Raw genomic sequence first — 72089 nt, 5'->3', positions numbered from 1 at the left:
GCCATAAGATCATTTAATGACTGGAAGCAACTGGGGGGATGGTCGTATGGTGTGTGTGTGTGTCTTTAAACATCACATCCAAAAGACAGAATAATAAAACAGGGAAGAAAAATATCAAAGCGAAAGTTAATCTCTGAGAAGTGATGGGGTATGCAAATCCCACTTTGAAATGGTAATTTATTAGCTTCTTTTTAAGATAAAAATGCAATTAGCTCATTCTTTCATTTCCCCCCCCCCACCATGTGAAAAACATACACATATATTGTTATCCCGTCCTTTCCCTCTGTGTCAAAACTGTATCATTTAATTTCTCTACAGTGAGACAGCTGAATTTTGTGAGAGTCCTTCCACCTCTCCCTCCTTACTTGACTCATGGCTGTAAAGTGTCTGCGTCTGTTATAGCAATTCCCCTTCTGCCAAATGCAACCTAGTAGATAAACCTGTAACCTCCTTTCTTTTATCACCATTCATTCCATCTTATACCCCACTCTGTGTGTGTGTGTGTGTGTGTGTCTGTGTGTGTGTGATGGAAGTACACACACACGCAAAAGTATATATATGGTAAAGGGCCATTTAGAAATAGCTGAGAAAATCAGTAATGAGCAATTCAAGAATGAAAATAACTTTTTTGACTCCAGCCTTGGTTTATTTATATCTATTTTAATGAGTTACTGGGGGATGTAAGATGGAATTAATAGTGATAATAGAAGAAAGAGGGTTACCAGGTTTATCTACTAGGTCATGTTTGGCAGAAGGGGAATTGCTGCAGCTTTGAATATCATGGAGCACATTCTTAGCTGACTAATTAAGTGTGGGGTCTTTGACTTTGATTTGGGGACAATATTTTACACAGGTTGAGAATATGCTCCCATTTTTTTAAACATTTTGTGAAGTTTTCACAGAGCTGGTTTAGTTGCTTGTTTATCTTGTGCATCAGTAGAAGGAAAGAAATATCCATAAATATTAGGATTAGACATGTTCAAATCAGAAGATGTTCTTGACAAAAGAAAAACAAAAGGGTAGATATTTTTCCTCTGAGACTTTATTTAATCATCCAATCTCTACTCCATTTTTAACTTTCTCCAAGAATCAGGGGCTCAGGTGTAGTTAAAATCAATTGATATATTAGGGTCTCAAATTTAGCCCATGAGTTGGCAAGGAACTTCAGCATATTAATATCTATGAATCTATGTCTATCTATGTCTGTCTTATATAAGTAGCTCTTCTGACCTCAGTGGGTCTACTGGTGATTAATGTAAGGCCTCTGCCATGTTACATATATTATGCAATTAAATAGTTAATTGTGCAATAAATTTAGACCAACCACACTTGCAAAGTAACTATCATGCCATAAAAAACTATCCAGCTATAAAAAGAACCAACCAGCTAAACAGTGGGTGCATGTACACAAGACACTTCCTGCACATTGGCCTAATAACACCGCACAGTAGTGTGTCATGGCAAAAACCATGCTCCTAGCCTACTGCACAGTATTATTAGGTATTGCACCTGGGGAGGAAGAACCAGCAGCATACCTATAGGCTGGGGAACTCCCTTCTCATCAGCACAGAGGTAGAAAAGGATCTTGGAGTCATTATTGACTCCAAGGTGAACATCTTCACTCCCAGATGAATGCTCCTACTCTGGGGGGTCTTCAAAAGGAGGCTAGATAATCACCTAGCCAGGGTTGTTTGACCCCGGCATTCTTTCCTGCTCATCGGGTCAGACTTGATGATCTGCTCAGGTCCCTTCTGACTCTACTTACTATGAAGCTATGGGCCGACAATGTGGAGACGCAGTCAGGAAGGCTACCACACCTTGTCATGCATCTATAGATGCATTATGAGCAGGTCCAATGAGGTGATCCTCCCCCTCTATGCGACATTGGTCAGGCCACAGTTGGAGAAGTGTGTCCAGTTCTGGGTGCTGCACTTCAGGAGGGATGTGGCCAGCCTTGAGAGGGTCCAGAGGAGGGCCATTCTCATGGTCAGGGGGCAGCAGGGAAGGCCTTACAAGGGGAGGCTATGGCACCTGAACCTGTTCAGCCTGCACAAGACAAGGCTGAGAGGGGATCTGGTGACCATCTATTAACTGACCAAGGGGGACCAACAGGCAATGGGAGAGTCCCTGTTCTCCTGAACACTACTGGGAGTAACAAGGAATAATGGGCATAAGTTGATGGAGACTAGATTCAGGCTAGATATCAGGAGGTGCTACTTCACAGTCAGGGCAGCCAGGATCTGGAACCAACTTCCAAGGGAAGTTGTGCTGGCTCCTACCCTGGGGGTCTTCAAAAGGAGGCTAGATAGACACCTTGCCGGGGTCATTTGACCCAAGCATTCTTTCCTGCCCCTGGCAGGGGGTCAGACTTGATTATCTGCTCAGGTCTCTTCTGACCCTACCAACTATGAAGCTAATGCACAGTAAGCATCACTGAATAACCATGTGACAGTGCTGCTGCACAGTAACTTTAGGTACTACACATTTAGTTGGTACTTTATTAAGGAAGTACTAAACTAAATGTGCAGTATCTAAGGTGCATTAATGAATGTGTAGATATGCCCAGTTAGTGCTTGAAAATGTGTAATAATGTTATAGCTGGTTTCTGTCCAGCTTTAATTTGACTGTGTAAAAGGGCCCTAAGTCCATGATTGGATTTGGGGACATTGGTTTAGAAGGTGCTGGAATGATGGCATGTGTTGTTGGGGAACACTGGGTAGAAGTTCTGTGAATAACTGATATTCTTTCTTGGGTTTGATGGTTGTACCACCACACTGCAGAAGAAAATCAAATCAGTTTGGATAGCACTGAATGTCTCTCTTTATTTGTTTTTTACCTCATTGAAGTATAGAAGTGAGAAGTTTTGGACACATGTAGGGAAAGACAATGAGAGGCTAGGCTTACAAAACAGGAGAAATGGGTCATGGCTCACTTTCACCCAATAGATCAGTAGTTAAAGTACTCAGGATAGGAGAACCCAACTTCAGTTAATTCCTTTGCCTAAGGGGATTTGAATCCATCATCTCATTCCAAAAGAGTGCCTTCATGCTATTGGCTATTCTGAAACCGGTCCTTCCCAACTCCTACCGGAGTTGTTCTACACTGCATAATGCAGAGCTGACAAAAGAGACAATTATTCTGGAATATGGTGATTAGAGGACTCGTTTGGCTTAGAACACATAGGGTCCAGTCCCATCTCCAGTGAATGCTTACTTATTTATATGCAATAGGGTAGTGCACACAAGATGGCTGAGAGTGCCTCAGCCTGCAATAACCTATACCCTGGGCTGTCTTGTGGCAGATAGAACTTCAGATTCTTTTCTTGCAGATACAAGAACTCCCTCAACTTGGGTGCGTGGGCTTCAAACCTTGAACTGTTTAGTAAAAGGGGAGGGTCCTTCTCCTTGTCCAAGTTCTGTGAAATTATCTCTGTTCAGTTTTTTTCCAGTCAAAACTAGTCTGCTGTTTGTGCTAAAACTCACAAATAGTTGTAGGATGGCCGTTTTTCCAGTAAATTAACCATTTGTCAAATTAAATTTTTAAGCTCTACACTCGCTCAAGACATGCATAGTTTTTAAAGGCAGAAGGGATAACTAGGTGTTTAATTTGACCAGCTGTGTATCACAGGCCATAGACTTTCATCCAGTTACCCTTGAACCAAGAATAAGATTTGGTGTATTGACATTTAGGAAAGGCGTGTCTTGATTTTTTTGAAGACTTCCAGAGTTGGAAAATTATTGCAACTTCAGTAGTTGGTTCCAATGACTAAATACCACTAGTATAAAAAAAAGTGGTACATCAAGTAGTCTCTCTTGAATTTTGCCTCGCCTTACCTTCTAGCCATCAATCCTTCTTAATAAGGAGATCTGTAGTACCTAGTATTTTTATTTTGGTTTCCAGTTCTGCCACACATTGATTATGTGATAAGTCATGCCATTTCTTGGTGCTTCAGTTTCCCACATGTAAATTAGTGCTAATACTACTTCCCTATCTCATTAGCGAAGATAAATGTATAAATATTTGGGCCGTACTTGCATATTAATTGAAACAAGGAAGCATTAAACCACCTAGCTAGATAATTCTAGCTATGGCAGAAAATTGGAAATAGTATCCCAAAATAAGGCACGGGGTTTTATAGCAGAGAGAAAGAGACATAGGAAAAACAGGTTTTCAGAAACGAGCAAGAAAGTGATGCAGAGATGAAGAAGCAAGAAGATGTAGAAAATGTAGATGTATGTATAGTGATATCAAGATAGATATACTTAGAATTTTGGAAGTCAGAAACTGCCGTGGAGACGGCTCTTTCAATAAGAGCTTTATAACTTTGGGAAGGGATAGAGAAGCCCAGTTCTGCTTGTAGAGAAGATCTAAGGACATAACCATGCTTCTTAGACATGGTGTTTTCTACAATGGAGCTCTACTTTTCTACTAGTATGTGCTGTCCCCCTACTAGCTGCTTCACAAGGGCAATAAAAAAAAAAAAAATCCAATTACTAGAACATGGATCATTACAGATGATGTTTCTCCTAGCTCAGAGCAGGATTTTTTTTTCCCCAATAGAAACTCAAGAGTTCTAATTTCCGACCCCACAAACATGCTTTCACTGGTAACCATGGCATGTGAGAGCAAAGGGAGCCTGGATTGTTACTTAAGGCTTATGCTACAGTACAGCCAACCTTTACAATTAAAGATTTCACTAGGAGAGAAGGGATTAAATACTTTTCATTAGCAAATGTAGAGATTCTAAGCCCCATTACAGAGATCTGTCACAGTCATTGTGAGCCAAACAGCTGTACAATAAGCGATTATAAAGCAAAAAACCTGAAGTGACATTTTGGCCAGCTACTTTATTGCTTATATATTGTAGGCTTGACAATCCTGTGGAAACAATTATCTTGAATAAGAAGTATTGTTATTTCCTTCTGAGTTTGTGTGGATGATGAATAAATAAACCACTAAGGTTAAACATAACAATGGCCAACTCTGTGTTCTGTTATGATAACTCCAAGTTTCCTTCCCCCTGCCCCAAAAGAAATTGCATAGAATATTAATGAATTATATATAACGTTAATATTATATAAATCTAATGACACAAATACATAGGAGGGTGAAGGATTTTATATTATATCTATATTCTTCTTATGGGTGGCTCTTCTTTTTTTTTTAAAGAAAAGTTTGCAAAATAATTTGAAATAAAATCTTGCACTTTAAAGTTTTGCCATATGAAAATTTATCTCGGTGATCTACAGCCACACAATAAGAAAGCTGACAATTCATATTTTTTAATGCAGAGATGAATTTTACATTGCTTCAGGAATTCTTAAAAGCCCATTTTTTTCCTTATCCTTTAAAAATAATTATAGTATGTGGGGAAAAGGGGATGGTCAGCGAAACCGAAAGATGGCTGATAATGGACACTTTCTTGTAGCTTCCTGCCACAAGAAAGCATTAATTCACAGAAAGAATGTCCCACATTTTCCACCTGTTGTGTGTCTAGGTAGTGTTTAAGCACCTAAAGGCCTAGTCAAATGTGGTTCTAGGAAGCTCACACTGACTAAATTGTGGAAACCTGCTTTCTGCCCAGAGCATGTTTTCCAAGGCAGAATGCTTGTTCTACAGCTTCAAAGTTTGTTGATATCCATTTGTGTTGGCAGCTCCATCCTAAAAATCAGTAGGTGGGATGTGAGCATTGAACCAGGGAGCAGTCTTGTTTTGTTTTATTGTTTTCTATTTAAGATCTATGGAAACACTGATTCGAAGGCTGCTATTCTATAGCTACAAATCAATGATTCTCTCCAGCACCAAAAGGCTGCTATTTCTACTTGTGTTGAGGAACATCATGGTCTTAGCAACTCCAGATTTTTCATCCCCAGTGTAAACATCCATGAATTGTCTTAGCCAGACATTTACATCTAGAGGCGGGGTCTTTGGCATGCCCCCCTTTAGGACTGAACAGTTTGATCCAAGTGGCAAAATACTTTTTGATGCAAATACTCTTTTTCCTGCCATGTTTGGTGTTTGTAATATTAAAGAGGAGGACGGTTTTTAATGTCTTTACACTGGGACGTTGTTCAGTCAAGCGATGTACCTTGAGGCTTTGCCTTCCCTACACCCCGTCCTAGTGCCAACCTGATGTTATCCATCACAATCAGCACCAAACATTTGAGGATGCTGTGGGCCCACAGATGGCTCTACTTACCTAAGTATATCTAAGCCAGAAGTCTCAATTAATCAAGGTCCATAGACGAAATGGCTTTCGGTGTGAAGTGTCTTATCCCCTGATGGTGCTTTTCCCTGCACTTTAATTACTCCGAGTTCTCCAACTCTCTAGGTTCTTTGAAGATGGGGGAAGAAAGAGATGTTTCTCATCTTCCCCTTTGCACTCATGGTTAGACATTTTCTGTCGTCTTTACCAGGATGGCAGAAGCTCTCACCTACTTGTTGGGTCATTCAGCCACTCTGGGTCCTCTGGCCACTGCTCCTGAAGTAAGTAAGAAGGCTCCTCTAAGCTTTTCTTCGTAGAAACCTCCTCTGGTCCCCACCACTCGCCCCTGTCAGGTCATGTCTCCCTGGAAGCCGGATGTCCCTCTCTCTGGCTTCCACTTCTGGTCCCCTCTCTGCTCCGGTGGCAGGCTCATCTTTATGACATCATTTTGCCCCCACCTGGTGAACCACAGCTGGCACATACATACTGGTAAAATGTGCCAAGAGCTAGGGTTTTCCCTAGCTGTTGGCACATCGGAAGTGCCAGTAAGTTGATGAGCTGGGGTTCTCCCAGCACTTCCAGGTTGTAGGAGCTCATGGCAGCACATGTCTGGCTGCTACACATCCCCCTCCCCAAATTAAGATGTTTTGTGGTTGTACCTGCCTGGTCTTGAACATCCGGTCTTCTGCAGCTTTGGTCTGGGCAGCTGGTAGAGGGTGTCCTGCGATCTCCTGAAGAGCCGTGGGCTGATGTGTATCCCCTGAGTAGCTTCCCCCAATCTCACCTGCCATGACTTTGAATGCTTCACCAGTGGGGAGGGCCAGCCACCCAGTGTTCAGCTGCAGTGTGGTGACCACCTGGCGGTAGTCCATGGGGCTCCACCTCCCCTACACCCCAACCTCACGCCAACCTCTGGCCAGTCGTCAGATCTTCTTGGCCATACCCCTGATGATGTTTGTCCTCTCTGGCACCCGTTGGCTCATGTGTCCCTCACCATGCTCTAGGACCTGCCTCCCGAGGTGACTAACTCAAACAGAAGTAGGGCTATGGAAAATTGCACCCTCCTGGCTCGGACAGTGTCACGGCGGGGTCCTCCAGGAAGGCCGTGATCTCCTCGAGGTCCCTCACTCCGTGTCAAGGCCGGCCCAAGGCACCCTCTTATTCTCGCCCGCCACGTCTTTGCTGTTCAGTAGGTTCGGGAGGCTGCCTATGACTGCCTGGGCACGGCTACTCGGGACCTCTGTCCCTGTGTGTTCCTGGACTCCTGTGGTCTCCTGGTATGATGGGTGCTCCCCAGGCATCCTAGCCTTATGGGCTGCGCGTGGCTCCTACCACCCCTAATACCACGCCCCAAGCCTCGTTGATGTGAAAGACGTTGGTGTGTCTGCACGCCCGCTTCCCAGGCCCTTCTTCTACAACCTAGCCCACTCTTGGGCCTTCTCTATACTAGGCTAGTCCCCTCTGGGACGTCCTCTCTGGCCACCGGTCTTTTGGGCCCACCGTACTACCACCCTTTCTGATACGGGCTCACCGCGCTGCTACTCCCCGTCCTCTCGGGGCAACCGCAGCACCTTGCCCTTCTCTGGGACACTGTACTGCTAACCCTTTCTGTCTGGGTCCACCGCAGCACCCTTCCCCTGGTCCTGGGCATGACCTGAAACTGCACCCTGCTGGGAGTGGGTGGTCTGGTGGGGCTCTCAGTGGTGCGGGAGCCCCCAGGGAATGCCAGGCCAGTTATCACCCCGGTGAAAGGCGGGTCGGGGCTTGCCGTGCCCACCTCGGGCTCCATAGACCAATATGGCGCTCCCCCTCTTTGGGGCTCGCTGTGCCCACCTCGGGCTCCCTGATAAAATCGCCCCTCTCTCTGGGGCTGGGGTCTACGTACCCCGCACACAACCCGGGGTCTGTGTTCCCCATCCGCAACCCACTGGTTGCGCTCCTCACTGCCAGTTGCTCCTGCACTGGCGCGTAAGCTCTGCCTTCACTGGTACTGTGAGAATAATGCGCCCTCACTGGCGCTGGACTGCGCCCTCACTGGCGCTAGGGCACCCCACACTCTCTGGGGTCCCTATGAGGATAATGCACCCTCTTGGCGCTAGGGTACCCCACCCCTATGGGGTCCCTATGAGGCTCAGCCGCTCCTCTCTGAGGTTAACTGACCTCACAACTCTGCCCTGTAACTCTCAGGGCCTAGCGTGCCCTCACTGGCGCCGGGGCCTTACATTCCCTTGTGAGTCCCTGATGAGGCCTCCTCTAACCCCTACAGCCTCACCCAAGCCTCCGGTTGTAATACACACACTAACCAAACAAAACACAAGCCTCCTGGCTGTAACTTAACTTAAGTTAAGGCCGCCTGGCTGCAACAACATAGCTCCTGCACCACAGAGCCACCATCCTTCAGCCTGCTTGAGCAGTCCTGGCATCTTAGACCCGTGAGCTCCTGCCTCTCTAGCTGCTGGCAGGGAACTGCTAGCCTGGCCTCAGCCCTGGGCTTTATAAAGGCCAGGCCCTGCCCCCTTCAGGCCAGCTGATCCTTATCAGTTGCCCTGGCAACCTGCAGCTGTGCTCGTTATCTCCACTGGGGCTCCTTATGTACTGTCAGAGCTTCTCCTCTGGCAGCTTTCCCCTCTCTAGGAGCAGGCGCACCGAGGTGCCCTGCGACAGACAGTCCCTACCTAGGTGTCACGGCAGGGTCCTACAGGAGGGCCATGATCTCCTTAAGGCCCCCTTCCTCCATGCCAAGTTGGCCCAAGGGCACCCTCGGATTCTTGCCCGCCACGTCTTTGATGTTCACATAAGGTTGGGAGGCTGCCTTATGTCTCCTTGGACACAGTTATTTCTGGCCCCGTGAATTCCCGGACCCCTTATGGATTCTGCTCTACCATGGGTGCTTCCTGGGCACCCTAGCCTTATGGGCTATGCATGGCTCCAACCACCCCTTATACCACGCCCCAAGCCTCACAGTTGGAATAGACGTTGTTCGGTCTCTCTGTCTACACTCACGCCCGCACGTCTCGGGCCTTCTTGGTACTGCTGCCCTCTCTCTGGGCCTCCTCTGTAATGCTGCCCATCTCTCGGGCCTTCTCGGTACTGCTGCCCCCTCCTGGGGCTCTCTGTGCCCACTCTAGGCCTTCTCAAAAATGCCGCCCCTCTCCTGGGGCTCTCCGTGGCTGCACTGGGCCTTCTCAGTCAACAGCTTTCTGGGCTGTTGTTAGCTCTTCCCCAATTGGATCTGTCCTATTGCTTTTGCTGCCCTGGCATTTGCCTTGCCCCTATGAGGGCCTAGCTCTTCTGATTCATCCTCTGAAAAAGCGGCCCACTCTTTGGGCTGGTGCCACTCCAATAGGAGGTTGACATGGTAAATCTGCCTTGTACAAAAATGGCCCGGTCAGTGTACTTCATAATCTACTGGGCCCACCCTCTTGATCACCTTAAAAGGTCCTTGCCACTGAGTTAGCAATTTGTTTGTGGACATGGGTAGCAACACCAGTACCTTCTATCCTGACTCGAATTCCTGTATCTTGGAGCAAGCATTATATTTTTCCTTTTGCTGGCATTGCACCTGTTGCAAATTGTCTTTGGCCAAGTCTATGGCCAACTGTATCCGGCATTGAAACTCTTGCCGATACGCGGAGGCGTCCTGTGTAGCAGCTGTGTCACGTTCCCAATTTTCCCTCAACATTTGCAGCAAACCTCTGGGGTGATGGCCCAACACTAATTCAAAAGGGGAATATTTCAATGACTCTGAGAGGGTATCCCTAAGGATGAACAATATCAAGGGGACAAAAAATATCAATTGGACAAAAATAAAGTTATAGATATTTTATTGTTTCCTCATTATACCCTATGGCTGGATCTCCGAGGCGGGTCTGAAGCTCTTCGGGAACTCTGAACCACTTCGGGAAACCTATTGAGGCCAGTGCATTGACCTGGACATGCTGCTTCAGACCCTGAAGCATCTGAATCTTCTCTTGGTCTGAAGCCTCACACAGCCCTATTTATCGTACTTTGCCTATACTGGCTGGCTCCCAATCCCCTATTCCCTCTATTTTCCCACCTCTCCTTCATGATTTGCATTAAGCCCTGCAGCTTATGCCCAAAAACCACTTCAAACAGGGAGAACCAAGTGGAGGACTGAGGGATATGCCTAAGTGTAAATAGTAGAGGTGTGAGCAAAAGGTCTCATTTTCACAGGTCCATCTGCGTGCATCAACACAACATAGTTCTTAATGGACCATTTAAATGCTCCACCAACCCATTGGTCTGAGGGTGGTAGAAAGAAGTCCTAAGTTGTCTAATTTTAAGTACCTGACACATGGCTTTCATTACCCCGACATGAAGTTCGTACCTTGATCTGTGAGGATCTCCTGAGGAATCCCTACCCAAGATACCCACTTGAGTAAGTCCTCAGCAATTTGTGTCACTGTGGCTGATCTCAAGGGAATGGCCTCAGAGTATCTGGTAGCATAATCCACCATCACCAATATAAACTGATAGCTGGCACTGTTCTTGAGTAAAGGGCCTACTATATCTAAGGTGACCTGATCAAAAGTGGTATCAATGACTGGCATCACTTACAGAGGAGCCCGTGGTGGGTGTTTCACATTAGCCCTCTAGCACTCACTGCAGGTCGAACACCAACATGCTACCTCATCCCTCAGGCCAGGCCAGAAAAAACACCTACTTATTTTGGCTGTGGTCTTGTCTCAACCTAAGTGTCCTCTGGTAGATGCCACACGAGGTAATTCCCACACTGCTTGTTTAAAGGGCTTAGGAAGTATTTTGCACCCTTCTATCCCTGACACCTCTTGGTCCCAGATCTGCACAAATGCATCCTCCTAATCCTGTGCCATCTTAAATCACAGACCACTGGTAATACCTTCTAGACCAAGAGACTGCTCCTCATCTGACGAGGAAGCGGTATCTTCCTTGCCTATCCATCCCTCCATACTAGGCAACCCTTTCCATTTGATCTCAGCCCTATGTACTTCTTCCAACATGTTATATAAAGGAGGCCAAGCTCTACCAATTATCATCTTGTTATCGAGATCAGATGCTACCCCTACTCACATGTTCCCTTGATGGTTAGGTACTTTCATCTGGAGAAAACCTCACTCATTGGTCCATGCCCCTATGGATGCACCTCATCTGGACCAACTTGCTCCACTGCACACTTTCCCTGGGCACCAGATCAGCCTTGATGAGGGTCTGAGAACAAGCCATGTCAAGTGTAGCCTGTAGGCTTTCCAGTGACCCATGCTGTTACTGCTTGTTAATCCCACACTTTAACCTCATCACTGCAGCTGAAGCTGCAGTCCATGGCCTCTACTGCCTCCACCTCAGGTGGTTTTTCCCTAGGGATGTGCTGAATACTCCCATGCTTCCACTGTTCATACGCACTTTGTGGACACCCCCAAGAGATGTGACCTGGTCTATTATACCTATAAGAGAGGGCTTCCCTTCCCCCAGATTTATTAACTTCCCTTCATCCATCCTCATTTTAGCTGGATGTTTATCTCTAGAGGTGGGGTCTGTGGCACGGTGGGGTCTTAGGACTGAACAGTTTGACCCAAGTGGCAAAATACTATGATCCAAATACTCTTTTTCACCCACCATGCTTGATGTTTGCAATACTAAAGATGAGGAGGGTTTTTAATTCCTTTACACTGGGATTTTGCTCAGTCAAGTGATGTACCTTGGGATTCCGCCTTCCCTACACCCTGTCTTAGCACCAACCCAATGTTATCCATCACAGTCAGGTAAGTAGGGCCATCTGCATTCCATAGGCAACATGGCTATCTGTGTGCAGTGTCTTATCCCCTGATGGGGTTTTTCCCTGCACTCTCAATTACTCAGAGTTCTCTGAGTCTTTAGGTTCTTTGATGGGGGAAGAGAGATATTTTTGTTGTCTTCCCTGATCCACTCACGGTTAGAAGTTTTCTGTCTTCTTTACCAGGATGGCAGAAGCTTCCAGCTACTTGTTGGGTCACTCAGCCACTCTGGGTCCTCTGGCTGCTGCTTCTGAGGTAAATCTGAAGGCTCCTGTAACCGTCCCAGGCCTGAACCTCCCAGGGTCCCCACCACTCACCCTGCCGGGGCATGTTCCCTTGGAAGCTGGCTCTCCCCCACTCCAGCTTCCACTTCCAGTCCCTTCTCTGCTCCGGTAGTGGACCCACCTTTATGACATTATCTTGCCCCTGCCTAGACAATTGGAGTTGGCATGTGCTGGTAAAATGTGCCAAGAGCAGAGCTGGGGTTTTCCCCAGCTGTTGGGGCATTGGAAGTGCTGGGAAGTTGATGAGCTGGAGTTCTCCTGGCACTTCTGGGTTGTGGGAGAGTGTGGCAGCCAGTTAAAATGCTGTTCTGCATTAGATAGACTTGAGAGAACAGGAAAGCACCAAAGCTATCAGAAGAACCCAAGTGTCAAAACCTGTGGTGTTTGCCAGAAAGTCTTTGGCTCTAGGAATGGCCTTCTTAGCCATTAACAGACTCATTTGCAACCCTTTACTTGACCAGTGGGAGTGATCATCCTTGACCATGAGGCATCGCCAATGACAATGATGACAATGGGCCAGCCCACTTTGGGTTCACTATTTTTTAACTCTTCCTTTCCCCCCTGAGAAAAACTGAGGCATGCACTATTATTACAACCTGAACACATTCAAACCAGAAATATTACAGTAAAACAATAGTCCATCCCAGTATGCCATTGTCTATGGAAACTGGAATGTCTTAAGCACGCTAGCCTAGTAGGCTGCTATGGATTGGCATAGGCTTGACTCATGTTCATCAGACAATAAGGCCATAACCTCACATGCTGTTTCAAGCCAAGCAACCACTGAAATTTGAACAATCTGATTTTCACAAGCTCAGCCACTTACTTTCTTTACAATTATCTTTGCATATTTAGTAGAGCAGACAACCATCCACCTATGCCCACAGCACAACACAACTTATACTAATTGGTCCCCCAATCTGTCAGCTGAAGACCCTAGATAGAACAGGTGTGGAATATGGAAGAGTATGAAGCAAACATGTCCATTTTGCATTTACTTTCTTTGTTCCAGAAAAATAAATGTTTTGTCAGAAGTGACCAAGGAAATAGTCAATTTTTAAGCAACTATTAAAGAATATTTAGAGAGGGTGAAATATAACCCTAGGCAGGAAATGGCTTGCAAATAATGTAGGTGCTTGTCTGAGGCATTGCATGGAATTTTGTCTTTATGCTTGTCTTCTGCACAGGTGAATTTCACCAAAATAGCATGAGGTTTTCTGTTTTGTTTTTTCTATGTGTTATTATTGTACAATGCTAACACCTTTAAGTCCAGGCAGGGGCCAGAACCACATTGTTCTAGGCAGAAGAATGACAGTTCCTTCCTGAATGAGAATTTCTAAATGAGGATTTTCACACCAGAAACTTGAAGTTCAGTTATTCTCATCCACTTAGGGGATGCAAGTAACACCGTGTGAGCCGTCTTTCAAATCAAAATTAGCCTCTCATTTCAAAGTCTATTTTTGTTAGGCCCTTGGACATATTAGCTGTCACTGTTGGTAATATTGCAAGGGCATATTACATAATTGCCACATATTGCTTTTGTCCATGTACATTCATACTGTATTGGACCCACAGCTGTTGTATACTGATGGTGTAAATCAGGATTTAGCTCCAGCTGAAGGTCTGATCCAAAAAATGTACATTCAGGCACAATGTAGGCTGGGCCATTTTGCTATAAACAATTTGTTCAGTTGTGAAATCCAGTCTATAGGAATGTGTGACAGTATATCAATCCTGATCCACTGACTAGTCTGCAGCCAATACACCCTGACATCTCTACTGGAAGGGGATGGGACTGAGCTTCTTTACCCCCAACTGCAGAATAAACCCAGTATGAGAAAATGAAAGGCTGTATTTTACAGCCAGTATATGGTTACAGTCATTAGCTTTTCAATTTGCTTTCATCAGATGGCTACGCAGCAGGATGCTTTCTAAATTTATTTGATAGCTTGTCAATAAGCAGCTGCCTTTTAATAGCTCCAAGCTTCATGGGGCTTAAAAAACTTGATGTCTCCCATTCATACTAAGTGGAGAAGTCCATCAGTGATCTCTGGTTGTTGCAACAGATTGGGATGGAGTAGAGACCACCCTCGGACTCTGGATTACATCACAGCTGTTATAAATCAACAGATGATAGGGAAGGACTTGCTAAAATATAAATTGTCTTGTAGGTATTGGCCGGTGGGTTTATTCATACTACTGAACTTCAGGTCTCCTAGGAGTGACTGTAGGGAAAAATTTTCTTCAACCAAGTTTACAGTTCTGCCCCTTTCAGTTAGCACTGCAGTTACAGAAGCAAGGATACTATGACTGAATAACCAATGTGGGGATTACCCTTGCTTGGAAAATTTTAGCATTTCTGGAATGGGAGGGGAAACTTCTGAATTGGAACACAAGGCCAGGTTTTGTGGAGTTACTAATTAACTTAGTTTCAGAGCAGTCTAAAGGGAATGTTTCTAAATGCTTGGCCCTATTTTATGGGCTTCCTTGGATGTCTGCCAAATAGGAGCTTGGGAGAACAGGTGAGCTGTCTGTTAGACCCCGACTCCATGCGACGCCCAACGACTAGGGAGATGACAATCCAGTTGCCCATGGATCCTGTTACTCATTAGCCAGAGCAAGCAGGGAGCAAATGCCAGCACGTATTGCTTGCAACAGCTTTATTCAGAATGGAGACGGCTTCGGACTAGCTCCCAAAAAACAAGAAACAGGGGAGTCGCATTGAACATCAGTTTTTCACATTTTATACACCTTGGTTTATACATATTAACATTTACTCCACCTATGTCCCTTCTCTGGTTCCACCCATTTCTCCACCTATCTGAAGCTCCTCCTTAGTTTATTGTTTGCTTCATTAACATGGAATTGCCTATGCATTTAATTAATGTATATGTCTCTCTGCTAAGAGCACATGTGTAAGGCCATGAACTCAGGCACTCTTGGTCACTTGCTGGTTCTTTCTTGGTTTTTGCTGATTTCAGGACCATTTCCAAGGTCTTGCTTCTGCTTTATCACCTGCGATAGCTGGTGGGCTGCATCTTGTTCTTCTTACACAGTGGGCTCTAGCACTACTTTGTTTAGCAAACCATTTGCCTAAGCATTTGCAAGGTTAGTTTAATACATCATTCTGCCTTGTGACTAGCAGCTTTGCTGAGACACAGATTAAAAGCCTTTATTCAGCTGCAGATTCAATGCTCCCCAATAATCCAGATTATTTTCACCCTAACACTGTCCAGGTGCCTCCATACAGCAGGTGGGCTGGGAAGGATCAAAGAAGGGAGGCCAAGTTATCTAGGTAAACCATGGTCCAAATCAATATGCTTATGAGGAACAGTCTAACTTTGGCCAACTGGTATTCCTGATGGCAAAATGGCGCACTGGAAACCCTCTAAGCAGTTCTGCTTAGTGCCTTTTATGGATCTGTCTTTGCAGACACACAAATACAAATTTGCTGTTCACAGGACTGCAAGAAAACTCAGTGCAGAATGAATCCATGGATCAAGCTCTGGCACTGCTAAGTGCCAAGTGCCTTGATGGTGCTTCATAAATAAATAGGAGGCAGGCAACATAAGAGTAAGATGATGATGAAAAAGAAATATTAGGTTCATCTAGCCCATCCTCCTGCCAGTGCTAGATTTTTTGTCAACAGTTTTTTCCTCAGACCTGACTTAATCGGTGTTCTGCCCTTACCACAGAGAGCGTGTTCCATGGGATAATTTTACTGATTGTGATTTGTATCTGTCATTCGCTCCCGGCACTTCTACCAAAGTTAAAATCCCCATTAAATAGGCTATGCATCTGCAATATGAAGTGGATCTGCAATTCTTTTATATTAGCTGTCTACCTACTATTAGCATCCTTATAGGGCAAGATGGTGACTTCCGGGACAGTCCTGAGGGAGGAGTGGTGCAGAAATGGACTCAGTGTCTACACTGCAGCTGGGGTACTGTCCAGTGTAGCCATGATGACGTGGAGCCCAGTGCAGGCTAACTGCTATGAACCTTCCTGGGTGGGTTTTTCAGCCCATCTCCCATGAAGATGCATCTGAACTATATATTTCTTTTGGAAGTGCATCTTCATAGATTGCAATAATTGCACTGTAAATGCACCCACAAGACATGCATGCATATTTGAGCCATGATTCCCCTGCCACCACCTTGCTTCTGGGCATGAAGGATATTAATATACCAATAAAGTATATCAATAGTAAGTAACCTTCACCCGCCCCCCCGCCACATTGATTCAACAACTCTGCTCAGGAAGGAATTGGAAGGAGAACTGATGCTCTGGTTCTTCCCTATCCACCTGCTCTGCAGAGGGAATAAGGAGAGGACTAGCTCTGCTTACTGCTATGCTGAGCAGGACCTACTCCTAATATGGCTGTTATTATTTATTGTCATACCTAGACAAAAATTGGGAATGGGGCTTCTTTGAAATACCTGCTGTACAGTAAGAGACAAACCACGACCCCAGGATCTTACTCAGTAGATCTCAACCTTTTTTAGACTTGAGGGCCACGTTCAGACAAATGCGGCTGTGTGGTATGTGACACCACAGACATATCTACAGAGCCACATGCTGCACGTTCACCTGTTCTCCACGCTGCAAAGGAGCATTGTGGGGAGTTTTTTGTTTTTTTGTTTTTTTTTACGCTGGGATAGCCAGGGGTCAAAAAAGCCTGCTCAAAAAAAAGTGGAGTGGTGAACACAGTGGCAGTGCATGCTGCTCAAAACCAGAGCCAGGCCAGGTCCACCTGCCAGCCAAGCTCTGAGCTGCAGGATTGGTGCTGCTGCAGCCCCAGGAGCCCCCCAGGACCCCAAGTAATGCTGCTGGGGCCAGCACAGTGGGGGCCAGCCTCCCCTACCCCCCACAGAGGGCACATGGCACAGGTCTTCCCCAGGGACAACTAGTAGTAGCACAAGGTGTACTGCTGCTAGTTTTCCCCAGGGAACCAAATGCCCACACTCATGTGGATGGGGCAAAAGTGGGCCACCCATGCCCCTTCCCTGCACGGGGAGGGTGTGGGGCCAGATGCTGGTCTCTATCCCCCCCCCCCCCATGTGTTGTAGAGGAGACCCAGAAGTTTGCCTACTGCCTTTCAAGGGCATCAAATTATAGAGCTAAATGGGATATGCAGCAGATGTCATGAGCCACAGACACTTCCACAGCATGAGGATGGAAGTCAGGGTGAGACCCTGGACAGGCAGAGAGAAAGGTGATGTGAACCTGTTCCCTTTTATCTATGAAAGCAACAAACAATCACTTTGAAGACCTTGTAAACTGGAATGTGATGCTCTTTTTGTCCCCTATAAAACAGTGTCTTGGATTAAACAGCCTTCTGTTTGCCCCCATCACTTTCCAGTTCTTCTCCCACCCACCCTGATCTTATTTGACTTACTTTTTCTTATTACATTGTGAATTTTTATCACCCTTTTAAACCGGCCGTGAATGGTCTTTATCTGAAAGAGCTAGCTTGGCCTTCTCCTTGGATTTATTTGTTGTCGTATTTTACACCACCTGAAACACTGGCAAGAAAAACTCAATTAAGCTTCAAAACTGACTCAGTTATCTGCGTCTTTCTTTTTTTTCCCTAAGGCAATTAGTATTGCAATTCCTTTATAGCCTGGGTTAATTTAACTTCTAGTTCTGAAGGGGGTCTGTCTAGGCAGGAAAGGCATTAAGTGAGTTAGCAAGAGATCAGGGAGGAGTTGTAATTTCAGTGTTTAAGCCGGATCCTATCGTGTGGACAGTTTTCTTCAAATGGTGAAACAAAGGTGGGATTCTAGGTCACATCCTCCTGTGATGCAAAATGCGACATGTGACCTTTTAGAGCCAATGTCTTCTGCATCGCCGCAAAGCAGCTTTATAATGGTTTCAACTGAAGCAATTGGAGAGAGGTTATTACACAGCCATTAAAACTTCCATATGGTAGGGAAATAAATGCAAGTCTACCTCTGTGTTTCCCACTTCTATACATTGTGACACAAGGCAACACATGGAGGCATTGTTGAGCCACAATGTTGAGTTCTTACAAGCCCTTGCCAAAAAAAAAGTATCAAGTCAATATTTATTAAGCTTTCTAGCAGCTTGTTAAATCAGTTTGGGGAGTTGAATCCCAAACAAATTCCTATTATATTTCTTTTTGAAATGAAGGTCTCTTCCCAATATAGACAGCAAGGAAATGCCACTAGTATTTGTATAGGTTATTGTTTAAAGAATTGTTCACCCAGTTATTAATTAAAACCTGTCATTATTCTATCAATCAAAGGTTGTTTTATTTTTTTTCCCTTTGGGACGTGGGTGGGTTTATTATTATTCTTCTCCCTGGGGAAAAAAAAAAAAAGAAAAGAAAAAAAGAAACGCCATTGGGGAATTTAGAGGAATGTCCTGAATATCCATTTTCTATTTTATAGATGGGGTCAGTGGGTGAAAACCAGCCCTTAAGAGTGGGTCTAAACTAAACATATTCACCAGCAGCTGCCTTGCATCCTGTCCTCTGTGCAAGAGCTAATTTCACAAGTATCCACCAGATGGTTGAGTGTCTATGCATCATTAGGGTCCTAGCTATGGTAACAAGTACTCTGTCTGTATGACCAAACTTGTCGCTATCAAGAGCACTTTTGCTAATCAATCAATTCCACTCTGGTTTCTTGCATCTGGTAAATGCAACACCAGAATACTAGACTCATGTTGCTCCTAAATGTGAAGGAAAGTCTGTGCTGGGACTGTAGATGTCGAGTTGGCATGTTACAAAAGGCATAATCTTTCACAAAGTTGTATCAGAGAGAAATCTGGACCAAGAAGACTAAGGTCTTGTATTTGCTTTAATAAATGTGTCAGGCATTTGGATATCACAGTAACAAAAGCAGCATGAGAGACTAGACAGATGGCATAAGTAAAGCTGTGCTAAACTCAGGATTTCACACCCACTTTATCTTCTCTGTCTCAGTGTTAGGCTATACCAAAACCCACCAAAACACTCTCCCAAATTTGGGAACTGGGGAATAGGACCCGAAATGATGATCCATATATTGGAAAAGAGTGTCCTCATCACTGATTTCAGTTCCAAGACGTGAGCTTGGCTTTTGGTTGCTAGGTTCTTCATTGGGGGTGACTTCAGGGCAACTTGTGCAGCTTACCTGCACTGGTGTGTGTGAATGGGAGTGAGAAGATACCATACAGCAAGCCCCATGCAGATGTGTAGGGAGGGATGGACCATGCCTTGAAAGAGGAAATAACATTCCTCTGCAGTGATGGATCAAACTTGGACTTATTCAGCTTTTCTTCCTATATCTTAAAGGGAGGAAAATGGGGCAGAAACCAAATTCAGGGCCTCCTTGCTTTATAGGTCACTGTTCATCTACAGTTAGGCAACATCTTTAGTTAATGAAAAGGCAGGGAGAAGGTTTATGTTTGTAAGCAAAGACCTGATCCTCCAAACACTTACCCAGAACTGTAACTTATTCATGAGAATACTTTCCACTGAAATCAATAGAGTTACATACACGAGTCAATGTGTGTATGTGTGTGTGTAGAATCAGAGCCACATCTAAACCACAGCTCCATTAACCCCAAACTGAAAAACCCATCTTCCAGGCCTATTTCTCTCTCAGGTCAAGCCACAATGTGTGCTGTGGACACCTGCACCATTTGAAAAGTTCCAATAAAATTTCAGCTCATAAAGGCCAGATTTTAAAGGGTACTGAGGCATCCTGAGATGCAGATAAACCTCTAGTTGTATTTTCAGGAGTGAATATCTAGGATATGTTTATGTGTCTATCAAATACATAGCTCCATTTGTAGGTGGGGAGGGGGTTATCTCCTTTTTAATGGGAAGACTACAGTGTCCCTTCCTTGCTGTCTTTTTACCTGTCTTGGACCCAAACTTCAAGGGTGAAATGACACAGGTTAAGCAATGAAGAGTCTCTGTTGGATTATGTTGCCCTGGTAGCATATTGGTTATGTTTAAAAGTAGGGCCAAAGTGTTAGGAAACCGGCTTGTCCCATCTGGACCTGTGAGCAGAAACTGCACAACAGATCTGTCTGCGGATACAGTAAGCCTAATTGCAAAGGTTGCATAAGGCATGAACACTGCGTGACCCCAGAGGGTGGGGGGGAACAGCGAGCTCCCGCAGGTGGCGGAGACACTGTTGGCAGCAGTGAGCGGTGAGGTCCCGCAGGCGGCCACAGCACTGTTGGCAGCCACCCTCATACGTTGCCAGCAGTGTTGGTGGGGGGAGGGGGGTGGGGGGTTTGCGGGGGGTGCACCACCAAGGTCAGGGGTTGCCGATGCACCCACATGCAACCCCTACACGTTGCCATTGACATAAGGGGAATGGAAGTTTTGAAAGGACATGGTCTGGTTCTTTGTAGCTAGCTTCCTCTTTAGGACAAAGCGAAACTGGGTGCAGGAGAAGGACCGGAGATCCCCAAAAAGACATTGGCCAAATCTCCAAAACTGCTTTAGGACAGTAAAGAAACGGAAGGATTTTTTTGAATGCAGGTGTTTGTTTTGCCTAGCTCTGTGTCTCTTGTGATTTATCTAGGCGTAAGCTGTGTTTGGTTTGAAAATCCCTCTGAAAAGCCTCTTTGTTTTTTCAACTATCATGTGTCCTCTAACAGCTTCAACCAGAAACCAGAGTATCTACAGATGCAAAGCACAAGGAATCATGATTAAGCTACTGAGCAGATTTTTATGGCTCAGCGCTGGTCCTGGAAGTGATACCACACAGAGTTTGCATGGGAAGTGTGCAGGAGCCTGTTCCCACCTTCAAGGGGGGGTCAGAAGGGCAGGGATCTGGGTTGCAGGTCCAAACAAAACTATATGAAGAAAATCCACAAAGGGAAGCTCAACCATATATGTGACAGCACCTGCTCAACTCAGATGTTTTTACAATCCTACTGAGCACCTCTAAAAAACAAAATAGAAAACAAATGCATCACTTGAGAATGGACAAAGGCCTCTGAGTTTTTTAGACTGCATAATGCAGAAGAGACCAACAATAAATATATTTTTTTTAAAAGCTGGGACACAGATGCTTTAGGATTTGCTCCTAAATGTGGGTCAGATGTTTTCTATCTAGCCTCTCTTTACTGAAGTTGAATATCATGTTTTCAAACCCACTAAGAAAAGATACCATATTTTTGCATACAACATGCCCCTTTCCCCTAAAATCAGCCCCTCAAAATGGGGGGGGGGGGGGTATTAAGAGGGGATGCTGATTATCTGCTTGGGGTTAGAAGCACCCTGGTTTGAGACCTGGTCCACAGTGCGGCAGCTCTCGTATTACCACTCAGGCAACCAAGGACATCAGTTGACTTAATGGCTCATTGTTCTTCAGTCTACAGGTGTTAACAACCATCTTCTCTTTTTAATGGCTTTGATTTTGCCACTACCCTTTCTTAGGGGAATTTTGCTGACTGCTTGCTGCTCCTGGTCTCTGTTTCACAGTCTCTTCAGCTCAGGGCTCCTTGGCTCGTTTCAGATTCATAGCTCCACCCATGTTGGCCAGTCTTCAGCAGCAGCTAGGACTCAGCTTCAGTTACGTAGGAAAGGGAGGGTGAGTCAGCTAAAAAGTAAGCACTGAACCCACTCTCTGCAGCCATAACTCTGGAAAAACCCTTTTTTCTTCATTCTGCCTTGCAAAAACAAGGTGTGTATCCTGCTTGGGGTCTGTTGTGTGTGAGAAAACACTGTACAGAACCAGACCATCTGCCTATTCCCTTTGGAAATCTATTTGTATGACAGAAGTTATACTCTCCTTTTGCAGCTTGCATGTAAAACCAGGTCTGGGATATGCATGTTTGAATTGCTGCAGGCATGGTAAATTCTTCTTGCAGATCCTTTTTCTAAAGCACAGAATCGATGGGGGAAATAATCTGATGTAACATTTTATTTTTCAAATACTCTGCCAAATACCCTCAAATGCATCAGTTATGATGCAATGATGCTAAGCTGCCTAAAACAATGGAACCTCTGTTGTGTAATGCAATGGGCCCCATTAAGTCCTCCCCACCCCCAAATCATTGATACTGGAGAAAACCTTGTTAAGTGCCCCATCTTTCCCTGTCCCTTTTTTTTTAACTTGGGCCCTGAAATAATGTGCATCTCATATTAAGTGACATGGGACTTCCTTAAACATTAGTTGCTGTTTTCCAGGGAAAAGAGAAACTAAGAAAGGACATATGATACAAACCTTTAAATCAGGAAAACCAGTGTGATTTTGGCAACTGTCCAACATGTCTCAATTTGGCTTGACAGTTTGAATTAAAGCCCTCAGGGAGCCTCAAACTGAAATCTAGCTGCTGATCTGAGTTTCAAAACCAAGTTACCTTGCCTGCCCAGCTACTTTAGGCCAGGATTATCCTTTCCCCCCCCCCTTCTTTTTGGTTTATGTATAGACATACCTTTCTTTGTGGGACGCAAGCATCCTATAAACAGGCCATCTGAGCTTTACTTTCCAGGATTAAATAGGTTTCCAACACCGTATAAGTCTGTTCTTTCCATACTTGTGGAGGTTTGCTAGTGGAGGGAGTCTGCAACCTTCCTAGCATGCCTGTAAGTCCCTTGTTGCACTTCTCTAGGATATCCTGGAAAGATTGGATGCCTCAGTTACCTGCTCCTTTGTTTTCCCCCTCCAGTCCAACCTTAATCTTGAGCTCTTCTCCCAGAAGGTGAATGCAGCTTGTGAATGCCCATTTAGTCACATGACCTGTACCCAGCCAATCCCTAGCCAATCTAAACACACGAGGCAGGGTAAACTGTCCTATAATGCAGGACTGGATTGATGGGAGGTGTCAGAGGTAAGGGCTGAGGTGGACAGCAAGGATTCAGAATTGCAGGAGCCAGGGCACTATGGGCTAAAATTGGAGTCCAACATCACAGCCCTCTGAAGCATCAGGATTAAAGAGCAAGGGGTTCCCCAGGTGCTATAGCAGAGCTGTGTAGGGAAGCTTAGTCCCTCGCTTTAATGAGCAACTAAACTGACTAAAAATAATCTCCCTATTATTTTGCAGTCTACTCACAATAAACAGCTTTTGTGGTTGATTAAACACCTCAGCATCAATCTCAACAGCTGTTTATTACCCTGCGCACCACAAAGCAGCACTGATTATCACTTCCATTTACAAGGCTGAAGGAAGCTGTTACAGTGTGTAGCTTAACACTGCAGAGCTGTGATGGAGCCTTCTAACCTGTGAAGGCCTAGAAGTCAGCAAAATGATTTGTTTTGTTTTTTCTAATGGGCCACTGCAGTGTGAGCTTTGTAGCTAATGGATTTGATTGGCTTCAAGGCTATAGCTAGATCATAAAAAGAAGGCCAGCTCTAGCGGAGCAGAGAGGTTGAACCGGGAGTGGATGATAACTATGTATATTTACACGGTGCTATGAGCATGCACACAATGTTCCTATCTGCTAGCAGAGCTGTAGCAATTCTGTCCCCCCTCAGAGCCCGAACAAGCTAGCAGCACAAGCTGGTATAATGAAATACCAAAAGGAGGTGGATTGGTGTGGCAAGGTGTGAGCGGGTGTGTCTGTTTGGAACCTGTCTCTTTCAGTCTTTGTCCTGTTCCTCATCTTCACTTGTCTGCCATACCTTGATGTCAAAGAAATAACAGGAATGTGGAGGTCCGCAATCAAGTTGTTCTGTACTGGAACATACATGTCATGGCCTTGTCCACAGGGCTCCTCCACCCCTACACCCTGTCCTCACTACACCCAGTCAGGTTGGTGTCGATCCACTTTGTCACTGTATCTTATTTCTTGAGTAAGCTGAGCAACTTGCCCAGACTCACGTTCTGTAAAGACAGTTCACCCTCATACGGGTATTTCTCATTGATAGGTGATTCATCCTGTCTCAGTATACATCCATTCCCCATGTCTTGGAAGAAACCTCAATTGCCTTAGTCATTTTACAGCTCCCTCCCTCCTCAGGGAATTGTAAGTCAACAGTCGGGGGCCCCCTCAGAACCTTTCCAGAAACAAGTCCATTGTCCATCTATTAGCACCCCTTTTCCTTGGATGATTATAGGGACCAGATGACTCTTCAGTTGACTGGCCTGGGGTTACCCTAACTCAACACCCATGGGTCTCTCCATTTAGTGAATCCTGATTCTGTGACAGGATAATTGGATCTGACCCAAATTATTTTCCATTTTCTATAGGGTTCCAGATCAGACCCCTTTCCCTTCTTCCTAACCAGAGTTGACATTCCTATCACAGCCACTATTAACTGGCTACCACTGAGACTCACCCCGCTGATCTTCCCCCCAGCTTTTGGGTGCTCCTCCACATTCTGGGTTTTCAATGCCCTCAACTTTGCTCCATGCCTCCACCTGGACTGTGCAACAACCTTCCACTGCCTGCTCCAATTCTCCTCCCTGAGGGAGTGTGTCCCAGCAAGTTTTCTATGCTGCCTTCCAGTCCCTTGGCCAATCAGCACCCTTCCTCTTCCCCAGCAAAGTCTGTGCCTCCACTCAGCAGGACTTCAGCTGGTCAGTTCTGCATCCTGGTAAGTAGTTATTTGTTCTTTTCTCTCTTTGGAACAGGATCTGTGGGCAGCCCCTTGTTACATAAGGTCCTCACAGGGTTGGCTCCATATAAAAGATAACAGGCTACTAATGCTGCTGACCAATGTTCAAGTGGTATGCACCTATCTGATCTCATATAGGCACTCTCTGGTGACCTTAGAGTGCACACCAGGGTTTGGCCACGGGATGTATCCCTGGGACCTGTGTGTTGGGTTGCATTTGCCCCTGAGGGAGGCCCTGACACTCATCTGCCACATCTTGATCTTCTTTTCTTCAGTAGTGGGGCTCCCCTTTGCGGATTCTTGCAGACTGGGTGCTGCTCCTTGTGGGCATTCTAGGGGCTCCACCTCCCCTACATCCCAGCCATACGCCAGCCCTCAGGACCTCCAGATGATGGGTCGCCGGCCTGTCCCTATGATGTTCTCACCTGCTCTCCTCTCTCCTTGCCCGTCCCTTGATGCCCCTTTTCCCTGGATGGCTGCGGGGTGTGGGACCATCCTCGTCTCTGCATCTGCTCTCCCCCTGAGATGTCACGGTCCACAGTTCTGCCTCAGTTTTTCCTCTGGACCAGGGGATGCTAGGAGATTCCTTCCCCAGTCAGGGCCCTGTGTGCCCTCCAAAATAAATAAAAGAAAAGAAAAGAAAAGAATAGCCGGGGTGTGGGCCTCAGCCCTCTCCACTCACAGATCCAGCATCTATGGTCCTTAGGATCCTTTGACGCCATCCTCCTTTGCCTGGCTGGCCTGCCAAGCCAGGTGGGTAACTCCTTTAATGTGGCTGGGACCCTTCCTGTGGGTCCCCATATGGCTCCCTGATGAGCTGCCAACTCTGTCGAGGTGTCACCTGGGGAGCAGCTTCACCTCCTGGCTCCCGCATTGCTGCCCCAACTTCCATTCGCCCACTGCTGGCTTTTAAATCAGCCAGGTGATGGTTTTTGGTGACATCATTGGCCGGTGCTATTCCCAGCTGGCAATAAAAGTGGCTGATGAATTGCACCGGTGGCCCTTTTCACCACAGCTCTGCTTTGCCTGTAAATGGTAAGTAAGCTCTCTCTTCAGGGCTTTTCATTCCTTTCTTTGGGCAGGTCAGCCCTGCCTTGGGTCCTGCCACAGGAGAGTGCTCCGGGGCCTCTGCTCGTGTTCCCCTGGGACACAACCCCCCCTAAAGGTGCCCTGGGGCACTCCAAGTCTTTCACTCGGTTTCCTAACTTGTGTCCCTCATTTCTTAGTTATCTGGTTTTCTGTGTCTGACAGCATGTGGATAAGAAATCCACCACAGTGTTATTTTTCCTGCGGCAATGTGGTATTTGAAATTTGAAAGGTTGCAGGGCCAGGGCCCACCTGTTTATTCAGGCATTATCAGTTTTGGTCCTGCTCAGCCACTGTAGGGGTGCATGGTCTGTTTTAAGCTTGAACTCCCTCCCCATCAGATACTAGCAGAAATGTTCTATAGCCCATTGGATTGCTAAATGCTCCCTCTCTATTGTAGCATAACGTGTCTCCATGGGAAGTAGCTTGTACATCACGGGTCTTTCCATCCCAGCATCTTCTTGGGTCAGGACAGCCCCTGTCGCTGTCTCTGAGTCATCTGTCCGCAAGATAAAAAGTTTGTGGAAGTCGGGCATGTGTACTACTAGATCCTCACATAAAGCCTTCTTTAGGAGCTTGAAATTATGCTTCATTTCTGTGGTCCATTTTATGGCCCCTGCCCTGCACCCTTTCAGAGCTTCTATTAGTGGGGCCACCAATTCTGAGAAATGGGGCACAAACCGCCGGTAGTAATTGGTCAACCCCAGGAAGGCCCACAGTTGTCTGTTGTTTTGGGGTATCGTAAAGCTGCAGATAGTTTCTACTTTATCTGCTAGCCATCTGATGGTACCCGACCTACTAGGAATCCCAGGTACTTTGTCTGTCTTTGGGCCAGAGCACACTTTCATGGGTTTGCTGTTATCCCTGCTTCTCGTAGTTTCATGAGTATGGCTTGTAGTGCTCTCTGATGTTGGGCCCATGTTGAGGTGATGATGATATCATCGATATAGGCTGCAGCATAGCTGGCATGTGGTGTCAGGATCCAATTCATTAAACATTAAAATGTTGCAGCTGCTCCGTGGAGTCCGAATGGCATCTGGACGAACTCATATAGGCCCCAAGGGGTCCCAAATGCTGTTTTTGCCAGATCTCCTTTGGCTACAGGAATCTGCCAGTACCCTTTAGCTAAATTGAGCGTCGTGATGTAGTGTGCATTCCCTATATACTCCATTAGCTCGACCATGTGAGGCATTGGGAAGGCATCAAAGATGGCCACTTCATTGAGGTGATGATAATCCACTTGCAAGTGGAAGGATCTGTTTGGTTTGGGGACAGGAACCAGGGGGTTCCGCCATAGGCTTCTTGATGGTTGTGTCACCCCTTGCTCTAACATTTTTGTGATCTCCTCATGGATCTCCCTGAGGAGGTGATGTGGCATGGGCCACCACCTCTCATGCACTATTGTTCCTGGTGGAGTGGTTAATGTGTGGCATGCTCCCCGGGCCCAACCTGGTTCTTCACAGAAGATGTCCCTGAAGTTCCATATTATCGCCTTCATTTCAGTTTTCTGCATGGGTGAAAGTTCTTTGCTTATCCAGATGTGGTCTTCTGAGCGGGCTGTTGATTCCTCTCCTGCTAGTCCCTGTAATCCTAAGTCCTCTGGTTTACTCTCCATAAATGTGGCCCATCCTTTGGGCTCCAGCCATTCTCATAGCAGATTTATGTGGTAGATTTGTCTTTCCCGTTGATGCCCCAGCCTATGAACCTTCTGCCACTGTTGTGCTTCCTGGAGGTTGTTCCTGGCCAAGTCCCGTGCCAACTGTATGTGTTGTTGGAATTCCTGCTGGTAGGTGATCAGGGTCCTCACTTTCCCCATGTCCTACTCCCAGCCATCCTGTAGTGCTTGCAGTAGACCTCAGGGCCGATGTCCCAGGATGAGTTTGAATGACAAGTATTTTGAATCCTGTGGGGTGTCTTGGATAGCAAACAAACCCAAAGGGAGTAGCAAGTCCCACTTCTGGGGATCACCTTGTATGCACTGTTGTAACATGCTCTTTATTGTGCCATTAAGGTGCTCTATGAGGCCATTGGTTTGTGGATGGTACAAAGAGGTTCTTAGGTGTTTTATCCACAGTGTACAACATAAGACCTGTAGTACCCATGACATGAAATTCTATCCCTGGTCAGTCACAATTTCCTTGGGTATTCTCACCCGGGCAATCCATTTAATTAACTCCTTGGTGATTCGTGGAGCTGTCACTGCCTGAAATGGAATTGCCTCTAGGTACTGGGTAGCATAGTAGATGAGCACCAGCACATACTGATGTCTCACACTACTCCTGGGTAGTGGCCCTATCACATCCATTGCTATCCAGGAGAAGGGCACATCAATAATGGGTGATGGGTGGAGCAGTGCTCTGGCAGGGTGGTCCTCTCGCATTCTCTGACATTCTGGGCATGCCCACACTGGCGGGCAATGTCTTCTCCCAGTCCCAGCCAGAAGAACCAGCGGGCCACTATGGCTGTAGTTTTATCCTGGCCCAGATGCCCTCTCATAGAGTTTGCATGGACCAACCGCCATACCGGCTGATGAAACTGGGCAGGCACCACCAACTGGGCTTCTTCTTTCCCCCCCCTGCCTCCCCCTCTGGACCTGGTAAAGTAACTGGTCCCTTGCCTCATACCATTGGGTCCTGGCATTGGCTTCTAGCTGATCGCTCCTTGTTTCGAAGATTTAAACCCCGATTGCTCAGAGTTCCTCATCTTCCTTTTGCAATTCACTGAACTGGGGCCCACTGATCACGTTGCACAAATCCACCTCCTGTATATCCTTCACCGACTCCCCACCATCTTCAAGCTTCCTGAGCTACCCATCATGATCTTTGAGTCACGGGCACCCATCCCATACCCTTTCTAGGACATCATAGATTGGGGTACAATCACGCCCTATCAACATATCACAGGCCAGGTGAGGGGCCACTCCCACTAACAGCTCACCTTGATGTTCCATAACTCGAAGTCAGACCCACCGGCATTCGACCCTTTCTGTCTCACTGTGGAGGAAAGCCTTCCTTATGGGCGTTACCTGGTTGCCCATTTGGAGTGGGATGAGGTCAGCCTGCATGAACAACTGGGCACACTTATGGACCCGGTGTCTAAGGTCCTCAGATCCTTTGATGCTGTCCTCCTTGGCCCAGCTGCCCTGCCAAGCCAGACCTTTAATGGGTCTGGGACCCCTTCTGTGGGTCCCCATCCAGCCCCCTGCCGAGCTGCCAACTCTGTCGAGGTGTCAGCTGGGGAGCAGCTTCACCTTCTGGCTCCAGCATTGCTGCCCCCACTTTCATTTCCCCACCACCGGCTTTTAAATCAGCTAGGCAGTGGTTTTTGATGATGTCATTGGCTGGTGCCATTCCCAGCTGGCAATAAAAGCGGCTGATGAACCATGCCAGTGGCCCTTCTAGATGCGGCTCTGCTTCTCCTGTAAATGGTAAGTAAGCTCCCTCTTCAGTGCTTTTCATTCCTTTCTTTGGGTGGGTCAGCCCTGCCATGGGAGGGTGCTCCAGGGCCTCCATTTGTGTCCCTCTAGGACATGGTAGAAAAAAGCTTCTAAAACTGAAGGTCTTGGGTTGGAGGCCTACAGCTACATTTACCTAGGGGCTGTCCAAGGCACAGAAGCAGCAGAGTCAGGACGGGAAGATAAGCAGGAGCAGAGTGGCAGGAACAGCAATGGACTGTCTAGAAGGAGAAGGGAAAAACAAGCACTTATGGGAAGAAGGCACACAGGATGGTGAGTGGTGCTATGTTGTCCACTGGACTGGGTGTTTGACTGGCCATCAGAGAAGGTGGGTTCTATTTCCACTGCTGCAATAGTGCATGGCATTGGGCAAGTTGTGCTGCTTGTGACCAGTTGTTTCCCTTTTCACTACTCTGTTTGGATTTCAAGTTTTTCAGAGCAAGGGCTACCTATTTACAGCACATTGCACTCTGTGGCTTTGATCCCAACGGGGCATTCTAGGTGGGCATGTCTATATGCCCATTAACGTGCCATAATTATGGCACATTAAGTTTAGTATCTATAACAGATACTAACTTAATGCGCAGTAATTGGCACTACTGAACAATAGTACTGGAACACACTTTTTATACCAATGCACAGTAGATGAATTCTATTGTGCATTAGCATGGTTTTTACTGTGGTGCTAATGTACAGTAGAATTAGTCTACTGCGCATTTAGCGTCTAATGTAGATGTGCCTGGTGTTACCATAAGACAAATTATAAATGATAACAGTAAAGATTCAAGAAGCGGAAAGTTGGCCTGGGGGAAATGAAGGTATTTGGGGGGTGGATTGAGGGAGAGAGATATTACTAAGGTCCTTATTGTTGTTTTTCTCAGGCAAGCTCCAGTTGATTTTGGTATCATTCAGTTCCCCAACCCATCTCCTTAACGGCATCTCTGATTATAAGGCTGGATGAAACCTTGGTTGAAATTAAATAATAACCCCCTGAAGTCCCTTCCTATCCTAGTATATTTAGGGCACTTCATAAGCTTTTGCTACTTTGAGATACAACATTGCTGTTTGTTAGCTTTTAGCACTTTAGATCTTGTTGAATGGTAATAGAGACCACAGTTACAAATCTTTCATTGTGTGGTTTTTATTCAGACAGAAAAGTACATGACAGCTTAGTGCCAAAATTCCAACCCCATTAATATCCCCATTAATATTTATACCAAAATCCCAGCCCCAAAAGGATCATCCCCATTAATAATTGTAAGCAAGCTGGTAAGGTTTTGGTATACCACAAAATGGGTATTGCTTCAAGGATATCTTTACTGTGAAGACAACCTGAGGCTGTCAAGGGATAGAACTTTTAACAGCTTGCATCTTATTTGATGAATCAAAGTGCTAATGTGAGCAGTTGCTGCCTCAGGGAAATTTTGTAGCAACATATATACATTCAAGCGACCAAAGAACTCCCTGGAGCAGCTCTGCTGCTGTGAGACAATTTATTTTTTAATTACTGTTTTCACTTTCAGTGGCTTTGACAGCCATTCCCCACTCATTCTATCATCTTTCCTGCAACATCAAAAGGTCAATCTGGTCTTTGCTCAGCCTGTGATGCCACCCTCTGTCATCTCCATGTTAGACTTTCCCCATACTTTCATGATTTCTTCCATGCTTGGGAAGAACTCCCTGTGAACATCCATATCATTACACACCTTCACATTCTTCTCTTGTGAAGCCTCCAACCACCTGTAGCTGATAGGTTGCTGTTTTGCCATTGCTATCCAGGTGACCCGGCCCTGCCCCGTTGAGGAGGATTTGTCTAGATGCATTTATTGATGTCTTTCAAGTATTTTTTATGCCATAGTCTTGCATGGTCTCAATGGAATGCAAGAGTAGCTAACATGTTCATGTGTGGGACAGATGAATTTGGACTATTAGTTGCTTCCTGTTCCGGTCTTGCTATTAGAAAGAAAGGGGAGAGGGTGGCGGAGGGAGCAGGTGGAGATTCACATCCTCTTCAAGTTCTATTGCCTTTGCATATATGGCTGCTCAGAAAACAGTATCATTTCTCCTGCAGAAAGCCACAAAGAAGGACTCTTATGAGCCCTATGTCTTCCTTCACTCAAAAGAGAACAAAGCAAGGCATTACAAATGGCCCCTGAATTCTCTGAAGGGGGCTGTAGGTCAGAGGCATAAGTTTTTGTTCTGTCCTGGGACATACATATGTGCTTGCCATTGGAAGCACTGAGAGCAGAACGTGTATCCTGAGCAAGGGGTTTGATCTCCACGTTTTGTATAAAAGGCTAATCTTTTCTATTGCTTTGTGCTTTAAAGGCAATATTGCCTAAAGAGATACGAAGAGTGATTAGGAGAGACTCGAAGCACCTATTCAGCTCACTGGCAGGTGGATTCATTACTGTCTACCCTACAGCAAACCTTAAAAACAAAAAAAACCCAACAACCCATGAATCAAGCCACAATGAACCAAGCAACTTGCTTGAAAATGAGGGATTTGGGGTTTGGGTCTGTTTATTTATTTGTTTTATAATAATTATTTGATTCTTTGCATTTGACTTCCAGTGTTTGAGCACTTGCTTTTTTCCTGGGAGAAGCAAGGTTTTCTTTTGGTGATATCTTTTATTGGACCAATGGTATAGTTGGGAAAGACAATAGACAAGATTTTGGGTCTAGTGTCCTTCCTCATGTAGAAACACCTTCAGAAGTTGGGCCTGGAAATAAAACTTCATAACCTTAAAGTCCATGGATTAAACATTGATGATGGCTTCATGACTCATTCTACTCTAACTGGTGTCTCTTCTAACCTCTTTGTCCTTCACAGACATGAGCATGAGAATTTTGGGCAGGAAAGCTTGTCCAACGTCTCCTTCAACTATATGGTTGGGCCAATAAAAGATATCAACAAATACCCTTGTTCCTCCTTTATTTCCTGGACCATCCTGGCTACAATACCTTTCCAAATTAGCTTCTTTTTGTCAAGAAAGACATAACATAAACATCTCTATTTCTTTCTTTCATTGGCGGGACTCCATCCCCCCCCTCAGCCCTCTATAATTCCAAGGCTCTTAAATTATAGTTGCAGTATTAATTTATTTCCCATTGGTCAAAAAAACTTGCATCTTGCCAGCTCTCTGCATCAGATTTAAATTCACAGTCAGCAACTTAGGAAAGATGCTAGAAAGCTGGGAAAAGATGCTGCTCACCTAATTGCAGTATTAACCGGTGAAATATTAACAAATTTTATAGGGCTTTTTCTATTAAAAAAAAAAATTAAAAGAAGTTCATTACACTCTGTAATCCTGCTTAAATATTCATCATGTTGTTAATGAACCACATTCATTTTTAAAATGTGCAACCTGAGATGCCGTCTAACATGATTTGATAATAATATAATTTCATTGTAATGGTGAAAGGGACAAGAAGACTAAAAATAATTGTATCGCTAAACATTTTACCCAGTTTTCTCCTGACTAATGAGCAGCTGTTTTTCATTAGGAACGACGTTTTATCTATAGCCTATCAACCTGCACAGCTGGGCACATTTGAAATAGCTCAATGCACTGCAGAACTTGCACTTCCTAAATTGCAGAAAGGCTGTGATAAGGTATTAAGCATTAAAGAATGCTTCTGGGACTGATTCTGCTCTCCAGTTGGCTATTATTTACATTACTGTAATACGGAGAGGTCTGAACTGGGTTTCGGATATGAGTGGGTGGGCTGCTGCACCAAAGCATGATACAGGGGTGGCCAACCCAGGCATGTGTTCCATAAGTGGCATGAGCAGCCTCTGTGCGGGGCAGCACACAGCAGATCAGGGAGGGAGTAGGGAGCACAGCAGAGGTGGCAGGGGGTGGAAAGCAGAGCAGCAGATCAGATGGGGAATGCAGGGCAGGGAGCAGAAAGTAGAGGATCAGATCAAGCAAAGAAAGAGGATCAGAGTAGCACTTGGAGTGCACATCTCCATATGCAATGAATGCGACTGAATATACTGATCCTGACGTCACCATCTGCTCGTGTGTTTAAGCGCAGTAATTTACTGTGCTGCCAGATAGTCCTGTCAGATACAAGTGGTATCTGGCAGCACAGTAAATTAGTTCACTGTGCCCTCATTGCCGCACATATGTAAACAGTGACACTTTACTGCGTAGCGCATTAGTCTTTTGAGCAGTAATGTGTCTCATGTAGACTCGCCCAGAGAGGGTGCAGGGCTTAAGCTGTGGCATGTCTGCCAAAAAGATTGACCACTACTGGCTTAATAGATGGTTTTGGTCATGAAATACTTGTGATATAAATGGACAGGACAGACCAAAGGTAGAAGGGGGGAAACAGAGAGAGAGAGAGAAAAAGAGAGAGTTGAAATAACGTGCCTAAGATGAAACAGCAAGTCACGTTTAGAGCCCAGTTCACCTAGCTCCCCCTCAGAGACTTTTCTCTGTTACACTGCACCATGGTTAAATCTGACAAAGGGACATAGTTTTCCATCTTAGTTTGAAATCAGGCAGGAGACAGAATAGAGTTATACTTCATGGACTAATTAAATCAAACATGCGTAAGCTATTGCTGATTAAGTTAGGAGGGAGGGTAGATTTGAACCTTATAGACTATCAGATCTATAGAAGGCAAGGGGGTTACTTTGGATTGAGAGAGGTCCAGATTCTGAGTTCTTCTACACCAAAGTCCCTAGGCCCAGAATCTATTCCACTTCCTAGCTGTGTAAGTAGATAAGGCTAATACAGCCACCCTCGGGCCTGTAGGGGGACCATTAGGAAAGCTAAGGCAGACATAGAGCTAGGACTAGTGTCCAAGATCAAAGATAATAAAAAGTCCTTTTTCAAATATATAGGGAGGATGAAGAAGGCACTGGAAACGTCGGGCCCCTGCAAGATACACTGGGCAATCTGGTGGTTGCACCAGAGGACCTCTTTAACAAATTCTTCACCTCCATTTTCTTGTGCAGGGACCAGGACCCCCCCACCGTGATTCAAGACGGACTTGAGGGGAACACCTCCAGACCTAAGGTTGAGGAGGACCGGGCTAGAGTGCTTCTGGAGGGGCTGGATGTGTTCAAATCAGCAGGTCCAGATGCTCTCCACCCCAGGGTGTGGAAGGAGCTAGCAGGGGTTATTGCAGGGCACTTGGCACAGCTTTATGAGTGCTCGTGGTGCTCGGGCTTGGTGCCAGATTATTGGAAGATAGCCAATGTGGTCCCCATCTTTAAAAAAGGTAGGAGGGAGGACCCGAGCAACTATTGGCCCGTCAATCTTACCTCAATCCTGGGGAAACTCTTTGAAAAGATCATCAAGGAGCACATCTGTGATAGGACGGCATTGGGGATGATGCTCAAGGGCAACCAGCAGGGTTTCATTAGCGGCAGTTCATGTCAGACCAACCTGATTGCCTTTTATGATCAGGTCACAAAAGCACTGGATGCAGGTGTCGCCGTGGATGTAGTCTTTCTGGACTTCAGCAAGGCCTTTGACACTGTTGACCACCCCATCCTTATTAAAAAATTAGGCGACTGTAGCATTGATGCCTACACGGTCAGATGGATAGCAATATGCTAGAGGGTCGTACTCAGAGGGTGGTGGTGGACAGGTCATATTCAACCTGGGGGGAACTGGGCAGTGGAGTCCCCCAGGGCTCGGTCCTTGGGCCCGTGCTATTCAATTTCTTTATGAGCGATTTGGACAATGGGGTGAAAAGCAACCTGTTCAAATTTGCTGATGATACCAAAATTTGGGGTGAGGTGGGCATGCTAGTAGGGAGGGAAAGACTGCAGCAGGACCTGGACAGGTTGCAGGGGTGGGCTAACAAAAACAGGATGCGTTTCAATACGGACAAGTGCAGGGTGCTGCACTTGGGCAGTAGTAACTAGCAGCACACTTATAAGATGGGAAACTCCCTTCTTGAGAGCATGGAGGCAGAAAGGGATCTTGGAGTCATCATTGACTCCAAGATGATCATGGGCTGACAGTGCGAGGTCACGGTCGGCAGGGCCAACCAGACCCTATCGTGCATCCACAGGTGCATCTCAAGTAGGGCAAAGGAGGTGATCCTCCCGCTCTACGCGACGCTGGTCAGGCCACAGCTGGAGTACTGTGTCCAGTTCTAGGCACCCCACTTCAAGAGGGATGTGGACAACATTTAGAAGGTCCAGAGGAGGGCCACCCGCATAATCTGGGGACAGCAGGGCAGACCCTACAGTGAGAGGCTACGGGACATGAACCTGTTCAGCCTTCACAAGAGAAGGCTGAGGGAGGACCTGGTGACTGTCTATAAACTCACTAGGGGGGACCAGAAGGGTTTGGCGGAGACCTTGTTTCCCCTAGCGCCTGCCGGGATAACAAGGAATAACAGCCACAAGCTGTAGGAGAGTAGGTTTAGATTAGACATCCATAGGAACTACTTCACAGTCAGGGCGGCTAGGATCTGGAACCAACTTCCAAGGTTAGTGGTGCTGGCTCCTACCCTGGGGGTCTTTAAGAAGAGGCTTGATGCCTACCTGGCTGGGGTCATTTGAGCCCAGGTTTCTTCCTGCCCAGGCAGGGGGTCGGACTTGAAGATCTACAAGGTCCTTCCGACCCGACTTCTATGATTCTATGATATAGACACTTTGGCATGATCCCATTCCACCCTGTTGAAGTCCCTGAAAATCCATTAAGGCATTTACATGTTTAATATGCTGTCATAAGACCCCTAATACCAAATCACAAAAAAGCAGTGAGGAGGAGAAGGACCCACCCACCCTTTGTTTTAACTGGTTTTCAGGGACTTGAGCAGGATGGAATAGCATTACATGTAGGCGTCAAAGTCCACTTAGGTGTGATTCTTTTCCACTCTGTTGAAGTCCCTGAAAATGCATTAACACATTTACACTTTTAACATGCCACCTCACCTGAACCTGCAAGCCCCCAGATTTCAGCTTGCCAATACATGGGGAACCCAGCATCGTGATCCCAGGGCTTGCCAGCACTGGCAAGTAAAAAGGGCAGAACTGGGATCTGATCCCAAAGTCATACCTCCTACCATGCATGTTGCCTGACAGGAGGCATGATTGTTGGCATCAAGGATTAGATCCCATCACACCATTCAATAAACATGTGCTAGAGTCCTAAGTGCCTAAATCCACGTACACAGCTAGGAGGTAGAATAGATTCTGGGCCTAGGTACTTTGGTGTAAAAGAATCTGAACCAGGCCCACTAGCTTGAGACCCCAGTGTGTTCCCATGGCCAGAGCTGACAATCAGCTGATTGTTGGCCTTAATCCCAGCCATGCCACATGTTCAATTCAAGGCATCACACAAACCAGCCATAAAAATGTTCTATATATCGTTCTACAGAAAAAGTGTTACATAGAACATCTTTATGGCTGCTTTGCCATTTTACTGCAGCTTAAATTAGGTGCATGTGTAGCATCCTTGCCATTTATGCCATGATAAATGTGTTAACCATGTCATAAATGTAACATGTAGAGGTCACCTTAGATACCTAGCAGGTGAAATAGAAGCTGCCACCTAGTGTTCTCCTCTCAGATTTTACTGACAAAACACTGGTGAACTAACCGTGTAGGAAGTTTGTTCTTATAAGCAGACAAGGTTGTTTGGGTAGATGTGATATCTTTTATTAGAGTAAGTAAGTAGTTGAGAAAAAAAATGTCCTTTGCAAGCTTTCAGGCACAAATGCCTTTCTTCAGGTATAAGAAAAGGTTTATTCACTTATGCATGTCCTTAAGGCCCCTTTCTTGCATAGCAATAGACTTTCAAATGCAAACGACACTCATAAGACACACTGGACATTTCTACACAGCCCTATGTTGAGGTAGCAACATGCTACATTGCTATATGGCACACTACAGCAATGTAGCGATCACATGGGTCTACTATGGGCAGCTACTTTGCCACAGTGGTGTGCTGCCCACCATAGTGCGCCACTCCAGTGAGGTCGCCGGTGAATCTATGTGTCGCCCCTGTGCTACAGTATGGGTGGCTACTGCGCTGTTTTAGTACTTCCCCCAACTACTTACTAAAACACAGCGCAGTACTAATGTTGCCATACGGTGATGTGTAGACATGCCCACTCAGTAGGAGATCTTCCACCAGTTCTTCCTCCTTCCCCATCGGTAGCCACAACAGTGCAAGGGCTGCAAAAAGGGGAGCCATGTTCTCAGTGGTGCAACTGGCTTAAAAACAGAATACCTGGTTTGCAATCATAATTTGGTTGTTTACCATCTGGTTTGGAGCCCAGAAGGGAGAAAAATGATTTTTTATTTATTTTTTTAAGTTTTCAACAATCCAGAAATTCAAAGAAAATTTTGTTTTGGAAACACTGACACATGGTGTTTCTGGAATTAAATATGCTCTCAAGACCCAGCAGCTGCTCTGCAAAATTGACATTCCAAAAGCATCTGTGAAACTGAAAAGAATGTCAATTTCAATGAGCACTTGCCCGGGATCCTAAAATCTGCAGCTCCCCAGCAGAAACCCCCTAAATCCTGGTCTGGCTGGCTTCCTTAGAGCCACAGAGTCTGGATTCCTGGCCCTGGAACTGTTCATCTGGGATCTGGGCAGGTTTCTGCAGGAACTCTTCTTGAGCATTTTTTATCATAACAGTAATAACAATGTGTTGCTGGATATGGGGGTTTTGGATCTTCAGTTGGTGGAAACTTTATATCAATGGGGTGTGTCTAATTCACTACTTCAAAGCTCAGAAGGTCAATGCAGTCACTGGATTGGATATCGCTTCAGTCGCAAAGGTACAAAGCTCCATTGCTGCATTGGAGTTTTGGTTCAGACTCAGGTTTTTTTTCTTCTGCGTGGGCTCCTGTAATGGCCCTAAAGAATGCCGAACTCCCGAGTTTTGGAAGTGCAATGCTATAGGCTAGTGCAGGGGGAGGGAGGGTTGATGAAGAGATCACATGCCTCAGCCAAAGTAGCTCAGCCAGCAAAACTCCCAGTCTTGACATGGGTCTGCTGACCACGGAGGGCCTTTTCTGCCTTATTTTATGTTTGGGGAAACCCATGTGCCCCTATAGCTAGGCTAATGTGGCTGCAGTGGCAACAGGTCTGTAACACAGACAAGTCCTTGAAAGTGTGCTCCATGGGAAATGGTACTTTTAGTTCCTTAGAAACCAGACATATCCCAGTTCCAGCTTTATTTCTAAGGCAACCTGGGGTCTGCAGCTGCACCTGTAGAAGCTTAATAAAAATCCTCCAGCAATACCAATAAAATACCATGCTGTGTCTGCTCACAGCAGTCCTGCCACAGGCCCCAGGGAAACATGTTGAGAATCTCCTGGCAATATGTGAATGGTCTGTATTAACTGTATCAAGTCAGTCCCACTGACTCCTCTAATAAGTGTGAAGAATCCACCTTTTACTGGGAATTCAACTGGGATCTTTCAAATCAAAATATCAAGTCTACCACAAGGATGAAAGGGGAGTCTTGAATGCCTGTCACAAGGTGTAGATGGCAGCAGAAACTTTTTTATCCAGGCTTCTTACAAATAGATTTTGCATTCATAAGGACAACATCTGCACTTACGCTCCCTAGGTTAAAAATAAAATGATCCATCAACACTGAAATTAGTGGAAAATAGGAATTTTAATTCAGTGGGAAATGGTTATGTTTCAGCATTTATTTGCATCTCTCATCAGGAGCAAAAAGGCAAAATATCAATATGCTTTAGGAAATGAATTATGCTGAAAATAAAACAAGCTGGAAATGGCAAAATATTTCATTTTGACATTTTTGCTCTATGGGAAAGATTACAACTCGTCTCACCGGCTCTGAAAAACATCCACAGATAGACAGTCCACAGCCTACAAGACCTTTTTTCTATCTTATGGGTCAGGCCATCAAATTCAACTTACCGATCTCAGAATAAACAACCAGCATGTGAATCCCATAATGTGCTCTACTACTCAGTCAAAAGGAAAACTTCATTGTATCGTAGGCAATATAATTTAGTCAGAAATCTTGGCCCAAGGGAAAGAACCAGGCCTGATCCAAGGTTCCCAAAAAGTGGGTCGTTTCCAAGTTTCTCTGGTCATTTGCTGATAGAGGGTGTTAGGCAAGACAGGCGTGAATAAGGGGGGTGGGGGATATAAGAAAAGGTCACACAGGATGGAAAACACATTGTATGAGAATCTTCTGGTCTCACAAACCAAGAACAAGAATGTGTTTGATTAAAACTAAGAATTAGGACATTCAAAACTAATGAGAAAATACCTTTGGGAGACAAGGTTTAATTCCTCTGCGGAATTCATTGCCACAGGAAGATGTTGAGGCTAGGAATTTAGGATTCAGAAAGAAACTGGATATTTACAGGGCCATCAAGGGTGCATCCACTTGCTTGCAGCAGCTCAAATAGCAGCAGCACAAATTTGTGTCGGGGATTTGTGCCTCAGCACATGTGCTTGAACATGCACTTTGGTGCAGGGCGAATTGTGCCCTTTGGGGCAAACTGACCCTGCCCAGCTCCTCCTGGATCTTCAGCCAAGGGGAGCTAGAGACTGGAGCCAGAACCTGTGCTGGCCCCAGCAGTATAAAAAGCTGCCCTGGTGTTGCAGTTTAGGACTACTTGCCCTTAGGAGCTTCTGAGGCCAGCCAATTTCTGAAGCAGCCCTGACCTGGAGTGGCCCCTGCACCCCCTACCCACTGCAGCAGTCTGGAAGTGGGGGCTGCTGCCAACTGTGACAGCATCTGCCCTCTTGGACCTGCTTCCCCATGGCTATGTGCCTTCCTGACCTAGGTGGGGACTGCACGGCCACCTGGGCTGTGGTATGGACACTACAGCAGAGCCTCCTGCACCTCTGGGCTAGCTGCCAGTGTGCCGTGATTGCACAGTTGGCCTTTGGAGGCACTGCTGTCATGTTTTCTGGTGCCCCTGCTCTGCCATCTGGGCAGCTATCATCCAGAAGATGTGCTCATTGATGTGCTCAAGCATGTCCTCTTGGCCCCAACTGGCCAAGTCAGCCACCTTGTCTGCCCTCCAGCTGGGTCCCCACCGCTGGCCCTGGCCAGGCTCCTCTGTCCAGGTCTTACCACTTGCCTCACCAGCAGAGATCCTGGTATTCCCTGTTTAAAGATTGCAATTTCTCTGATAACAACCCCAAATTCTCTCATTAAAATATCCAAAACCCATGTTCTTCTGTGCTTAAAAGGAAATGCCACTATATATAGTGAGATGTAGCGGGGCTATGTTTTATTAAGATATTTACACATTTAAAACAATTTGAAAGCTTACCCGTGCCTCCATCATACTAAAATGAATTCTAAATACCTATACGCTTTGGCATTTGTTTTTGGTATTTGTATCACAGAAAAATCAGAGCGGCTCCTGCTCCCTTCACTCACCAGGCTGTGGGGTTCTGTGCAGCACTGATATGCCGGTGCCCTTGCCCTTGCTCTTGCCCCCCCGCTCCCGACCCACAACCACCCCCAGTGCCCCTCACTCCTGACCCGCAGCCCCTGCCTGCTCCCACTAGCTCCCTTCTGGCCACAGCTCTGTCCCGGCACCAAGACATGAGTCTGTTCCACCTGCTGCTTTGTGGCTATGAGCAGTGCCAACCCTTGTTGTTCTGCTCCCTGTTCCCAGGCCCTAGCAATCCCCGTGCTCTTCCTGGAAAGTCCTGACTGGGGCTCAAGGACTGGGCTGGGCAAGCCCCTTCCCTTCCAGGTCAGCCTCCCCCTGCACAGGCTGCTTTAGGGGGAAATGGGGCTCTACGCCTGGCTCTGGTGGCTTCTCCTACCCAGAGCACTCCCCTACCACCGACCCCCCTTTCTCTGTCTCACACATGCAAATATGCAGCATGAGGAACCTTTTTTTTTTTTGTTCCTGGAGTCCTTCTTGCAGTGTCTCAAACTGTCCTGGGTACCTTAGGGGCTCCTGGAGTCTTACAGCACTTGGACATAGCTAAGCAGGCAGCCAGATGTATCGGGCAGCTCTCTTGTGCAGGAGCTCCTTCTCCTGGCAGTTGCAAGAGAGAGTGAACCCAGCCAGCCCCAGCCCTGAGCTGATCTGTTCCCTGGGCTCTGACTCCTTCCAATCATCCAAGCTCCTGCAAGTGCCGGCTAATTAATAAAATGCTCCTATTGAGCTCTGCATAACCTGCAGGGCTCCTTCGCTGGGCTGCTTCTGGCCTTAAAGGAGCAGGCACACCTTAGTGCCCTGTGACAGGCACACTGCTAGCACATAGTCAACTTATTGTCCACGGTAACCCTCAGGTCCTTTTCTGCAGAGCTGCTGCCCAGCCAGTCAGCTCCCAGCCTGTACTGGTGCATGGGCTTATTCTGTCCTAAGTGCAAGACTTTGCACTTGTTCTTGCTGAACCTCATGGGATTTCTTTTGACCCAATTCTCCAATTTTTCTAGGTCTCTCTTAATCCTAGCCCTGCCCTTCAGCGTATCTATGATTCTCTCCAGCTTGATGCCATCTGCAAACTTGCTGAGGGTGCACTCTGTCCCATCTTCCAGGTCATTGATGAAGACATTGAACAAAACTGGTCCCAGGACCGACCCCTGGGGCACCCCACTTGATACCGGCTGCCAACTAGGCACAGGAAGCAACCTTATTGACAGGCCAGAGTATTGTCTACTTCCGGGAAATTGACTCACTCTTCCGGTATAACATAGCTATTTCAGGATAACTTCCCCATATGAATACCATTAGATGGTAAAAACGACCTTACTCCAAAATAGGGCATCTACACAGGGAGCTATCTTGGAATAATGTATACCCGAATCACTGTGTTGGTCAATTTTCCCATGCAGTCAACACATCTGGGTGCATTGCTCCAGTCCCTCTCTCTTTTGACTCAGCTGTTGCTGCCGACTGTTTAAAACTAGGGTCTCATTATTTACTTCTTCATTACTCAGTATTTCCATCTTAAAAGATAGCTACATTTAAAGAAGACCTTGAAATGGCTCTTTTGCTTTCACGCAAAGGTATAATGTACTCGTCTCTTGGGTTCTCCCTCCTCCTGGAAAGCAATCAAAATCTTATTATTCTGAGTTAACTAGCAGCTGCCAGCTTTGCCGACCTTGTTTGTTTGGAAATTAAAAGGCAAGCCATAGCAGAGCTGAACCGAATAACCTACTGGCAGAGACAGACAGGAAAGAGTTGCTGTGTTTGTTTAGAGAATGTCAGGCTGATGATACATTCTTCTGGGTGCTCATTTGGGGCTGGGATGGTGGAGGCACTTTTCGAAAGCCGAGGAGAAAAGCAATAACTTTATGTTTTCATGTGACCTGAAATAGCAGCCATTTGTTTTTCCAAGAGCTCATGAAACAATGTTTATGTTCAGCATTATTAGCACCTGCTGACATATTTATAGCCGTGCATCCACATTCTATCGCTACTTGGCAGAAGTTAAAGTGCAACGCGATATCGCAGATGCCGCCGTGTCCCTTACATCCTTCCGGAAATAAATATAGGATGCTGGGCCACTCTGTTAAACAAAGGCAATTGCAAGGGTATGAGTGGAGTGCATTTTGAGGATCATAGTATCATAGACAATTAGGGTTGGAAGGGACCTCAGGAAGTCATCCCAGCCAAGGCTTTGTCTACCTGGGTCTTAAACACCTCCAAGGACAGAGATTCCACCATTGCTCTGGATAACCTGTTCCAGGGCTTTACTATCCTCCTAGTGAGAGGTTTTTCCTAATATCTAACCTAAACTTCCCTTGCTGCAACTTGAGCCCATTGCTCCTTCTGTCATCTGACCCCACTGAGAACAGTGCAGCTCCGTCCTTTTTGGCACCCCGCTGCAGGTAGTTGAAGACTGCTATCACATCCCTCCCTGTCTTCTCTTCTGCAGGCTAAATGAGTTCCCTCTGCCTCTCCTCAAATGTCCCCCAGCCCCTTCACCGGTTTCGTTGCCCTCCTGTGGATGCTTTCCAATTTGTCCACATCCTTTCTGTAGCAGGGGCCCCAAAACTGGGCACAGGACTCCAGATGTGGCCTCCTCATCAGTGCTGAATAGAGGGGAATAGTATGGGCAGCAGCTGTCATGAGCCTAAAGTAATCTGGACTTTATCGCAGTTGAGCACAAGGGAGAGGGTTTCAGTACATTACACTAGCTAAAATATTATATATCATAATAGGTTTTGGGTGGAAAAATAGAATTGCACTGATTTGCATGAATGAGGGAATATGTTATATATTGACCTATATATTGGTCAATATTAGTTAAAACAGCAGTGTGGTAAGAAAAGTAGGAAGGAGATATCTGTTGTGCTTGTAAACTTCTCTCCTACTTCACACAGGTGGCACACCATTCACCTCGAGTCCTGCATCATGCACAAGCACTTGAAAAGCACCTCTTGCCCTCTTGCACAGATGAAAAAGTTCTTGTCGCACCACTCCTTAACTGTTTCTGGAGTCATTTCCAAGCTGCCGTCAAAGGGTTTGAGTCTCCTCTCTCTTTGCTCAGGAATGAACCAGTAATGCTTTATGAAATTGAGCAAGAATAAAGAGAATTTTAGGCCCCTATTTCTGATTTAACTGACCTCATGGATTGTGCCCCCCACCCATCTAGCCATTCCTCTATATGATCTGCCTGCCCCTCTCCCAGGGAAGCTTAGAAATTGGAGATATAGAACAGATGGGTTCAGATAACCAGTTAATCTCTCTCCGCTGCAGAATTGCTTCCTGCAATACAGTTCTTTCCTCTTTCCATTCCCACCACCTTATCATTGTCAATATGAGAGATTCTCTGCAATAGTTCATGCCATTTTAATAGCCTCTGCTTCCTCTACGCTCCAAAAAAGAAATCTAATAGCCATGTACTTGGATAGCGTAGTTTAGATACAAATGGCTCTGCTTTGAGCAAGGGGCTGGACTGGATGACCTCCTCATGTCCTTGCCGGCCCTGTTTTTCTAGGATCCTATGAAATCTGTGTCATTTTGCTTCTATAGTGCTTTCTCTTGCAAGGTGCTGATCACTAAACTCACTGGGATTCAAAGACACTTGTCACCTCACAAGTGTTATCTGACCTGGCATCTGGCCAGGTCAAGCTGTTGATGACCAGACACCAGAGGGGATGAGCAAAGGGCAATCCTGGTTAAGTGACATGGGGATTGGGACAGAAGCTAGAGACCAGGCTGGGGAGAGGGCAACAAAACAAACACCACCGCAGAGCCCGATATTTGTTGAAATAGCTATTTTCCTTCAAAATCTCTGAGCTCTATTTTCCAGTGGAGACCCACAACATTAGTTAAATGTGCTTTATACCTCCCACGCGTATCATTTTCCAATGAGCTAAAACTTCAGTACAGGGAGAACTCACTGATTAAAAATGACAAATGTACTTGGTCTGTAATCCTTTGATGCAAACATCAGAGTTATGAAAGGGCAAGTGTTAAAATTAAACACTGTTTTAATTTGATCCCCATGGAAATATTCCCTTTAGAAATCTGGGAAATTTTTCATTTTCAGCTGTTTGGGAGTCCTGGGGGATTATATGCTTGTAACATTTGCATTCTAGTGCTAATATGACTTGGATTAAACCCCTGGAGTTGTCCGTGACTTGACAAGTTCATATCAAGACCAATATGCCTCTGACCTTTGCAGTTCCTAACAACACAGGTCCTCATCTTCTTCGGCAATGGCACTGGAATTATGATGCCTGTGGAACAAATCGTAGCTATGCACGTGCATGTGAAAGAAGACATGATCATACATTGCACATGAAGGCATAACACTGCTAATTACTCTGCTTGTTTGCAGAGACAATATTGTACTGTTTGTTCTGGCCATGTTTGCATTTGGTAGAAATGCCCAGTACATGGAAATTGGCCTTTAGAAGAGATCTGGTCACTAAATAAAAGACCTTGCTTTAACGGTTCGTTAATAAAAGGCTCACTATTTACTATTTACTATTGCTTTTATGCCATGTTGACTTGACGGTTCACTTAGAAGAGCCAAATTGCAATTTCTTTTGGGGAAAAGGTATTTAAATATGCTGTTTAGAACAGGAGCAGATTTTCCCCAAATGGTTTTAGAAATGGTTTTAATGTAAAACAAATAAAGTCCAGTAATTAATTATAGGCTGCTTATTACTGTAACATAGCTCTTCTTAAAGACAGAGGCAGATGCAAAGGACTTTCCAGAGGGATACAGGCAGACCAAGAGTCTCAGTTTTCATTGAAGGAAAGGAAAGGAAAGGAAAGGAAAGGAAAGGAAAGGAAAGGAAAGGAAAGAGTCTGTAGCTGTTACAATTACAGATTACCTTCAAAATTTGACATATATGGATGGATGCAGAGTTTGCAGAGAGCCCAAAACAATAACTTGGAGGCAGGAAAGACCCCATTCATTTCAACTAGTGCTAATTCAGATGCAGGTACTTTAAATCAGTGCTTCCCAAAAAATGATGTGAGCTTTGCGGATCAAATTGAGAATTTATCTGGGGGGTGAGGGGCCAGGACCAGATGCAGCATAAGCTTCTTTTGTGCTGCCTTGATAACCATATCAGGGTTGAAGGAAAAGGTTTGTGATGATGAATGGGGCTCAGCTTTCTACATTTTTGTCAATGCTACCATAACTGGTCCTTTTTTTTTTTTAAATGGTACTTAATTTTTTCCTCCATGCTTTTCAATTGCAGGTGAGAGTGACAGTGTCTCTGATTTGCATCTCTAATTTGATTGAAAGCCTAGGCAAGCCTGGGCAGAGGTCCCAGCCTGCAAGCACGACAAAGGCTGTGGCCTGCAAAACATGCCCTTCACAAAGTGGTGGACATATTATTTGATAAGCTTTTCTGATTGCTGAAAAAGTGCTATCTGATGATCCATCCTTTGTGTTTAGTCCATTCATCTCCCAATGACACAAAGCCAATACCTGGATAATGTATGGATCCTAAGATCTGGACTAAAGAACCTGGCATCCAGAGGAGTAAGTCTTCCTGGGTGTGTCTCAGCCCCTGTCACTTGGACTCCCATTTCACATATCTGTGACTCCCTCTGCTGGCTTGGGACATTGAAAGACTCAATGAATGGCTGGGAAAAGCTCAGGGGACTTGCTGAGACTTTATTTCCCCAGTGCATGTGAGCACATGCCAAAAATGTGCTCACAAGGTATATTTAGAGAAAATGGCACATGGCTGGTAGCAAACTGGCTGATTGGGGAATTGGATGTCATCTACTGTCACTTGATTCGCTAATATGACACTGCTTAAACAGTAAAACAGTGAATTCAAACCAAATTGAACCCATGGTGAATCAGGCCTAATGTTTGTTTTATACTTTAATAATGCCAAATACTTGGAGAGTGCTCTCATCAACATGTTGGATAGGACAAAGCACCTAGAGATTGCAAAGGTTGCCCTGGTGCTAGTTTCACAGTCGCTTTTTCTTCCGAGGAAAAGCACGTCCTTCAAGAAAAGGAAACCTTTACCTTGTTGCTGGATAAACACCTCGCTGGGTTATTACATCCTCTGGAAGGTGCACAAGATATAACAGCAGAGTCAATATCCTGATAAGGTAAATGTTTTCCTTCTGAGGGCCTTTGCAGAATATAATGGTGCAGCGCTAATTAAATGTAATCAGTCCTCTGGAGGCCAGCCTGCCAAATTCAAAACACACACAAAACATACAAAGAAAAAATGCCCACAGAGTCCAGCTTGGGAATTTTGTTCAAGCTAGATGTACTCTAGGCCAAATTTTGCTTTTGAAACTGTAAGGTTTGCTCAAGAGTTTTTGAGCAATATGGTTAGGAAGCTCCTTCTAAACAGACTGGTATGAGCAATGCCATCTAACCAGCATGAGCAATGCCATCATGGCATCTTGACCATGCCAAAGTACAGCCATGTGCTTGACACATCTCCCCCTAGAGAAGGGTGGCCAACCCTCCAGGATGGCCCTGGACTCTCCAGATCTTAGTTATACATCTCCAGGAGACTGCTGAGAGTCACCAGGGGGATAAATGATAGGACATTCATTAAAATAAATATTACATGTTGAATCTAATTTCTACAGTAGTCCAGTGGGTTTTCAAAATGTAATAGTAATGAGTGATGTAAAGTCTATGCACTGTAATCCATAACTGATGCATGCAAGCACGTGGGCATGTTCTCATTGTGTGTCATGGGCATGTTGGCATTCTGGAAACCTTCCAGAATAGACTTATAGTTAGCAGCCCTAACGTAGAGGCTGGTCCAGATAAATGAAAAAAACCTACTAGTTGTACCTGTGAATGCAGGAACGCTATTAATTTAAGCCACGAAGGTCTGTGCTGCAGAGTCCATGACTCCTGAGGTTAAAGAGACAGGAAGTTGGGCCTGGTAAAGACTCCAAGTAATCACACACAAGTCAAGGTAGATTTTCACCTTGTAGATTAACTAAATCATAGATGTATAGCATGAGTTTTCATGAGTCCGAACTCGCTTCATCAGATCTGCTGCATCAAATAGTCACACCATTACGTGGATAAGTTCCACCGTGGCAGAGGAAGGTAACTTGTGTCCTCAGATGAACTCCAGAGAATTATACTAGATTTATGTGTATTTAAATAAGAGCAGCATTTAGCTCCCAGATTGTTTTGAGATTAGAAGAGCAAATAAATGATTACAGATGTAGAACAGTAGATGTATAGCATCCACATTGAGAAATCAATTAAGCACAGATACAGAAAAACAATTTCAAAAGATAATTACAGGAGGCACCGGGTGTTGTTTTCACAAACCTTACGCAACTGAAATACAGCTGAAGATAGGACTTCTTCCTCGTTTTCCTCCGCATAAAAACGGCAACGCTGAACGATACTTACGGTAACGTCTCCCAGCGGCACTTCAAGAACATCATGATTATCAAAGAGACTAATGAAGTTTTCCTCTTGCTTTACGTAAGGACAATAACCAGGCCATGAAAAGAAACATCTCACCTAATTTTAACTGTTAGTGGAGGCAACGAATAGCCCTGGTTAATGAAGTAAATCGAAGGAGATTGGCTACAGCATGAAAGAACTAATTAGATCCTTCCTTCTAAAAATACTTTCTGGGATGAGTTTATTTTGGTGGTAATGACTTCTGTCATGAATTTTTCAGAGCCTCTTTAACCCATTTAAGGGATTATGCATCTAAAGGGTCCCAAGGATACCCAGAATTAGAACAGTAAATACTGGGATGATCAGGGGGAAAAGGGGCTTGGAAGGGGAAATACATTGTTGTGCATCAGCCACCTTCTGAATGATGATGTTTAGGAGGAAAGTTCTCTCCAAGGCTGATATTTTTTTTCCCACAACTCCCTGTTGCAAGGGTTTTTTAAGCTTTTCTAAATGATCTGATCAGATATGATAATAGACTAACTTGAAACTTAGGAAATGTCATAGTTTCATAAGTGTTAGGGGCTGGAAGGGCCCCTACAGATCATCAGGTCCAACCCCAAGATCATCAGGTCCAGCCCCTGAAAAGCAAGGAGCAATCCACAGTTAATTGTTGGTTTAGCTAGGATCATAGGCATTGCTGCAAGCTACCAGATGAGTGGTTACTCTGGTACCTAAACCATGAGCTTTGCTTTCCTCTTTGACCAGCAGGGATCTTGGTTTTCTCTGATTTAAAAAGAAAATCCCTAATTTTTAGTTAAAAAAGTAACTCCAAATCCATATTTTTCCATGATTTAAATGAAACACTATATATATATATATATATATATATATATATATATACTCTGTGTGTGTGTATACTCTGTGTGTGTGTGTGTGTGTATATACACACACACACATAGTGTGTGTGTGTGTGTGTGTGTGTGTGTGTGTGTGTGTGTGTGTGTATCTTCTAGTGGTGTTTCATTCTAAACATGGAAAAATGTGGATTTGAGATAACTTTTTTAACTGAAAATTGGGGAGTTTTTTAAATCAGAGAAAACCAGTATCCCTGCTGACCAGCCTGTTGCCGTTACCAGAATGACCCGCACTTGAACACAAGAGTTGTTCACAGAGTTGAACCATGCTGATTCAATAACAGTCAACTTTTGTGCCGAGGCACCTGGCAACTTGCAGAATTGCTTATTTCTTCAGTGAAGACACAAAGCAGTCCGGCCAACAGAGCGAGGTGGCCACTGCTTAGAGCAATGTGTGGTGAGATTAATATTCTGATGGGATGAAAATGCATCTTCTTGCATACATCTACTATAACGCTTACAGATCCAAGCCGCACAACATTTATCTCTTCATGTATCCGCCATCAGTATGCAAAACGCACTGTACTCCAGAGATCTATTTTAATAACCTATCTTCATCAAAGAATCTTTATGGTGAAGAGACATACGACTTAAATTGCCCTCCATTGAAAGCAACCCAAGGAAGTAATTTAATAGCAGTTGTTACTTCCAAATAAAGATACATGTAACCAGGGCTTTTGTCAGAGATTAACAACATGTAGGAAATTTTAATAATAATCTGCATATCAGCACCTCAAGCTCCCTGAAAAATAAAGCATCACTTCATTGATATAGATCCTTGTACCTCTTTCATTGGTGAATATAATTTCTATTGTTTTCTATTTTACTTCTATTTATTTGAACTAAATTAACTGTGCACAGATGATGAACAGCAGAATACCTTTGGCCTAAAGCTTGCTATGAATTGCAAGCCAAGGAAGAAGAATAGGTTTTGCATGCAGTTTTACAGCCATTCATGTATTCACCTGCCCAATGAGTTCTGTACATCATCCCTGTAATTTACTACAACCACCATTTTATGGCTTCAGCTCCCATCCAACTAGCAAGCTCTCCTGCGCAAAATTATCTTTCACAATGGCTGTGAAATGGGTAAAGTCTTGGATCTCTTCCCAAACACAAATTACTTCCTCTGAGAGTTTGTGAAATAAAACGTTCTCTTTGCTCTTATTTTTAATAAACAATTTAGATCCAAGTTTTCTCTGATTTGGGGTGGAAAACAGTGGTCGGCATGCCCAGGATTTAGTGGAATAAAGACAGTTATTGCTGCTTTCTAATTTAATTTCCCTCTTTCCTGGGCAAGTTCTTTTGGCTCCTTTTCCTTTTGTGAGATTCAGATGGCACTGGCATTTATGTTGGGTTCATTAAATTGTAGGACGGATTGGTTTGAACCAAAAAGAAAACAAATGCAAATATACTGAGCCCTAGTGCCACATCTAATTTAACGCTGTGTTCCTGAAAACAAACCAGTCTCAATAGTGTCCAAGGAAACTCCAAGTGACAAAATGTCCCAGAAACTTGGCAATTTGCAACCCAATCTAGAGTGGGAACCAGCAGATCTGTTTTACTTCTTTTTAGTCAAGCAGTAAGTGCTTGAGTCTTAAGGCCCATTCCAGTGCCCTTAAAAGTCCAGTAAGGCCTTTCCACCTCCCACAGAGCGGGGACAAGGGGGAATCCATCATCCTGGGCTGACCAGCCAATCCCAATGGATTGAATCCTTTAGGTAGACTGTGCAGATCCCACCTGTTTACTTTTTACAGTCAATTGTCATTGCATAAGACCTTCAATATAGGCCTTGGGCTTATACATAAGCTCTACTGTAAAATGGGAGCAATAACAATTCTCTTTCTCTTAGGATAAATACATTAAAATGATGTACTCTGGTACTCTGAAGTGAGCTGTATAAATAAATAGTCAAGATCAATAATGGTAGATATCTCTTGACTATGGATGAGTCTTTTTTTTTTTTTTAATATGCCTAAAGATGGGTAGGCATTGGGCAGCAGGGATGAAGCATTTTGTGATAATGAAGTAGGTGTTCAGTTACCAGTGTGATGGTCATTGTATAAAAATCCAAGCAAAATATTTACCAGTACTAAACTGGAGAGGCTATTTATGGTGCCTCTGCTACCCAGTTTGGTCACCTAAGTCTTGTGCATCCATGCTGCACGTGGAGTAGGATCACAAAGTGCGTAAGTGCTACAAGTGATTATGTAGCTGGGCCACTGCCATTTGGACCCAGAAAGCAAAATAGGATTCTGCCTTTAGATTTACCAAAATACCCATGTGATAGGTGAAGTGGAACAAGGCTTGGATATTGTGAGAGGTAGTTGGTCAGGTTAGTGTTAATATCAGTCCTGTTAGTCATGTTAATCCTGGTTTTCTCTGGTAAAAAATTGTGAATTCTCTGATAAAAAAAAAAACCCTGCAAAATCTCTGATTAAAAACCCCAAATCCATGATTACAATGAAAGGCCGTTATATACATAAGCATCAATTTAACACAAAGTTTTATTGATATATTTACAGTTTTAAAGCAAGTTGGAAGTCTACCAGTACCTGAATCAGTATACTAAGATAAATTCTAAATACCTACAAATTTTAGTATTTGATTTTGGCGTTTTTTTATCATGGAAAATCAGAGCTGCCCCCTTAGCCCACAGAACAGAGGTCCAGGCCACTCACCCCCAACCCACAGCCCCTACATCCTTGATGGTACCCCTTGCCCCCCACCCATAGCCCATTCCCCCTCTGAGCTCTGCCAGAGGTGGCCCCCAGCTGCCAGGGCTATGGGCACAGGGACCCGAGTCCACAGCCCCCCACCCCCCGCAACAGCGCCTGAGCCCTGGCTGCCACCTGCAGAAGGTGGCAGCTGCTAGAGTGAAGTGGAACGTGGAGCATGGGCCACGGGAGGCCCGGCCGGAGCAGAGCCTGTGCAGGGAGTGGGGCAGGGTGCCTGCTGCAGACTTGTGCTGGGGATGGGGCCGGTTCCTTGCCACTGCACACATTCCCGGGGGACAGTGGGAACTCGTGCCACCCAAATCTATATGAGGAGTGGGGGCGAGTGCAGGCTGCCCACTGTGGGCTCAGGCTCCCTGCCCTGTGCCCCCCAGATCTGCTGCACAGATCTGGGGGGCACAGGTCCCTCCCTGTTGCCCTGGAGTGCACACAGCTCCATGGAGCTGGCTTCACCCCCCTGCCCTGCGGATGAGCCACCTGCATCCCCATCCCACTTCCCACTGGGGCCCTGTGGCCATGCCTTCTGGCTCCAGGCCCCAAGCCACCCAGCCCCAGCCACAGCCCTACCCAACTCAGTGCCGCTCTCCCTATGGAGGCCTCAACTCCCTCTCCCCCTGCCACCAGACATATCCATGTGCATGTATGTGCGTACTACCTGCCTGACCACCCTCCTCCCGCTCCACCCAGCCCCTGGCAGGCTGGAACTCTGCAGAGAGCTCTTTGCAAAAGGGCAAAATCCACATGTTTCTCTGTTTAAATGAGAAATCCACATTTTCCTTGAGTAAAAGGGGAAATCTGTGTTTTTCTCCCTTTTTCTGTGGGAAACAGGAAAATCCAGATCCCTGCTCTGACGTCACTAAGAAGACAAGGCAGCTATGAACCCTGGTAGACTAAATAAATTAAGATATGTAGAGAGAGATTCTCATGAATAAGTGAATTTGGGTTTACAAAAGTATGTGCTGTATATAAATATGAATCTCATTTAGTTAGTTTATAAAAGTCCATATCTACTCTGCCTTTGGATATTGTGCACAAGCAACATATTTTAAAATAAATAAGTAAAAATAAGTAGATCAATGATAGGAAAAATTACCCTTCTGGTTTTTTTCAAATGGATTCCCTGAGGGTCAACCTCGTTTGTTTTAACTACATGATTTTTTTGTAGGTCATCATCAGTTTTAATAATCCTAGCTCATCAAAAATCCGGGTTTTGTAGTAATCTTATGAAGCTTGTAGGATATCATGCAAGAATACAGTCTGGAAATGGCAATCATTTATTCCCTTTGCCCAAGAGAGGGAAGATACAGTTTCTTGAAGAACATGCACATTGCTGTGTAGGAGTACAACCCAACAGAAATTATACAAAGCCAGTACTGCCCCAGCAGCTGCCTCGCTCTGTCAATGAATACTGTAGTGGCAATGTTGTTATCCCCAAATTCAGATGCTGACATCTATGGCTCTATCACTCTTTCAGTCAATTCCACCAGATGAATAATTTTCTTTTTATATATGTGTGAGAATAGGGATCCAGGATCAGCTCCAGGAAGCCTGGCCCCAGGGTGGCTGCCCCCAGAGCAGAGTTGATTCTGTTAATGCAGCAGTGGCAGGCCATAAAGATAAGCTTTCCCTTCCCTTCTCCCACTCCACCAGTGGTGACCTTAAGTTTCTTGGGGTCCTGGGCAAGAGAGGTATTTGGGGCCACTTAGAGGCTTAATTTTGATGACCTATAAGCAAGTTGGACATTTGTCACAAAATTTTGGGGCCCCCTAAAGTGTGAGGCCCCAGGCAGTCTCATAGTTTGCCCTCCCCTGAGGCCACCACTGCCTTCCACCCCCATCAACTGTGGTTGGCATACACCAGCACTCCCTCTCCCCACCCCACACACTCAAGGAGCTAGCTATACATCTGGTCATTACTCATCAAATGAAGACCCACTTCTACAGTGGTATGTGCAAGCTTCTCTTTAATCTAAAAGTAGAGAGGAGGACACCATCAGTCAGGAACCTCGGCTCTCAACTGAGTTGGAACTAAGATTGCGTTCAGTGAAGAATGGGGAAAAGCTATTACAACTCTATTGCAAGAAGGACTCCTCATTCATCATTTGATGGAGAGAACATGCAAGCTAATTGGAGATGTTAGCTTATTATTATGGTTCTCTTACACGGGTGTACTTTGAGAGTCCCCGTAGCTAGAGCCCCAGCCTTGCAGCAATCTCCCAGGGTGAACTTCACCCACCGTTATACCTTTTACACTTCTTTCGGAGCCTTGTGTGCATGGAGCGAATTCCACCCCCAGAATATTCAATATGGGTATGCTTGAATATGGACTAAAGAGAGAACCTTGATTTGATGGGTAGTACATGGTCCGGCTTCTCCTCTCCCCTGTTTATGCAGCACTGTGTACTCCCAAATGATGTAATGCTTTTGTTCCATACTGATGGTTGTTTCTATCTTATCCAAGATAGAAATGACCTACTTTGCCAACTTCTCCCTCTCATATGCAGGAACTTGAATGTGGCACAGAACCTTCCTTATGCTGTCTTGAGAGATCAAATCCATTTTCTTTTGCTGTTGCCACATATGTAGCCTTGTGGGATAAAGCTCAGGCATGACTTGTGCATCTTCAGATTGCCAGGCTGGTATGTTATCAATCCCATCAAGAGTTTGGATTCACTAGGGTCACTACTTCACTATGCACTACTGCATAGTCAGGGCAGCTAGGAGCTGGAACCAACTTCCAAGGGAAGTGGTGCTTGCTTCTACCCTGGGGGTCTTCAAAAGGAGGCTAGATAATCACCTAGCCAGGGTCGTTTGACCTGAGCACTCTTTCCTGCCCGTGGCAGGGGGTCAGACTTGATGATCTGCTCAGGTCCCTTTCAACCCTACCAACTATGAAACTTGGGTGGCACATGTTCTGTAATGTGCATGACTTTTATTCCCCAAAGACCAGGAAATCAGGTTTGCACAAACCTAGTTGGCTGAGCCCTGGGTCTGCCATGCTCCGCTCCTGCTCCTTGAGTAGTAAGAAGCCTGTATTTGGAAGACTGGGGGTGGGGGAACTGAATCCTGTTCGTTTTATGGCTCATTTCATTAGCGAAAATCAGCAAGGACTGAAATACAGGACTGTAAAAGCCCAACTTAGGTTTGTAATGGAATGTAATTCCAGTAATTAGTCCACTTAAACTTTTTAATTCAGTCTCTTGGTATCCTAAGTGATCAGTTGCTTTTTAAAGATGGTCTAAAGATTCTGTTTGCTTTTCACCTGAAGTGTTATCAGCAGGAACCAAGGTACACTTTCCTCCTTACAGGTATGGTATGAAAACATCCACTGGTGCACATGATAGGGCTCCACTTAAGTCAACTGATGCCAATTGACACAAGCGGAAGAACTGTCCCTTACAGCACTTGATACACATGGATCTAAAAGATTAGCAAATGTACTTCCTTATTACTATTTCCATCATTGGCAATGTGGAGGGGATGCATGCAGGAGCACATGCACTCCCTGAGTGTAGCGGTGCACCCTCTGCAAAAAGGCGCTGCTGACACTGTTGGCAGGCGGTCACCACTCCCCCACCCCTAACACCGCTGTGATCACTGCTGGCCACCACCAATGCTGCCGGCGGTGTCTGCGGGTGGTCACCGACCACTGGTCAGCACTCGTCACCCCCTTCCCCCGCTGCCAACAGTGCTGAGGCTGCCTGTAGCAGCTGCCCACTTGCCTCCACCATGCTCCCACCACAGGAGCTAGCCTTGCCCCCACCCAGCCTCTGGGGGCACACAGCATTCATAATTTCCATTCTTTTTCATAGATTCATAGATGTTAGGAACTGGAAGGGACCTCTCAAGATCATCGGGTCCAGCCTCCCTGCGCTTGGGCAGGAAAGACTGCTGGGGTCAGATGACCCCAGCAAGGTGAGCGTCCAGATGTTTTTGAAGATATCCAGAGTAGGTGATTGTATTACTTCTGGGGGGAGTCTATTCCAGCCCCTAACATCTATGAATCTATGAATTTTCAAGTGACTAGACCCGGGACACTCAAGTTGTAAAGACATTTTTCTTTATGCCTAATCTAAAGTGGTCTTCTAGCAATTTATGACCGGTAGTCCTAGCCTTCCCCTGGGAGCCCTGGTGAACAGATATTTACATAATGGGAAAAAAAATGGAGCAGAGAGATGATGAGACTTGTTCTTTGTCATGCAATGAATGAATAGCAGCACTAAGAGTAAAACCCATCCCTTTCAACTTCCAGTCCTATCCATTGTATCTAGGCTACAGCTCATCATTTAAATTAAGGATCCAGCTCTAAAAGAGGAGGCATTAGCATTAGCATTGAGATTAACAGACTCTGCATTAGTAATGCCAGGTCCAGCTCAGGTCAGTCCGGAGACCGCTGCGACTGTTGGGCACCTCAGATGCTGTAACAACCCTAGTTGAGTTGCTTTGCATCCTGGGTGTTTCTTCAGGCAGAATGACCTGGCTGCACCCCTCTCCTCTCCAGGCCTTTGGCTCACAAAGAGCTCATCCACACTTTGACATGTCTTGCTTTTAGTCCTGCTGGATGTCCACACACCCTTCTCCTCCAGGCAGGCCCAGGTGGGAACACCGGTTTAGTCACCCACAACCTGACAATGGGGCAGGCTGTATTGGCTTACGTGTTACCACATAGCAGACCAAGAAAGGCCTGGATCAAGAGTAAATGCCAGGGTGACCGTCCATTAATGCTGCCAGACCCTACAAATAGTCTACATGCTTGAAAAGGTCTATGTTTGAGTTTGGTTCAAGTTATCACTTCAAAAAAGATGTTTCTCTGAGGTTCCTTAAATGTATCAAAACTTCTTCAGGAGAGTAAATTAGATCCAATGCTACAGGGATAGTCCACTGGTAGGCAGGTCCTTGGGCTAAAAATCTCAAAAGAATTGAAATCTCTCTCAGAGATTCATAGAAAAGAAAGGAGAGAACTTCAATCATCTGCATAAAAAGGACATACCATTTTTTCCTGTGACTCATGTAAGAGGAAGTGGGATTTTTTTTTTTCCATTGGGATGCCCATTCTAATTGGCCAGAAATACTATCTGAACCAAGGCAAAATTTCAGCTCTATCAGACCTAAATGCCCATCCATTCACATTCCACTTGACATAATGCTCAAGATACTAAATCAAGGTCTATTTTGGAGCAAAGTTTTGGTGGTTTTGAAACCTATTTTCTTCCTATTGCATCTAGCAACAATGCTGAATTTGTCACACCTTTTTTTTATTTAGAGCTGGTGGGCAAGCAACAGTCATGTTCTGTAGGGAAAATCAGATATTTCAAAACTCTTTTTGTTATTCTGAATTTAAATATACCGTTTCTTAGTAAAGGAAATCTTTAAGGCATACTAAAATCATTGCCAATAGTATTACATATAATAAATAGTTGTAAAGGTTTGACTAGGTCATAGGTAGTCTGAGTGGAGCAACCTAGGTCAGGGGGTTACCAAAGTCTGGACTATCCAGCCAAGTGTTGAGATGAAGTTGTGGTAAAGACATGCAGCTGATCCAGGCTGGGAGGTCCATGACAGGAACAGGCAAGAGAGTTGAAGTCTAAGGCTGGAAGCATGACGTTGGGTTTAGGACTTCAAAGCAGGCCAAGGCAGTCTGTTATGCACACAGCTCTCTACTGCCAGGTATGAGGTCATATAGCTGGTGTGGGCATGGCTTCTCCCTAAACCTGATTATATGATTACCTCCAGTTGGGGCCTGGGACCAGATCAGCTTCAGTTGGGCATTGGCTCATTGCAATTGTATTTGGAATAATGCTATACATGACAATTAGACAAAAGTTATCATACAGTGCATCTATATTTGCACTTTACTGTGTAAACGGTATGCCTGGGAGCAATAAATTCCAGCACATATTAACCCAGAGTTTATTGCTACATGCTAATTGCACATGTAGATCCACCCAGGACCATCCAGATCAAACTCTATCTGGTGCTTAAGTGTGATTCTACTCTCTGTCCTGCTCATGCCCCTTAAAATCTATTAATCCATCTATTTTTGCACCACTATGCATCTTTGCTTTTCTGTGACTTTGTTTTATGGCTTTGAGGAGCAATAGGAGGGCCCACTTACCCACCTTTTGCATTAACTGTTTTCCAACGACTCAAGCTGAGTGGAGTACAATAGACTAACAGACAAAATTAGCATCTTGCTATATGCCTCCTGATGTCCTCATGTGGAGTGGGAGGGTTTGACCAGGTCTGGGTCGGCTACTAGGAACAGCTTAGCTGAGTTCCAGGGACATCCAAGGCCAGGGTCAGGAAAAGCCAAAGCTGAGCCAGGAGCCAGGAGAACCAGAGAGAGTAGTGGACATGAAGCTTGCCTGAACAGACTGTGTCAAGGCATGCCTAGAGCCTCAGGCTACAGGTGTGCTTAAAAGTGGTGAGCAGCACTTTTGGCAGCCAGTCCAGGTGCAGATGACTGGGGCAGCCACATTAGGTAGGGGTGAGGGTCAGGTATACTTGCCCCATCCGGGCATGCTTAATGAGAGGCCCTGATAGACTTCCCTCTGTAGCTATGCATTTAAATTTTGTATGCAGCATTGTGTGCTTGGGCATGCATCCATAAATACATCGCTCTCTGCTCTGCATTCACAAGCGGTTTCTCAGCCTCCAGTGAGACCATAATAAGGAGCATGTATGACCCAGATGCCTTGGAGCTGCAGAGAAATGGCAGCGTCTCAGTTGTTTTCCAAACTTTTCAGAGAAATTAGTCATCAAATGGCATTTGATCATCCCAGCATCATGCTGTTGTTGCCTGTAACCATAGCGATGCAGCTATTGGGACACCCTACAAGGTATACATTTTCTGGATCTTCCTAAAACTCTAGGTCCTTAGAGCATCATCTCATCTTTTCTCTATAAGCCTAGCCATGTCAGCTAAGGTTGTACAGGTCTCTCATCTCACTCAGCCCTGCCTGTGTTCTGTCTTTGAGAGAGAGCTTTGCAGTCTTAGGCAGTCACTTATGGGCAAATGAATAGTTTATAAGCTTTGTAGCCTCTAGTGAAAATTGCTCCCCTCCCAGATCTCCCTCCAGGTGTAGAATTACACTGGTGTCAACCAAAAAGCCTCCTCATAGGCATCCTTTGTAAGAAAAGCTGGACTAGAGCTTGCCTATATCTAGTGGTTCAGGCATTGGGTCCCAGTTCTCCCAGCAGATGCATCACTCAGTCCTGCATCACTGACCAGTGTCACCAAGCTACCTTTAACTCTTATGCTCACCCTCACCTCCCCCTACACCACCACCACCACCAGACTCTGCTTCAGTCCTAAGGTGGGATGACTGGGTATGACTGGCCACCGTGCAATGGTCCACAATGCAAACTACTCATTTGAGTTTAGAACCACAGAATGAGTATGTGCCATGACTGCCACAGTGTATTTTTGGGCCCTTCCAGTTGAGTTGCCTGGTTTTATATTAAAATCAATCTTTCCTTTCCTTTGTTTCTACCCCTATGTTGGGGCCATATCAAGTCCAACGCTATAATAGAAAGCACATAGGTTAACCTTCTCTGTTGCAAAGTTATTTGTAGCATGGTCAGATAGACACACAACACAGCTTCCTGTGCCAGTAGAGATTTCAGCTTGGATTGCACTTTTTGCAGGAGCGAATGTCTACGCACAGTGCCAAAGCAAGGGAGAGGCAAGATCCTCCTCTGATCCTGGCTGTGTCCCATCTTGTACAAATGGTTACTCTTGTTTTTATGGGACCTGCGGCCAAAAGCTAAATGTCTCGTCTCCAGTGCAGTAACCAACATGAATTAGCTCCAGCTGATCAGGCTCCTACTCCCTAACTAATTCACATGCTGAAAGAAGCCAAATGTAGAAATGATTATGTGGTTCACTAGAGAGTCCAACCCTGGCATGCACTGGGCCCATTTGTAATTTCCTTAATTTTCGCAATGTTGTGTATAACTACTGGGTAATTACTATGGAGTCATTATGGGAGGTGCATGTGATGCTGAGGGTGGGAGAAGAAGAAATTTGTTAACGATTAGTTGACTTGGGTCCTGTTTCCATTCTAATTAGATAATTTGCCATTACCAGTGTGGTGCCCTGCCGTTCCCGCCACCCCCTCCAGCTATGAATCCCCTGAAGTGAATCTGCCGCTTCTGTAAATCTCACTGAAATTCAGGATATGTGTTTTATAGGCACTGAATTCCAAGGTGGAAGGGCACAAGCAGTAGGATTCAGAAAGCAACAGAGAAAGCATGAGAGTAGTTTTGTGGTTAAGCCACTTAACTAGGACTGGGAACTTGGGTTCAATTTCTTTGCAACAAATTCCCTTTGTTGCTCCACCTGTGGCTTAACTCTCGTGCCTGTAAAATGGGGATAAAATGAATGGTTTCCTCCCATGTTCTGTTTTGTACTTTGCAAGCTCTGTGAAACAGTGCTCTTCATATGGATATGAAAATACCTAGCACAGTGAGACCTTGATTATCACTGAAGTCACTTGGAGCTGTTGTACTGAAAAATAACCCATAGTAAGAGCCATTTCCCATTTTGCATCAGCCAGAACATGCCTTGTCCTATGACTGAGACATTTTGCCTTCCTCTTGTGCCCTAAATCAAGGTCAGCCAGGATGAAAAGGACTCTTGTCCATGAGGACTCTGAGAATAGAGGGCAACTAGACTTGATAGCTCAGGAGGCCCTTTCTAATGCTATCTTCCTAAAAGAAAGGGTGAGTTATAATAAAAAAAAAAAATCAAATAGGGAAGAGAAGACCTGAGCTAATGCAGAATAAAATGGCACGTGTGCCCTAATTGCCAAGAAAGATCACAGCCTTGGTTCCCTGTAGAATCGTTCCAGGTAGACATTTTTGCAGCTACAACTGTTAGCCTATGTGAATTTGCAGCAAGCCAGAAGACCAGGCTCTATTCCATTAGGCAGTCGCAGGGATCTGTGCATCCATGACTTCTAGGCAAAATGTATCAGGAATAAAGCTGCCAACCATGGAAAAACTCCATCTTGCTACAGCCCTGCTCCCAGTCCCAGCAGCCTTTCTAAGGAGCAAAAAACAACCAACCAACCCTCAATACTCTGCACTGACTCATCTTGGGATAATGGATCCAAGTCCAGAATTCAGTCTTCCATAGGATTGGCCCAAGGTAAGTGAACAGCCACCTCCTTCATAGCCAGGAAAGTTGTCTTCCAGTGACTCAACAGAACAGATACCCACAAGGGCCAGGTGTAGGAGCACACAGGTTTCTTAGGAGCTGGCCTGTGCAACCCATTGCTGCCACACCAATCTCACCATCTTCTGAGCCAAGGGCAGAGCTCACTGATTTGGTATCTCTCTCCCCAAATGAAATAATTAATATTAAATGATGTTGGACGAGAGAAATTCAGATGGGACAATATCCTTTGCAAAACCCAGGTGCTCTCATAGCAAACTGGAGAGAAGACCACATGGAAATGAGACTGTATGTTATCAGGACTTGCTGCACCTGGCTAAGCAACATACCAGTCTCCATTTCATAAATGCCCTCTTCCCGCTGAAGCATAATTTTTACTGAGTCACCCAGAGACTCTGGCTGGTGCTGACCCCATCTGGCTAATTTTGTTCCCTTAAAAGCTACTATGCCACCTAAGAAACAGCAGATTAAAATGATGGATCAAAACCTGAAAATGCAAATATATATATCTATAGATATCTAGATCTAGATATCTATAGATATATATGTATCTCAGAATTGTGAAATGCCGATTCTTCCCTAGACTAGATAATCTCAGCCTGCTGGCAGTGGTCCATGTTTCAGTGCCTTATTGTGATAGGTACTGAGCGACCTTGATCCCAGTGATTCTAGACAGTATAGACCCATCAAGGAGAGTATTCAACATCTCATAAGATCTGGTCCTTTAACCGACCAAGAGGGGAAAACATGATTTCTCCAAGAGACATCTGTTTTGTGATATTAACTAGTAAATAATGCATAAGCTGGCTTGATTTTTGGCACAGCAAAGTTGCTTAGTGCAAAAAATAAAAGTCAACACAGCCTAATAAAACAAATAGCAAACAGCACCATGGAGCAAAACTGAATTTACACTTGCAATATTTCCTGCCAGCTAATGCTGAATAAGTTTGGGAAGCTAAAAATAAAGGAGAAAAAGTTGTTTCTACAGCTAGAACTGGCTGGGAACGCTGCATGCTGTTTCATGGGGGGTTGTTCAAACTCTTCGCCAGTTTTAAGTTGCATGGGCTTGCGAGCCCAAAGGGAGAGTTTTCATTTGAGTTCGGCATTGAAGCAAACATTTAAAATCTCAGAGAGGAGCCACACATTTCACTTGACTTATTTCATAGTTTCATAGTAGCTAGGGTCAGGAGGGACCTGAACAGATCATCTAGCCTGACCCCCTAATGATTACATATTGAAATTATGTAAAGCCCTAAATGGATGCAGAGTTTCACTGTGAAACAGAAAGTCTAACTAGAATTCGCTCACAACTGACTATAGTTTTGCTCAAAGGATTTGAGAACTTTATCAAGTTATACTGGTGAATGTGGCACCATGTTGAAGTCGGTGGGAAGTTTTCCATAGACTTTGGTGGCCTTAGAGTTGGTCTTTGGGTGCATTGGCAATGTGACTTAGAAACCAAGTTAGCTTTGGTTTCATTGCAGAAGTTGCTCTGTCTGCACAGGACACTGGAGACTATATGGTCTTATTGTATATGGTCAGTAAGGTAGGAACCATTTATACAAGGCTTATCCCAATGGAGCGTTAATGCTGACTGGACCTTTGGATGCTACTTTGACACACATATACTGCAGCAAAGTATGACCCATTAGTAGGTTTGTGATTTTGTTAGCCAATGTGAGCTGTGGAAGTGGTTGATAAGAGACAGCATTCACTCAGTCCACATTCCAATGCTTCTGTGTTCAATGTTGCCTATAGCTTATGGGTCTTTCTCCAGCTGGATGGATTTTATTTGGACATAGATGAGAAACTATTCCCTTTGGGAGTGGGGTAAAAGGAATGAGAAATTCCTGGATGTCTTGTATCAGGCTAAAACATGCATATACCCCTCTAGAGTTGGACAATCTTGGGAAATTGCCCCTCTTAGTCAGGTTAGGGTCTGCAAGGTAGAAGGAAACAAGTCAGAAAATCAAACCTTATAGTGTGCAGCTTAGGAAGGCTTCTGTGATCTGGGCTCTTTAACATTTACAGACTTGAACATTTTCATACAAGCAGTTGCCTTTCACTATTTTGTATCAATATTTATAAAATCTGACGGGCCTTAAAATATGCAAGAAAGGATTAAATGAATTTAGCAGGGATCTGAGGACTGTTTTGCATTTTGTACAGATTTAATATGTCCCTCTATGTTTAGTATCTCTCTCCCATTACCAATTCATGAAGTGTCTACCAGAATTAGTAAATCTCTTTCATTTACTTACTTAGAAGAAAATGTTTAATAGATGCCACATGAATTTTGCAAATTGAGCTCAATCTGATGCTGATTAATAGAAAACCATGTAAAATGCATCAATAATTTCTGGGTTTAAATTAGTGCTCTATTCTACTTAAATCTAAGGGATTTAGGGTATTTTTCTTTCACCTGTTTTAGAGATATTTATTTCTTAATTGAGCTTCATGTTGAAGATGAAATTGAAGCATATTACAGGATGGAAATGATGGTGTCTCTGTCATTATCTCTAGACTACAAGATGGTGCGTGTCTTTAATACCAGGCAGTCAATCCCAAGCTGCTTTGATTAAATTGAAGCCTGAAAAATGCTTTTCCCTTAAGAGGCTTTATGCTAACCAGCTAATATCAGAGAGGCTGGGAAACAATTTACCATGTGCAACGTAAAGCCAATACCTCTTGGCTCTGGGACCGAAGTCTGACCCATCTCTAATCGGCTATCTTGATTTGGGACTTATACTAAGTTTCTGAAAAGTTGCTCAGGTTTAATTACATGGGAGTTTAACGTTGATTGAAGTCTTCTCCAGCAGCTTTCAGTGAGTTGCTGCTTTTGATGTTGCCGGGATGACAAGGCTCACGGAAGTCATTTGCTGCAATTATGTTGATGCTGAGGGTGAGGTATCTTGAAGCTTAGCTGCAAGGGGGCTAGTATGGACTTGCTTCCCTTGGGGGTCACCGGTTCAAAACCTAGCAGGGGCCAGTGTGTTGGCAGCCATCATTACCACCTGTCAGTCACTTAATTGAGACAAGTTGGAGGTCTCAATTTACAGTCCAGGTGTTCATGACACAAAAGCTGCTGTTGCAATTGAGAGTGATTACCCTCCTTGTAGACAGCTGCAGAATAAAATGAGCGTGGAAATGGGATGATCTTTTCATCCCTGTAAATGAAGCTGAGGCTTTTGTGCAGGACACAGTATAGAGACGTTTGAGCTTACCGGCCATGTTCACATGAGCGTGGATGTTTGCTTTCCCCAGGCACAACTAGCAGTGGGACACCTTGTGCCACCGCTACTTGTCCCCAGGGAATGCCTGTGCCACGCATCCTCTGGCGTATAGCAGTGGGGTAGGGGAGGCTGGTGCCAGCAATGGGGTGGCTCCAGCAGCCTTACCCGGGGTCCTGGGGGCATCGTGGGACTGCAGCAGCAGCGATCTTGCCACTTGGAGCCTGCCTGGCAGCCGGTGTGTGGTTTTGGATGGCACGTGCTGTCCCCACGTGCACCACCTCATTTTTTTTTGGACCCTGGGATCTCCTGGGGTAAAAAAACCAAACCCCTGCAGTACTACCTTGCAGCAGAGAGCACACCTGAATGTGTAGTACGTGGTGCTGCAGATGTCTGCGGCGCCACGTGCTACACGGCCACGCTCGCCTGGATGTAGCCACTGTGTCTATTCTGTGGATAAGAAGAATTGGACCTAAAGAAGAACGTCTTGTCTTGTCTAATTCTATCCCAACGATGCAGCTGGTCCAATAAAAGAAGCACCTTAAGATGATCTCCCATAATGCCTCTCCCATGATTCCTGGACCAACACAGCTACAGCATCACTCTAACAATATGATTAAAGGATTCACAGTTGAGCAGAAACTCAAGGGCCATGTTGTCCAGCCCCAATACAAGACTTTTGTTTCATGCTACATCTTTCTGCAGCCTCAGATCCACTCAGAAGGGACTAGATTTTCACTGAAAATATTGACCAATCTACAGGGGAGAGTAGGGGATGGGTGCTACAGGTAAAAAGGGAATTCGCTCCCAAAAAACCTCACCGCTTACTTTGAGAACCAGCAATCACTTTTTTAACTCCAAAGGTGTCAGAAATGTGTTGTAGTTTGCATAATTAACTGGAAGTTCAGAAACTTTGGAAGAAAAAGTAGGCTGGTCATGCCCTATTTCTCTTTCCTGACGTGGGTTGTCCTTTAGAGAAGCAATCCAAATTGCTATAGACATGTTTTTCAAACTCTGGGGCTTCCTATGTTATATATCCTGAGCTCTCCTGGAGTACTGTGTTGGAAGCCTTTCACACTTTTACTGAGGGGCCCCTATCTTCAGAATATTTTATATAATTCAACAAGAATCAAGACATAATTTGCTTGATTTTTTTTCCCCTCATCTTGCCTTGCTAGCCTCTGCAGTCTTCACAATTTAACTCTGAAATATTTAATAGCTTGCTTCCAGCATTTCCCGTAAGGAATCCATTTCCAAGTGAATTCACTCAAGCTCACATTATAGCGTGTTCCTGCACTGAAGTCACCATCACATGACAAATTTACAACTCAGAAAAGTATTCCTGATGTTTAATGTCCAAAGGCAAGCGCTGGCTGTATTTCTGTGTTTACCACAGGCATCATAAAATTATAAGGCAATATAAATTATAAGTATTGTTTCCAAAATCAAAAGATCCCAGGGGTTCACGACCTGAAACAAAGAGTGTTGAAGTTTGAGGTGTGATCTTTTGATTTTGGAAACAATACTGTCTATTGGGTCAGTTAGGGCACTGCATTTTGCAGTGGGAAGACAATGGGCAGAAATAATGACAGGCTTTGTCATGTAAACTATTTCTCTCCCAGTACATTTTCTAATATTCTTCTGCCCTATCCAATTGCAAATGGACCATGTGATGGATCATTTACTCTTGCAAGTCTTTTCCGCAGGCGAACGTATCTCACTTCGAAACAGATCTCTTGATATGCAACATACATTTGTTCTGTCCTAATTTCATTCATTATTAGTAGCTACAGGCTGAAGAACTGTTGAGAACCAACAATTAATTCATCAACTGAAGACCCTTTTTTGATCTACTATACACAGACACGTCAATTCTCAAACCATTTCTTTGTTTAAAATCATGAGTGCTTTGTGCTCACAAACTATTTGAGCTTTTACTGCTTTAACTATTCACCCTCATTCAGTGAATTGGCACTAAAGTCAGATGGCACTGGCTTCCTGAACAGATGATGCCCAAAACTGTGAAGAAAATATCAAACTATGAACTGGTTTAATGCAAATGTCTAATGCAAATAGTTCCTGTGAACTGTCATTTTAATCTGCATTTTTGAAGCTTTTTCTTTCTGTTCGCCTTCTTGCAAACTGAAATTCACTGGCATGATTCATTGCACAAGCCCTTTGAAAAGGGTCACAATGGTTTCTATTCTAGTTAGACCGTTCACCTCCTCTAATTCTGGGTTAGAGACCTTCTTATCACCCGAAATAATGGTGTCTCCCTTGATGTTTACACATTTCTGACATTTACATCTTCATTCACACTTTGGCAACCTACTCACATTTATCTCTTTTAAGGCTGAATCCAATGTACTTCTACGTCAATGGGACCATTTTCCATTGACGTCAATGGCTATTATTTATTATGATTTGTATTTTTTTTACGGTAGAGCCAGCACCCTCCTTCAGGATCGGGACCCCATCTTACTAGCTGCTGTATACAGACACGTGGCAAAGAGGTCCCTTAGGCACTCCTCACTTCTCCATGCTTCCAGACCCTAATTACTTTTGTTGATTTTTCTCTGAGTCCTTCCATATTTTAACAGTTTTCAGGGCCATTGAATTTACACTTGAGACATATAAAAAAAGGGGCTATTACCTCCCTGTTTCTTGATGTGATTGCACTGGCTATTTTTGCCGCGGTACAGGATCACCTTATGAACATATCTCATTTTGCTGTCCAATATTACCTCCTCTTTTTTTCCCCAGCATTGCTACTCTGCAGTTTTTCATGGCTTCATAGCTGTGAAGATCAGGAGCAAGTGCTATATTCATTTAGTCTAACCCCTAGCAGAACTCATGTCATACAATTGCATTCAGTGATTTAGTATCAAGCTCATTGCTTGCGGATGAGAGTCTCTCTCTCTCAGGAAGGTGTGAAGCCCTGACTAAAAGATTTCAAGGAACGGGAAAAGCCATCACATACTAAGGTAAGTTGTTGCAATGGTTAATTATTAAAAGCATATGCCTGGTTTGTCTGATGGCTTTTTAACTTTGAGCTCTTTGGGTCTTGTTACAGGGGTTTAGGTTGTAGCCGTGTTGGTCTAAGGACATAGGCAGACAAGGTTCCTTGCGTGAATTTAATACATTTTATTAGACCAACCCAAATAGTTAGAGAAAAGTTATTAAGCAAGCTTTCGGGTTCAAAAACCCTTCGTCAGGCTAAGGAAGTTTCAGCATCTGGATGGATGGGTCTTGTTATGCATTTGTCAACTAAATTAGAAAGGGGTCTCTGGTAGAAGAAATCTTTCTGCGGTAGGTATTTCAGACTATGAGAGGGGCAAAAAACAAAGGACTTGAGATGTGTCCAGGATGCTTATATTGCAGCTAGGAATAGACATGCCCCTACCTAATTTGGGGACCAGTCACAGTATGACCATAGTTGCATGGTAGACAATGTGAGCTAATTCCAGAGCATTTACACAGCTTCCATGGGGCGTTATTTATCCTATGCCAAGCAACATACTCCTGCACGTACCCCAATGACAGTACCTGAGATGAGTAGTTTAAAGCTAGCGGGGTATGTCTACACTATTTCTATGTACATCATATCTTAGGTAACCAAGCCCACCTACCTCCTAATTTATGTGCCAAAAGTCCAAACTTTCTGCTAGGTTGTCACCTCACCCTAAGGTTTGTAGGTGTCTTTTTTTTTTTTTTTTTCCAATGAAATGTCCTTAGATGCCTACAATTCTATACTTGAGCATCCCAAGAAGTGTTACCATTGCTGGGCAGCGTCGGTGCTTCTCTCGCACCTAAATTCAGCAAACTAAATATCCCTCCATCAATGTCATCTCAGGAGCTTGATCTGGAAGGCTTCCCCAGAGCACATCTAACAGTTCTGGATCTGCACACAACAGGGCTGGACGAGGAAGCGGCATCTCTTGAATTCTGCTCCAGCATAGTAAGGAACAGGATAACTCAGTGCATTGGTGGGGGTAAGACTTCTAATGGACTGGCCAGCACAGCACATATCTTGGGAATAATTAAAGTTGTGTTGGTGTTGCTGTTCATCCTTTGAATGCAAAGATGACCATGACATCACTGGTGGGTTTGGTTTCTCTGAGCATGTGAGTAGCTGATCAGGCCAATTTGTGCATTGAAATATCTGTGGCATTGAGCAAGAGATGCTGTTTTGGGTTGCTTGATCAACAGTGGACATGCTGCAGTTGCAAGGTTTACACTCTTTACGCTTCTCCCCTGCCTCAGCAGTTCTGACCCCAGGGCTGTAAATTCCTCTGTAGGGCTCAAGCTTCAAAATGTTAGTCCCGGCAGTGTTGAACATCACAGTGCCTATGGCCGTATTGACTACGCTCATGCCTTCTGGTAACCTTGTATTGGCTGAACTCAAAAGATTTATAGGCTGTTACCACAACACCAGTTTTCTAGCCTTGGGCTGACTCTTGCAGCTTTTTTTCAAAGCCTTTTCCAACCTGTTTTAGTGTGAAACAACCAGCTTTGGGCAATAATCCAGTACCAGCTTGCATAAAGTGGTATCTAATAACACCTCCCTGTTTCGAGTAGCTTTCCCTTTGCTTGTTCCCCTTCGGTTCACATTTGCTCGCTTAGGCAGCCCACCATACCAGCAGCTCACATTCACTTTGTTGTCCACCATGTCCCTAGATCTCCTCCAGGATAGTATCCCCCCTTGCAAGTGTGCTCTTTATTCCCTGTCCCCATGTGTAGGACATTTCTTCCTGCCACAGTGTCTCATTTCCTGAACATATCTGCATACATTCATTAACTTGCATTGCTCCAATCTAAATCTCATGTTACTGGTTCCTGCTATTGGCTTCAGGTCCTCTCTCCTCCATGTGTTACGTTGCTGGCCTCACTGAGGTCTGGCTGACTGGGAGAACATATCTGGTGAGGTTATTGCAATGGCTGGAAGTAGCACTCCCTCCTCCATTAAAGGCATGGCATCTCAGAGGGAACAAGGGATCCTTAATAAAAACAGCACATGACTAATTTAGGAGGATCTACCAAAAGGAACTGAGATTTAGATTCAGCCATATATTTAAGCGGGCACTTGGCATTCATGTGAGTCCTTCCATGGGCATGCATGTGTTTAAGCACTCAGATGAAGAGTTGCTTAATTCTCTGAAAACCCCATGCTGCTCCTTATTCATGGTTTTATTATCCTCTAAAATAGGTTTCACGATTCATCTGATTAGTAAGAATAGTAGACTTATGGAGTTATCTGTTAGGATCATTCGTTCTCTTTTGGAAGTTTAGTACTAACTTTGCTTCCCCTACTTTCCCTCCTTCATTTGGCCAGTACCTCCTTCATTCTCTATTATTTTAAAAATAAAATAGTCTTCACTAATGTCCCTAGTGCATTAGCAATGCCATTTAATACTCCAGGGTGTATTCCACTACATGTGTCTACAAAACTGGTGAAGTGGGAGGCTGCGATAACTCTGGAAAGGATTTAGGAGTGAGCCTGAGCAAGTAACTCAATCCGAGTTCCCACTGAGGTATGTGGCTGAGATAACGCATGGCTTGTAGGAAAAGAGTCACAAGTACCAGAAAGGAGGTAGGCTTTTGTTTGCTTCCACAAGAGATCAATACTGCAATATAGTTCTCATGTCCATGTTTGAAAAAATCCTGTTGAAAAAATAGTGTTGAAAAAATTCTTACATGATTTGAAGTTTGGAGAAAATACATTGCACTGAGAGACATAAAGAACTCAGTCAGTTTGGTTTATTAATAGGAGACTGAGAAGTGAGTTCGTCACCATGTGTGAGCACGTTCACAGGGGAAACACGGGAGCTAAGAGGGGTTTTACTCTCTTGGAAGCAGGGCCAGCAAGAAATAATGGCTGGAAGTTGAAGTAGGACCAAGTCCACTGATGAATCTGGCCACTGATGGATGTTGAACAGTGATGGTGATGAACCACTGGAATAAACTCCTTGGGAAATGGTGGATTCCCCATTTTTAGATATTTTCAAAATGAGAGTAGATGCATTCTCAGAAGAGCCACACAAATTCTTGGGTAAAAATGATCCACAGGGTATTAGATTAGATGACCTTCTGGGCTTTAAATTCTTATTTATGGATTTTAAAATCAGAAGGGGCTCTGGTTATTATCTAATTGGACTCTGAGAAGATAAAAATCATATGAAATGCCAGGCTGGGTCAGAAGTCAGGTCCAGCTAGCCCAGTGCCCTCTCTCTCACAGTGACAGATGCTACCAGAGAGAGTATTTCGGCAAGGCCTATCCAGCCTGATTTGCCCCTCACCCCCTACAGCTTCCAGCTTTCAAGGGCATAGTGGTTGCAGCCTTAGCTTTCTGTATACTATCATCTGTATGACTTCCCTGTATCAATTCCTGTTTCAAATCCAATAGTTACGCTTGAGCTAGAGCATAAGCTGTCAGATGCCCAACCCGCCTTGGTTGTGTGTGTTTTTCCAAGTATTCCTCTACTTACTCTTAACAATAGCTAGTTGTACAAAACCTTTATTTTCCTAATTAAGTTTTTCTTTAGTTTTTTTGTGCTAAATCCTGGGCTGGCTGGCTACAGCTACACTGTTTTATGCCAGCTAAGTATCAGGCCCTTTATTTGTCTTGTTAAAAGTTTTTAAAAGTTTCTGTCATAGCTTTCCCTGTAATACTAAAATGACTCAACTGGCATGCAACCACCCACTGCTTTGGCTATTGGAAATGCTTCTTTTCTGCTTTGGAGAACACGTAACACCAGCAGAGTCTTGCTATTCGTGACGAAGGGTGTTTGTGCCTGAAAGCTTGCAAATAACTTTTGTCCAACTACTCAGTTGATTGTAACCATGTTGGTGTAAGAACATAGGTTTTTGGGTAGATGTGATATCTTTTATTAAACCAACAACCTTGGTAAAGGCATTATTCATCCATACTTTCCACTGGTCCTGATGAACTAAGGGAGATGCTCAGTGTCATTTTTCCTTTGTTTTGCATTCCTTATATACTAAAGTATTTTACCACCATAGTTGTCTCTTCAGACTTGTAGCTTGCTGACATTTGAAATCCCTCTTTATGTTGTGCGATCCTTCTGGCACTGCTTCCATTTCTCTCGCTCCTACAGAGATTTTGTCTATCTATAAACTGACCTTCTACATATGAGAATCGGCCCACTTGTTTGCAACTGTGCCTTTTCATCCCATTCTTCATCACTTAGTCATACTCCCAGCTCCCTCTTAGGCAAGTACTTCTATTCCCATCTCATTCATTTGGTTTTGGTGTGGGGGGTAAGAATATATTCTTAGCCTTCCTATGAATGTTTGAAGTAAAAACCAAGCTATCTAGGTTAAGAAAACACTCCCCTTCTTCCTGCTTAGTTCAAGAGCCAGTTGACTGTATAAGCCCATCTACTTTTGCATAAAGAAGTTTGGCCTTGCTTTTGCTTAGATGGAAGCCATTTTAATTCAAGTCTTTACTTGGAGATTACCCCTCACTCAAGAATCTACTAAATGTTCATGCTTTCTCTCTTGGTAAATTCTTGTGGTTTAGTGTTAATTCAGCAAAGAAGCTGTTTTGTTTGTTCGTGTAAGTCATTGGGATACCTGAGGGGTTTTACCAAATCTGCTTCTGATTTGCTGTGTGCCATTGATTGGATTATTCAAGACCATGCTTTCAAGTTTGCATGCCTAATTCAATTTTCCAAGGCCATGTCTGCAGCACCATAATAAAACATGGTGCACTACTCCATGCATTGTGCCTCCCAAATCTGAAGTCACATAGCCACGGTCACATGGAGCTTGTGGTGAGATAATTATAGCATAGAATATCCCAGATAGCTCTACCCATAAGTTGGGTTTGAGGAACATGAAAGGGACTTCAAGGGTCATTTCTTCCCAGATGCATGAATCATTAATCTTGTACCCTCCCAGATAAGATAATCTA

This window comes from Alligator mississippiensis, chromosome 3 (assembly GCF_030867095.1).
Source record: "Alligator mississippiensis isolate rAllMis1 chromosome 3, rAllMis1, whole genome shotgun sequence".
NCBI lineage: Eukaryota > Metazoa > Chordata > Crocodylia > Alligatoridae > Alligator > Alligator mississippiensis.
This window is presented reverse-complemented; position numbering follows the sequence as displayed.